Below are 72,089 nucleotides of genomic sequence, written 5' to 3'. Positions count from 1 at the left end.
AAGCATACAACAACATCCAAGCATTATCCCACTAGGTGGGTCCGCTATATGAATGCTTTTACACCATGGGGATCTATCTCCTACTATATTATCGTGTATATTTAAATAAATTTTATCTTATTTTATCGTAGCTAATGAAGTCTTCTTTGGTCTATCTCTTTCATGTTTGATTTGCATATGAAGCATAGGAATGAAAAATTGCAATGTATATGTTAGAGAGATCGATTCTAGTAAAATTGTCTGGGATCAATGTCACCAAAGCCCAGAAGCATTAATATTCCTCCTGCATAATGAACAGAAGCTAGTGTAACTAGAAGAGCTTTCTTGATGGAAGTAGTCTTAGTTACATCTTCAAAGAATAAAGGAGACATGTCTTGGTAACTTATACTGAGGAATTAATTAAAACATATTTATATTAATATTTGATTATTATAGAAACTTACTATTAGATTATATTTGAGATGTTGAATGTTAAATTTAAATTTAGATAATCAGTAAGCATCATACATACAATGTAAAATACCGAAAATAGGCGAATATTAATAAGGAAATTTTCTGAAATTTTTTAGAAATTTTTCGGGAATTTTTCAGAGCTCGTACGGACAAGTTAACGAGGATAAAATGGGGCCCGGAAAGTCTGTTTAGGTTACCCCATTTAAGCGAGGAAATATTATTTGCTTAAATTCCGTTTTCTATTTTTCTTTTGCTATTTCTTTTGTTTTTATTCCTCGCCGAAACCACCCTCCCCGCGCGCCCTCTTCTCTTGCGCCCGACGGCTTGCCCTAACCGCCCTCTTCTCCTCCGCCCGAAACCAGGCCGCCGGCGACGAGAGCCTCCCTTCCGTCTCTTCTCCTCTGCGCGCCGGCACCAACTTCTTTTTCCCTGTGCCCGAGCCGCCAGCCACTGAGACCCCCTTCTTTTCTTCCTCGCCGAGCGACGGCGATTTCTTCCTCTCTGCCGAGGTTGTGTCGCTGCCGTCCACTGCGGAATCATACCCGATGGTGCCGACACCCCCAGGTGCTCTGTCCTAGCGCCGGCAGACGACCTTCCCTCCTCTGCCCGAGCCGATCCTCTTTCCTTGCCCCGTGCCCTAGCCGGATCTTGGAGGTAAGCAGCGTACCGTGAGGATTGTTGAGGTAAACTGGTGGTGGAGTCTTCTTCCGGCAGCAACCAACCATGGTTGAGGGTCATCGGGAAGTGGACTTTGGTGTTCCTCTAGACCATACGGGAGGAAGACTCCAGCAGGGAAGATTGGTTCCGGTGGTGTTTCTTGCCGGCAGCACTTAAACCAGCATCATCAGTGGTTTGGTTGGGAAGGGACTGCTGATACAAAGGTGGGATAAGCTTCTCCGGATCTTGGCAGTAAGTTCTACAGGATTTGAGCAGTGTTGAGGCATCGGAAAATTTGGGTAAGGATTTTTGTTAATGTCAACAGTGATATGGATTGAGGTATACTACTATAAGATTTTCTATTTAGTTGGATTTGGAATTTGTTTTCCAATTGGCAGTGAACGGTCTGAAGTTGCTGGATTCCGGTCTTTCCGTTGTGAATCGGGTCCGTTGCCATCACAGACGACTGAAGGAGAGTTAGAGGTAAGGTTTATGGTTTTGATCTTTGTGGTAGATTATTGCTAGTTGTGTTAGCAATAATTATTGATTTAGGTTTTAGTTTGATTGATGAGGTTAGGTTGATTATGATTTAGGGTTTTGCCCTAAATAGTTTCAAGGGTTTTATTTAGCAATTCAATTGAATTTTAGCTAAATAAAAATATACCTATTGGAATTTATTTAATGGTATGATTAGGGTTTATCCTAATCTAGAGTTAGAGGTTTTATTTAGCTATTTATGTGAATTTTAGCTAAATAAAATATATTTATGTTGGTGATACAGGACTTTGACGCGAGACGAGTATCTCGACGTTGTATTTGGATCAGATTGGACCTTTTCGATTAGAGGCGGGTACTTTTGACTTATGTCATTTGATATACATAGTAGTGAATTTAACAAGTTGCATTAATTATGTCCTTTATTTGTTTCGGTTAGTCACTACCCATTATTTGATACATGATTGATTGATTGCTTGATTTGCATCCCATGTATACTTTATTGGTTTATACATGCTTATAGGGGGTAGTGATATACCATGCTTCACCATGTTCAGGACCTAGGTTTTTATACCTTCTGAGTACCTTTGATTCGATATGATTCGTTGACCTAGGGTGCACTTTTCTATATATATGGATTAGGTCAGGATGTTTTTATGGTTATTGCCATGCACCATTTGCATGATTGCATGCTGTGCGATAGTCCGCTCCATTATTGTTGAGCACATCGCCAGTTACATGGATCTGCACACACCACCACTCATGGGTTAGTGGTCGATTCAGACAGAGTGTGTTGCAGCAGGGACTCTGTTAGGCACCGTTAGTCCGCTCATGGGTAGTGAGACACAACGTGTTATCCGTGATTCCTCCCGTCCATCGTGTCCGGAGTTGAGAGCATTCGCTCCCCATTTATGATTTGGGGTAGGAGGATAGGTGTACTCGACAACATCCCTCGGTCACTCATCAGGAGTAGTGACGACAGAGTGCACGGTTGTCACACCCTACCCTCGGCCTCACTATTCGTGAAATGATCGACCGCGTCGGGGTGACCAGGGGCGCATCATTGGCATCATATGCATGATGCATTTATTGCTTGTTTGTGTTTCTGCATTTATATGCTGCATATTTTTGGATACCTATGTTTGACATGCATCCAGGTTTCTATCCCTTTCGGACTATTTGTCCTTATACATTCTCCTGTTTACTTCAGATGCATTTTTATCTTTCTTATCAGGAGACTGTACGCATGATTAGTGCTAGGTGTTGTTTCCCTACTTTGTATATCAATTGTACCTGCTGAGTGTTGGACTCACCCCGCCTCCATTGTTGATATTTTCAGGTTGATGCTGTCAGGAGAGAGTTCTAGTTGCTAGTCCCTGCAGACCTCGAGGATATGATTGGTTTTCTTTTGGTTTCTTTTCTGTTCTAGACTATTTTGAACTTGTTATGTTTTGAATTATTCTACTTATGGACATTGTATGGATTTTATTATGTCGATGGATTTAGATTTTGATTTATTCTACTACATGCCTGCCTGGACGGCAGAAGAGGTGAGTTCATCGGATTTGAGCTTTACGAGTGTAGTGGAGTAGGGTTGATTCCGAGTCAGGGTATTATCTTTCTGTTTACTTATATAAACTGCGTGTTGATGGTTTATTTTGTTGTTATTATTCCAGCCGCATGTGGCTGAGGTATTTAGTGCTTGTAGAAAAGTTTCAGATTGTCCATCGTACAGGGGAGATGCTGCCGAAATTTTCTCGGACAGGGACTCCTCTGGGGCGTGATAATTTAGTGGTATCAGAGCAGGTATACGATACTTGCTATGTGTTTTAGATTTTCGAGATTTATTCTGATACCAATTTATGTGGTATCAGAGGGCAGTTTTACGATTGTTGTCTTTGTATTTTGGATAGTTGGTATAACCTGATACCAATTGATATGGTATCAGAGCGCCAAAGTTTGACGATATTTGTTTGATTTTCGTGTTACGGATTTTCGAGATTTGGCTGATACCAATTTATTGGTATCAGAGTGGGTTATGATACCTGCTTTTAGTATTCTGGATTTTTTTTGGATTAGCCCAAGTTTGTGAGGTAAACTGGGTAGTTATTTGGATTGCACGGATTTTCCATTATGTATATATTTTGGACTTCCATTTCGGATTTATTTGAATTTCCGGTGATTTTTATGATCGGAAATTTTGAGGTCAAGTTAGGGACTGGACAGTGACGGAACATCTCTGGACGGCATATAGGTATGATGTTTAATTTTATAGTTTATGACAAGTATTAGCATTCTTTATTTAGTACCTGTCTAGTTGCTGTAGCACATATTACTTGTGATGGGTTAGCCATTGAGGATGGTTGACCTTAATAGAGATAAAGGATTATAATCTCTGGTGATTTTTCTTATCATACCATCAGTAGTGTTAGCTTCTGTTACTACTCGTAGGAGATGGAGGCACATACTAGCCTATGCTATTGTTAGCTGGGTAGTGGATGATACCTACATATTCCTGTTGACTTAGTCAGGAAAGTTTTATACTCATATCTTTTGGATATTAGGGTACCAGGTACGATGGAAATTGATCATTGGGGGTTACCATGTTTGATCATTGTTGAGAATGGTTTGAGGTTGAGGGATATTGTGAGATCAGATGTTATGATATGTTGATTTCTAATGATTTATGAGAGTAAATGTTATGTGGTTGTTTGATGATCAATTACTAGATATTTGTTTTGATGATCTATTAGTGGATAACTATTTTGATGATTTATATTTGGGTTGTCATTGATGGTGACATAGTGAGTGTCATTTATGATATTCACAGGTTTGATGATTATGGTTGGTGATCAGATTATAAATTGGGTGCTGGAGAGTTTACGGTTGAATGTGCCTATGAGATTTTAATAAATCTGGTTGGTTATGGATAGTTAACAGGATGAAAAAAAATTGATATATGTTTCCTCTGATATGGGACTATGTGGATAAATAATGATTGATGTTTTGAATGCTAACTTGCCCTCATGGGGAGTAGAGATTTATTCATCTGATATAGTGTGGGCTGATGTTTTTGAGGATGAAGATGAGAGTGTCTTGATGTTCCTAAATTCTGACTTTTTCTTTTGGGTCGTACACATTTATACATATGATATTATGTGGTTGGATATACTTTAGTTGCTTGTGGAGGATTAAGGTATTCTTGATTAGTTAGTAGATGAATGATTTAGTTTTGTTGGTTGATCAGTAAAGGATTGCCATGATCTATTTTTAGAGGTTCGAACTTTTAGCTTATTTGTGCTTAGTTATGTATCTAGAGCACCTTTGAGTACATGTTTTGTACTGACGTGGGAAGGACTGATTTAGTCAGAAATCATTTTTTTTCAGCTTGGATAGTTTATAAAGGATCGATGTATCCTATTCCATGAAGACTTCGACCGTGGGCTGTATATATCTGGTGGGATAACTTAGAGGGTGCGTTGGGATATGTGACCCCGCTGGTGTAAGGAAGTGTAGAGCTAATTGCTTAACACTTATGGGATACAATCGTTACTAGTGTAAACTGGGAGAGTACATTTGGATTTATGATGATAAAATTTTTCCCATTGGATATAGTCTTGGTAGTGTATGACATTGACTGGCAATGTTATACCACGGTGTGTATATTTTTCTTGTCTGATACCAGTTCCTTTGAACCTAGAGCAGGGTTGTTACTGGATGATTAGGCTGCTTTATTTTGGGTTGCCTTTGATTGATGTATTCATGCTTGATACATATGCATGAATTTTGTTTAGATATACCGGTAACCCATGAGTGTTGGTAGCATAAGGTTGGTCTCTTTGATTGAATTGGTATGTTGATTTTGCATGTATATGATTGTTTTGGGTTGTAGGAGTCCTGTGGTAGACTGTCCATTTGCAAGTAGTATATGTATCCATGTTCTGATATGGTTTGAAGGTTCCTTGTGGATCATAGATATGTAGTTGGGTGTATGTATCTGAAGGTATTATTAAAGATATCTTGTTGATTAAATCCGAGATGTAGTATAAGTACATCGGTGGTGTTTTGATGGAGACATTTTGTCGATTTAATCTGAGTTGTGATATGTACATATGTGTTTGGTGTGGTATCTGAGGTATCTTTTTGATTATGTTTGATATGTGAGTGCACCTGGGTTTAGTATGCTTTATTGGAAGTATATGTTGGTTATACTCTTGGCATAGGTGTATATATGCCATGTGAGGTTGTTTGAGGTGTATTGTCGATTATACCTATGTTGATATATGCACACGGGTTCGGTAGATATTGTTGGAGGTAGCACGATGATTTATGCCTATGTTGTGAGTATGTTTGGTGTGTACTAATTAGAGAATTATGTCGATCATACATATGTTGTGTGTGCATGTATGCCAGGTGTATGGTGGGTAGCATCATGATGATTCTACCTATGTTGAATGTAGAATGCTGAGTGTCTACATTATGTTATTGGTTGTATAACCCTGTCAACTAATTCTCCTATTAGTGGGTGACCAACCCACTAGGATGATGATAGAGTTGACTATGGATTTGATTTGTTTACTAGGTTGTTTATACCTTTGGCTGCCCACAGTGATATGTGGTCGAGTGATCTCGTGCAGCCTTTAGTTGGATAGTTAGGTGCCTTGGACACTTATGGATCGTTTGTGGTGGAGCGGAGCTCCCACATATACATATTTCGGATTGCTTGTAGCGGAGCATTGCTCCCATATCTATTGCAGATACATGTTATGGATTATTTGTAGTGGAGTGTTACTCCTACATATTGAGGATTTCTTGTGGTAGAGCGTTGCTCCCCCATATGTGGTATTTTCTGTGATGGAGCGTTGCTCTCACACTGGAGGATCTATGCTTAGGTGATTTTTATCGATGGTGATCATATTTCAGACTTATTGTCAGAGATCTTATGGTTAGAAATGTCTGTGATATGAACATTATGTGTCATGATTTTACCATTTGGGTTTAGGAAGCCTTAGATGTTTTCAGAGACTGGATGATTTTGGTATTCCCAGGATGTTTGGATCGGTTTCCATTGTCTTTGTTGACGATGTTGTGATTTATTTTGGATCCACGGTGAATCACGCACATCATCTTTGCATAGTTCTAGAGATGTTTTCGATGGAAACGTCTAGATGTGAAGATCAGTAGTGCGTATTTTGATTGTCTTCTGTGAGATGTTTGAGACACACGGTCACCAGTAGGAGTATACCGTGGTTCCACAGGAGATCGAGGTTGTTACCGTTGGAAGTAGATGGAGTCTATAGAAGAGGCTCATAACTTTCTTTGTTTGGCTCGATATTTCCGGAGATACGTTGAGGGTTTCTCACGGATTGCTATGCCACTTACACGCCTGACCATGAAAGGCGTGAAGTTTATTTAGACTGAGGATTTCAAGACCAGCTTCTAGGAGCTGAAGCGGAGATTAGTGTCGGCTCCAGTTTTGATTTTTACCTTCTGGAGAGGACGAATTTGTCCTCTACATCGACGCGTCTCTACAGGGTATGAGTGTTGTTCTGATGCAGCACGGTAGAGTATTCTTATATGCTTCTCGATAGTTGAGGGAGCCTGAGAAGAAAATACTCAGTTCATGATCTGGAGTTGGCCGCTATTATTTTTGCCCTGAAGATTTGGCGGCAGTACCTGTATGGTATTACATTGAGATTCTCACTGACCATCGGAGTCTCAAATATCTGTTCACTCAGAAGGAACTTAATCTTCAACCGAGGAGATAGATGGAGTTCCTGAAGGATTATGATTGTACCATTAGCTATCACCTGGGAAAAGCTAATGTGGTTGCCGATGCACTTAGCTAGAGGTCCAGAGGGACTTTAGCTTGTCACCGAGTTGTGGTCACAGATTTGATTCAGGATTTTTCTGAGTTAGACATTGAGGAGCAGGGACAGACAGAGCAGGGTATTCTTGTTACGATGGTTGCTCAGTCGTCGATCAAGAAGAGAATCCGAGAGACCCAGTTGTTGAGACCTCATGGAGCTCAACGTGAGGCAAAGTGGTCCATATTATCAGCAGAGGATGTCAGAGGCATAAGACTGCCAGAAGTGTTATGCTGACCGGAGTCGGAGACCCTTAGAGTTCTCCATTTGCGACCAGGTATTTCTGCGAGTCTCACCCACGAAAGGGATGAAGAGATTGGCTTCAGAGGTAAGCTAGCTCCGCGATACATTGGACCTTTTCAGATTTCAGAAAGGATTGGAGCAGTAGCTTATCGGTTGGCACCATTGCCGTCCTTGGCAGGCGTTCACGCCGTATTCCACGTATCTACGCTGAGGAGATACGTACCCGATCTGATACATGTGTTGATAGATAATCTCAGTTCTCCTTTCAGCCTGACGTCACCTATGAGGAGGTTCCGGTATGGATTCTAGACCGGAAAGAGCGTCAGTTGCGGAACAAGACTATTCGGCTGGTTAAAGTCGGATGACAGCATCATTCGGACGAGGAGGCTACTTGGGAGCTCGAGGATATGATCCGAGCTCGATATCCCCATTTTTTTTTTCATGAGGTATGTGATTTAATTCACCGTTCAGCATTTATACTCGTTACCGGTTATTAGTACTTGCTGATGGTAGATACTGAAATTTGGGGACTAAATTTTTATTAGTAGGGGAGAATGTAAAATACCGAAAATAGGCGAATATTAATAAGGAAATTTTCTGAAATTTTTGAAAATTTTTCGGGAATTTTTCAGAGCTCGTACGTACAAGTTAACGGGGATAAAATGGGGCCCGGAAAAGTCTGTTTAGGTTACCCCATTTAAGCGAGGAAATATTATTTGCTTAAATTCCGTTTTCTATTTTTCTTTTGCTATTTCTTTTGTTTTTATTCCTCGCCGAAACCACCCTCCCCGCGCGCCCTCTTCTCTTGCGCCCGACGGCTTGCCCTAACCGCCCTCTTCTCCTCCGCCCGAAACCAGGCCGCCGGCGACGAGAGCCTCCCTTCCGTCTCTTCTCCTCTGCGCGCCGGCACCGACTTCTTTTTCCCTGTGCCCGAGCCGCCGGCCACCGAGACCCCCTTCTTTTCTTCCTCGCCGAGCGACGGCGATTTCTTCCTCTCTGCCGAGGCTGTGTCGTTGCCGTCCACTGCGGAATCATACCCGATGGTGCCGACACCCCCAGGTGCTCTGCCCTAGCGCCGGCAGACGACCTTCCCTCCTCTGCCCGAGCCGATCCTCTTTCCTTGCCCCGTGCCCTAGCCGGATCTTGGAGGTAAGCAGCGTACCGTGAGGATTGTTGAGGTAAACTGGTGGTGGAGTCTTCTTCCGGCAGCAACCAACCATGGTTGAGGGTCATCGGGAAGTGGACTTTGGTGTTCCTCTAGACCATACGGGAGGAAGACTCCAGCAGGGAAGATTGGTTCCGGTGGTGTTTCTTGCCGGCAGCACTTAAACCAGCATCATCAGTGGTTTGGTTGGGAAGGGACTGCTGATACAAAGGTGGGATAAGCTTCTCCGGATCTTGGCAGTAAGTTCTACAGGATTTGAGCAGTGTTGAGGCATCGGAAAATTTGGGTAAGGATTTTTGTTAATGTCAACAGTGATATGGATTGAGGTATACTACTATAAGGTTTTCTATTTAGTTGGATTTGGAATTTGTTTTCGAATTGGCAGTGAACGGTCTGAAGTTGCTGGATTCCGGTCTTTCCGTTGTGAATCGGGTCCGTTGCCATCACATACGACTGAAGGAGAGTTAGAGGTAAGGTTTATGGTTTTGATCTTTGTGGTAGATTATTGCTAGTTGTGTTAGCAATAATTATTGATTTAGGTTTTAGTTTGATTGATGAGGTTAGGTTGATTATGATTTAGGGTTTTGCCCTAAATAGTTTCAAGGGTTTTATTTAGCAATTCAATTGAATTTTAGCTAAATAAAAATATACCTATTGGAATTTATTTAATGGTATGATTAGGGTTTATCCTAATCTAGAGTTAGAGGTTTTATTTAGCTATTTATGTGAATTTTAGCTAAATAAAATATATTTATGTTGGTGATACAGGACTTTGACGCGAGACGAGTATCACGACGTTATATTTGGATCAGATTGGACCTTTTCGATTGGAGGCGGGTACTTTTGACTTATATCATTTGATATACATAGTAGTGAATTTAACAAGTTGCATTAATTATGTCCTTTATTTGTTTCGGTTAGTCACTACCCATTATTTGATACATGATTGATTGATTGCTTGATTTGCATCCCATGTATACTTTATTGGTTTATACATGCTTATAGGGGGTAGTGATATACCATGCTTCACCATGTTCAGGACCTAGGTTTTTATACCTTCTGAGTACCTTTGATTCGATATGATTCGTTGACCTAGGGTGTACTTTTCTATATATATGGATTAGGTCAGGATGTTTTTATGGTTATTGTCATGCACCATTTGCATGATTGCATGTTGTGCGATAGTCCGCTCGATTATTGTTGAGCACATCGCCAGTTACATGGATCTGCACACACCACCACTCATGGGTTAGTGGTCGATTCAGGCAGAGTGTGTTACAGCAGGGACTCTGTTAGGCACCGTTGGTCCGCTCATGGGTAGTGAGACACAACGTGTTATCCGGCAGGGATTCCTCCCCGTCATCGTGTACCGGGAGTTGAGAGCATTGCGCTCCCCCATTTATGATTTGGGGTAGGAGGATAGGTGTACTCCGACAGCATCCCGTCCACTCGGTCACTTATCAGGAGTAGTGACGACAGAGTGCACGGTTGTCATAGCCCTACCCACTCGGCCTCACTATTCTGTGAGATGATCGACTGGCGTCAGGGGTGACCAGGACGCATCATTGGCATCATATGCATGATGCATTTATTGCTTGTGTTTGTGTTTGCTGCATTTATATGCTGCATATTGTTTGGATACCTATGTTTGACATGCATACAGGATTTCCTTATCCCTCGGACTGTTTGACCTTATACTCAGGACCTGGTTAGTACAGTATTTTCCTGTTTACTTCAGATGCATTTTTATCTTTCTTATCAGGAGACTGTACGCATGATTAGTGCTAGGTGTTGTTTCCCTACTTTGTATATCAATTGTACCTGCTGAGTGTTGGACTCACCCCGCCTCCATTGTTGATATTTTCAGGTTGATGCTGTCAGGAGAGAGTTCCAGTTGCTAGTCCCTGCAGACCTCGAGGATATGATTGGTTTTCTTTTGGTTTCTTTTCTGTTCTAGACTGTTTTGAACTTGTTATGTTTTGAATTATTCTACTTATGGACATTGTATGGATTTTATTATGTCGATGGATTTAGATTTGGATTTATTCTACTACATGCCTGCCTGGACGGCAGAAGAGGTGAGTTCATCGGATTTGAGCTTTACGAGTGTAGTGGAGTAGGGTTGATTCCGAGTCAGGGTATTATCTTTCTGTTTACTTATATAAACTGCGTGGTGATGGTTTATTTTGTTGTTATTATTCCAGCCGCATGTGGCTGAGGTATTTAGTGCTTGTAGAAAATTTCAGATTGTCCACCGTACAGGGGAGATACTGCCGAAATTTTCTCGGACAGGGACTCCTCTGGGGCGTGACATACAAAACTTTGAAGGATTTAGTATAGAATGAAGAAAAACAATTCCATCCCCATTAGATCATAAGCAAAGAAGAGCATTATTACAGAAGAAATAAATAAAAAATTAATAGACTCGCGTATGTTAGAGTAAGAATATCTAGAAAATTTTAATGACTAAATAAAGTCTTCATTAGAAGACAACCATAGTTATCCACAAAAAGTCTAACATAATTTCATACATGACTTTTTCCAAAAATTCATGTAAGTGCTAAAGAATACTTGTCCATACAGCTTGAGTATTAGATCTAGAAGTTTTAGAAGCATGATTATGCTCATGATAGCATCCTAAAGTGAACTTGCTTTTCTTCATATGGGTTTTCAGAATAACATTAAGAGCAATTTGGAAACTACAATATAAATGAAAATTAGAAATACAATTCTCAGCTGTTATTCTTGTTGTTCATATGAAGATCCTAAAATAATTCTGTAACATTTCCTAAGAACCAATACACTGCATTTGGTTAGAAATAAATCTTTCTCATGTTCATGTGGAGAAGGAAATTGACTATTTGGGTGCATGATAAAAAAAATTCAATTGATTATGGCATCAGGGGACCATGTTGTCAGCTAACCATATGGGCACAAGTACCAAACCATTTTGAGCAAAGAATGAAATGGATCTCAGCACCAGAACTTTAAACCTAGAGCAAATCTACTGTATCAGCTGCTGTATTACTATGGTATTTTCAGTGATCAACCATAATCCAGACTATTATAATACATATAACATATAAATAAAAAGGAGGCATGGGACGGTTGCCGCCGCCTTCCCTTCCGTGAGCCACAATGTGGGCGCTGCCCACAATGGCTACTACTGCCCTTCCTCACCAAATTGAAGCCGCCACTATCACCAAGTTGCCACCCACCACCACCCAACACTGCCCCTTATCTAATCACAACAGCCCCTCCCGACCCTTCTCTATGAAAGGCGCATCCCTGCCCTTTACCACCATCTTCCAACAATCATCTCCCTCCCCTCTCAAAGTATCATTCGATCAACACTTCCTTCTCACAAAAATAGTTTTTCTTTCCCCTTCCTGAAGAACCCGAGTAGTTTCTACCTTAGACCATGATGAATCCATTATCCTCAAGCATCAGAAAACTACAATATTTAAGTGGTATTAGATGCAAACTGGAGTGTTGCAATAAAGGTTGGTGGGCATTTAGTCAAAATTTTGTGGCAATCTTCACTTGGGGCAGAAAAACATTATTGAAACTATTTTCACATTACAAGATTCTTTGCAGATGGATAGTACATATATGATCAATGTGAGACCAGAAATATCAGGAAAGAAAATGTTATAAACGTAATATGTGGAACCATGTATAGGAGACCATGGTACATTGTATAGAACCATGTATCCTTTTGTATCAACCATATAATGAGATGATATTAGTTCATGCGAAATGTACATGTTGTCATTGTAAATCTGGAGCACTGTTGCACCAAAGAAGGCAGTTTAAATTTTCAAGATCAAAGCATATGTTCAAAGTATCATTTCATGCTAGATAAAGGTTGGTGTTAGGTTGATACAGTATGTACTGACACTAAATTGGTAGTTATGCCAATTCAACACCAAAGGAATAAAAGATGGAAGAGGAGGGAGATACACAAAAATTAGAGAGAGTAAGACACAAGACAAAAAGAAGAAAGCATGTCCTAAGAAAACAATACAACATAAAAGACAAAAATAAAAATAAAACCCCAAACAACATTTAATTAATTGCTTCAATTGGAATACTCTAGTCATGTACCGAATCAATCAAACTTGGACATAAGACATAATGCTCAGCAAGTGCATTATACTTACAGCCATACTACTCTGTACAAACATTGATACTGGCCATGCTTAAAACTATGCTTGAAACTGATAACATTTATAAAAAAACTATTTAATCAGGAATTTTGCACATTATAGAACATAAAGTTAACATATCATGTTACTATACTTAGTGCAAGGACATAGAGAGCTATGTTGTTCCATCTTGACATGTTAGGACAAAGCCCTTTAGGATAGCAGCTAATCCAACCTTCAAAAATAAAGCAACATCATTAGTTGGATCAAATACTCACAAAAATATAAAAATAACTTAGTAATTACAAGTCATGAGTATTATAAACATAATAGTCAGAGCAAAAGTTAATTTCATCAAATTATTTATAGAGCCTTAGATTTATCTTGAAATCTGAGACTTGTTTTCTATCCTTAGCATTTAAAGTTAAGGTAAACCTCCTTGCAATATTATTTTCAGTAGTTACTTGGTAAAACAAAGTCCTGCACTAGGCTACTTCAAAAATCTAGTAGTTTTTTTTTAGAATTACTTACAACCTAATTGAGAAAAGGTTGTTGCTATAGTATAAGTTACAGGTGTAACGACCCGCCTTCTACTGACTAAGCTGTAAGGCCGGGGGTTACATTATGCTAACTATTCTTGTGTGGAAAAAAACTGAACTAATTTAAAACTCTATGCCATGTGCCATAAAATCTGAATCTTATATTCGGGATTCATTTATGAAATTATACATATGCTAAAGAAGGACGCTTAACTTTCTATTTGGTCAAAAACTGAAGTTCGGCACTTCTGGCTGAAGTCAGACATTCCAATCGATCGGCTGATCGATTGGAGTTGTCTGATCGATCCACTGATCGACTCAACTCGCTACTGTGCACGGGAACAAGTCTGGATCGATTGGCTGATCGATCCAGCCTGGCCAATCGATCTGATGATCGATTCAGAGGCTCTCTGTTCGCAGAAATTAAATTTCCGATCGATCGGCTGATCGATCCATGGCCGATCGATCGGTTGATCGATCCATGGCCGATCGATCGGCTGATCGATCCATGGCCGATCGATCAGCTGATCGACTCATCATCTCTCAGTACGCGACAGATCGCGTTTCAATCGATCGGCTAATTGATCGGCTGATCGATTGAGGATTCCTCAATCGATCAGCTGATCGATTCAATAGCATTCTGTGCACGGGGAGTTTCTCCCAATCGACCGGTTGATCGATTGAGGATTCCTCAATCGATCGGCTGATCGATTGGGGTTCTGATTTCAGCAGAAACCCACCCGAACTCATTCAGAACCTTCAGAAATCACTAAACTATGAAACAATACTACTAGACATGACTTTATACGTATTTTACTATCTATTAGCAAGACAACTAACAGTCTACGCATAACATAATTCATAGAATCACAATTCGTGATACTTAACATTCTAAGAGTGAAGAAAGTATCTAAAAACAGAAATACAAAGTCTTTAAATGGGCTACTCCCCAAGTGTCTTTATTCCAAGTTCCTTCACACACACATCACATCGCATTGTCCTCCAGCCTCCGCTAATCCATCTTTCCTTTACCTTTATCTGCAGTATAAGGAAAATGCAACTATAAGTTTGAGAGCTTAGTAAGAAACCATCTACCTCACAAAACATGCATTTGCAGAAATCATACTTTTTAAAATATGCTATGCTAATATGCAAGCTGATAATTATACTAGAAATGCTAAAACATGGTACATGAGCATGTAAATCATGGCAATCAAGAACTAAACATAAAGCTATCTGCTATGTAAATAGAAAACTGAACTGAAGCTAAGCTGAATCCACTTATCTGTTTTGTGAAGTTTGAAAACTATTTTCGTAAATACATAAAAATACTAAACATACTGCTGATGGGCCCGGCAACTGTACTTGCTGTGCGCGCATCCCTAACTAGACGCGAGGTAGCAAGTCCTGAATCTAGTAGGGTTATTAGGTTATCTAAACCTAGGGACGACTATGAGAGTCCAACCCAAGGACAACTGAGGTCCAGTACAGTGCCACTGATAAAGTAAAATACTGTTTATAACTGATTTATCCTATCTTGCTTTTTATTAGGTTATCTGAACCTAGAGCTAGGTTATCTGAACCTAGAGGCGACTGTGGGAGCCCACCCATTGGACCGGAGTCCCATATCACTGAAACAAGGCTATATTTGCTAATTAAAATGCATCTAGGGCATTTAACTGAGCTATTAAAATGCCTATTGTAACATTTAACTATACTAGGCATTTTATCGAGCACTTGGTGTGCTCTAATTTTGCATATAGCTAAACTGACGACATAAATGCGAACTAAGGGCATAAAAAAAACATACGATTTGCTACTTATACTACAAGTGAGGGGTTACTTACTTCCTGCGCTAGTTTTCTTACGAATCTGATCGCTAGTTTTCCGGAGAAGAAGACCTTCTCGACGATCTTCTTACGTCTATACTTTCTTCTCGCGAAGGGGAGCGTCCTCGTGCCGGAATTGTCGTCGGGAGGTGCTCCTACGCTCCTAGGGATGAAACCCTAGGTCTCCTTGGCCTCGAGCGCCGAGAGGTGAGGGAGAGGGGGGTTCGGCGGTGAGGGTTTGAGGGAGAAGAGAATTGCCAATCAAAAAAAATAACAACTCTCCCCTTAATTTCCCTATTTATATTAAGTGCTTAATACACCCCAACTAAACTTTAAGTATAATTGTTTCCCTTTTCTTTCAGCACACCCTTGCTGGGGCCTCTTGGTTACTAGAGTCATCTATAAGTCGTAGAGTTCGCTAGGTCTCGAGTTCAATTCCCGCTTAGGCTATTTTACGTCCTTATTTATTTTTGCTACTTCCGCTACTTCAAAATTTCCATAAAAATATTCTAAAATTCCAGAAAAATCATAGAATATTTCTAAAATAACTTTTAGAATTTTCAGGCGTTACAACAGGATCTATGAGGTTAATTGTTATATAAATAATAGTTTGTTGTTATAGGCCATGGTGGGTCTACTGTGTACCTTGATAAACCTTTGTCATTTCTTAAGAAATAGGATATCAGAACCAGTGACAACTCTTTAAAGGATGCAACCTTGGAACAAAACATGAACCATAAAAAAACCTTAGAAGAAAACAAGGAGTCCCTTCACATAGAAATACAAGGATGTCAGCATCTAGGCTACCCTTCAAGTTTGGCATTATCCTTCTCATCCTATTATTTATTGCATTGCATAGTTCCCAAGTTAGTCCTACCCAAATATCAACCTCAAGCAATGAAAGGTTGGAAGGAACAAGGAAGCCTACTAAAAGTGAGATTTCAAACACATACGATATCAATAAATAAAGAAGGAAACTATGTGATCTGTAGAAGATGACAGCATATCATCCGAGATAGATTTGTCACCATGGTCACATCCATTAGGCTTAAAAGGAAAAACAATAATATCATATTTGTACAACATGTATATGCTTAAGGCAAAAAATAAATGGAGGTTTCAAGATAGAAACTATCCATATAGTTTATAATTAACATTTTTTCATGGATTAACCTTGTGATATTACTCTTCAATTGAACTTCTCAAACAACACCTACTGATACATTCGTTACTTTGTACCAAAGTTCAAAGGTACAAAACAATAGTAGTATTTAGTATTTACTAATTAAGGTAAAGTGAAAACTCAAAAATATATTGTTTCTCCAACTAACATATCTTTGATATCTAGCTAAGAATAGGTAATAAGTCCAAATGGGTTCTTCAAGTTGATTAAAGTCAATACTGTCATGGTAGTCAATGCTAATTGGGTTTTTGAGGTTCCAATTCATTGAAATAGTATTTTTCTCAATAAATTCAAACAAACTATTGCAGATTTAGGGATTATACTATGCAAGGAGAATAGGTGATTAAAATGTTATTTTACTGAACTATTTCCTAATGAATTTATTGCAATATGACCAAGAGGTCATGGGTTCGAGTCGCTAAAACAGCCTCTAGCAACGCAAGATAAGACTACGTACAATACATCCTTCCCTGAGACCGCCAATACCTCACATTGGCGGGAGCTTCGTGCATTAGGCTGCCCTTTTTCTTTCCTAATGAAGTGAAATTTCAATTAGTTAGTTCATGCTAACTAAGACAAATGAGGGGATTAACCCATTTCATGTTGACTAGAAGAAAATTCAAGAGCCTCACTAGGTGGCTACTTTGTTAAACTTCCTTTGTTAACGATACCAAAGTTAGCAAGTTTGTGAGCTTGATGTCCAATGGACTAGTATTTCAAATTGAGGACAATCCTACTAAGGAATGTTCATGTATCAAAATCAGTTTTGAAGCACCTAGCATCAGTTGTAGCGTAAGTTAACCAATTTGAATGGACTAACTTGGCTAGCATGACCACCAACACTAGCACTAGAACTGGCATAGTTATAGTTATAGCTATAAAACAACAATGTAAAAATAATAAATTGAGAAGGAAATGCAAAGTTAAGCAAGAGTTACTTCCAATGATAAACCAATAACAAACCCTTGCTGAAGTGGATGATCAAATGGTGATCCACGTAAAACTGCATCACTTATTTTATCATTGAAACTAATGATTTAGAAAAAAAAAGAATCTGATAAAATGTGAGTAAATAAAATTAAAAAAAAAATATTAGAATAGGCAACAAAACTGGGTAGGAATAATGATGCAAATGCATATAAGAAGAAAAGGTACAGTTTCATTCAAATCAAGAATTCAATTTTGACTTATTAAAATAAACTTTTGTCAGTTTTAATGAATCTAAAAACTTCAAGCAAAGCTAAACAGATGAAGTAAATAGAAGTATTCATTTACCTCATATTACTATGCAATTGCAATTTAAGAGAGAGTACAATTATGTAAATGAAGATCTAGACAATATTTGGCAACCAAAACACAAATTTTTTAATCGTATATATCCTCCATCTTGGCTATACTATATGATGCCCAAGGACTACTTCAAGTCAATCTAATCAATAGTTGTGTCGAGAGTTTCAGACTTTCGCTAGAACCATAATATTTCAGTATTGTGTTGATGTTTCAACCTACAACACTAATGGAGAATTGGAGGGGTGCGATGAAGGAGATAAAAAAAATAAGGAAGAAGAATAGAACACAACTATATGCCAAATTTCGGATTTTATGTTCTACCTGCAACAGTACAATGTTGATGTTAAAAGCTACAAAAAAAAAAAAAATATTATTTCAATTTATCTTAATAAGTTTTGTGGCATGTCAAGGGGTCTATAATGTACACACTCATTGACATTATTAATACAATTACATAGAATAGATTACCTATATTAAGTTTCAATAATTTGTCCAAACGACATGTTGAACGGTTTAGACTATTTGACTTTATTGAGCAAAACTAGGCAAATAAGATTGGCATTGATACCAAATTGATGCAATCACACTATGTTACTTAAAATTAAATTAAATTGATAAATTTAAATGCAACATCAAAATTTTGCCACGTAACCCAAATTTTGCCATGGCAGCCCACCGGCATCCTTGATGCTACGATAATCTTGTGTAACCCAAATGTTGCCTGTGGATGCTCTAAGTCTTTAGGCATGTCTTCAAAGGAGGTCGTTTCTTGACTAAAGCCAGACACCTTGTGATGTCGGCTTTGATACACTTTGCATGGAGATTTAGGAACAATTGCATCTTTGATGAGGGATAGTCAAAGAGTGAGAAATTTTTTAAAAATGCACAAATTCATGATTGTTGGAGTTTGGGAGTATTTTTTATCTAACATTATGTCAAAGATGAACCGCTACTAGTTTTTGGGTATTGTACCTTGGTCTTGCTTTGATATATATTTTTTTACTTATAAAAAAAGGCTTGGAACTTAAAAGTAACTTAACCAAAAGCACATTTGCGCCATGTATCAAATATATCTGTTGGAAGAGGAAACTGTGTGTAACCTGGGCAACAAAATATTACAAGAAAAATCATCAGAGATTTGGATACAATAATCATATCAGAAGAAGTAGTAATGTTAATTGTCAGAAACACCCTTCTATAGATGTATCTGGGCATGAATGCACCTAAACAATATGTTTACTGTTACAAATATTATAAAAGTCTATGTATAGAGTCATAATCTTATCTAGTGAGGGGATGACCTATACTGTATCTACTTATGGCGACATAAGGATTATGCAACAAAGCTTGTCAAAGTCCAAATGATTGATTATTATCAAGTTATGTTAGACCCAACCATTATGGTTTAGCTACAACGCTGACTTATTTAGGATGTCATATTTGAGCATATTAATATTATCTCAATAATTTTTCTCCCATTTCAACATATCCAAATTACTGCAGATTGATTCAATAAAATTGCAAAATAAAATCTAATGGTATGTGTATTTTTAGGAATTCATCTACATATCTTTTATGGATTTGCCAATTGATTAGCATTAATTGTTATGTATTATGTATCTAGTGTTATATATATTATTTATGCCCACATTGGTTAGGATAATTAATTTAATTGTTAAGTGATTAGACATTATATTTGTTTGCATATATGGATTTGATTTACTTATTTTATATACTATATAGTAATTAAAAAAACTCATATAGTCGTACTTTTTGACATGCTATTTGGCATTATTATCTATACAATGGTGTTAAGGTATGGGCAGTAAATGAAGGCGCTATAACCATACTGGATATGCTTTATGTGGTGGCTCTACCACATATTGTGTATATGATTTCGAAACCTCCACTATTAATCTTTCTCAATAATTATTTATGTTGTTTTATATTGCCTAATTTATACTCAACTGGTGAAGAAGATCGTGTGTGTTTTTTCCATCTATTAGAAATAAAAAAAGAATAGAATGGACAAAAATATCTCAGTAATCAGCTTTCCTTGCAAAATTAAGGCCCCAAGGTTGTGTCTCTCATGAGTGTAGGAAACACAAAGAAAAATAAGTAATTATCCGTCAGTCCTTTGCCAATGTTTTCTTTGGCAGAAATAGAAGACAGGAAGTAAGGAATATGAAATTCTTTATCCAGTTCAACCCAAATTTTCTTCCAGTTAATTTGGATAAACATGAACTATTCACATGCAATGGACACAATCCAACCAAAAAAGAATCAGGATTGTTTCTCTCCCAATTCTATATTTGATTTATATTTTTTAACAAATAAATTTTGAAACTTTGGTTGCTGTCCCTCATTGATTCCCTTCATGAAATGGAACAAAAGGGCACTCTATTTGTTATATTGGTAGTAATATCTGTAATATAACTTAACAGATATGAGGAGATCTACGCATATTGCGGCGAGACGTGGTGCTGGACGACCACGTACGAGGACCACGGGATCTCTGGATATGCCAGAGATGCCTACTGTTGATGAGTCTGTCAGTCAGGGACAGACTCAGCATATTGCGGGCGCGTTGGGCTCTCAGACCCCGATGGCTCCTATAGAGGTTTCTACCTCGACTGTGCTGAGCATACCTACCCCTACCGTATTTATGGTACCACCAGGGGTACCATTGGTGTACCCGACATCTGCTCCAGAGCAGCCTACGACGTATTCAGTACCACCGCCACCTGGACCTACAGTGTACCCGACACCAGTGGCACCTGTGCCCCCAGTGCCTACAGTAGCAGCAGCTGCTCCACCTCCAGTACCATTACCTACCGTACCTCCAGCTGCGGCCACCTATGTTCACCCTACAGTACCACTGACGGCTTATGCTCCAGTTTATTCAGCAGCACCGGGAGTACCTCCTCCAGTTTATTTCGTGGTACCACTTGTAGCACCAGTTCCAGTGGTTCCGCCAGTTCCTGCAGCCGTCCCGACACAGCTCACTGATTTTGTCTCAGCACGAGCTAGGATTCTAGTATTAGCAGAGTCGATGAAGACTCGATTCACACTCTTCCAAGGAGACCTTGATCCGAGTATGGCCCTGTCATGGATAGAGACTATGGAGAAGACCTTCTTCTATATGGCTTGCTCCGAGTGGGAGAAAGCAGAGCTGGCTGCTTTTCATTTATGGGATGAGGCTAACGCCTGGTGGATTACTCAACGTTCCATCATCGGCGAGCGGAACGTTACTTGGGCCAAGTTCAGAGAGGCTTTTGAAAGCCGTTTTTTCCCACTATCATATCAGATGGCTCGCCGGCAGGATTTCATGAGTCTGCGTCAGAATAATCGCACAGTGACAGAGTATAATACTGAATTCAACTGGTTGGCTAAGTTTTGTCCAGAGTTAGTGGCGGAGGACAGATCTCGCATGATGCAGTTTATACAGGGACTAGATGGTTATCTGCAAGTAAGGCTTGTCGGTTTAGGGATCGTATCTTACTCATATGCACTGGATCGAACTTTGATGATAGAGTTAGCTCAGCAGAGAGCATTTCCGGACAGGAAGAGGAAGCATACGGGTCAGGCATCCGGACAGATCCAGCAGACACCGGCGACAGGACAGCAGCAGAGTAGTCGCAGTCGGTCAAGTCAGAGTACTTCTGGGGTATCTCGTAGGCCTCAGAAGTCAGGGCGGTCTTCTTCAGGACGTTCCTGATTTTCTCAGCAGAACCGGCAACCACCTTCCAACGATACTCAATGTTTCCGATGTGGGTCCAGAGATCACCTTACCCCAGCTTGCTCTCTGGGACAACCAGTTTGCTTTTATTGCAAATTGCCTGGGCACCAGAGCCGAGATTGTCAGCTGAAGGCTCAGCACACGGCTTCCGGAGGGTCAGGTCAGAGGGGACAGTCTAGTCAGTCAGGGGCATATCGAGGAGGGCAGAAAGCCCAATCTTTACATCGTCAGCAGGGGATAGCTTCACCTACAACAGCAGCATTTGGCATGCTTGGACAGGAGTACTCCAGTGCTTCCATAGCACCCCAGAGTTCTGTTCCAGGACCTTATTATCCGACGTAGGGGCAGTATCAGATGCAGCCTCAGCCTTTAGGCCAGTACCAGACTCAGTCCCAGCCATCTACACAGTATCAGTCACCGTCCTCTCAGTCTTCTCTGGCACATTATCCAGCACCGCCTCAGTGGCAGGCTTCCGCTGGCAGCGTTACCACCTCCTCCTCCGCCAGAGACTGGACGTGTTCATGCGATTACCAGAGAGGATGCGCAGCGAGCCGACGGATCCGTTTTCCGCAGTACGATTTCCATTTATGCATTTTCCGCTGATATATTGATTGATACTGGTAGCTCGCACTCTTTTAAATCCCGTACCTTTATGCGGGAGATTGGTAGATTACCTACTTTTAGATTGCAGCGATTGACTGTCTCCCTACCATCCGGTGATACTTTAGACGTCACCCAGGAGATCAGAGGTTGCCCGTTAGACTTTGGCAACATGATACTTACGGTAGATCTTCTAGTATTGGAGATGGTCGAGTTTGATATCATACTTGGCATGGATTGACAGTCAGTATATCATGCTACTGTTGATTGCCAGACGAGGGTGGTCACTTTCCAGCCTCCGAACCAACCCTCGAGGAGTTTCACTGCATCAGAGACGACGACATCTCGATTATTTCGGCGATTCAGGCGCAGAAGCTGCTGTCTCACGGCTGTCACGGTTTCTTATTATCTCTGATTAATACTGAAGACAGCAGTAGTTCACAGCTCTCCGATGTTCCTGTGGTCCGTGAGTACCCGGATGTGTTTCCAGAGGAGCTACCTGGTTTGTCTCCCAGAAGACCAGTGGAGTTCGCTATTGAGCTGATTCCGGGAACCGCGCCGACATCGAAAGCTCCGTATCATATGGCACCAAAAGAGTTGAACGAGCTGAAGGTTCAACTCCAGGAGCTTTTAGACAGGGGATTCATTCGCCCTAGTGTTTCCCCATGGGGTTCTCCTGTATTATTTGTCAAGAAAAAGGACGACACTATGAGGTTATGTATTGACTACAGACAGCTGAATGCAGTGACCGTCAGAAATAAATATCCTTTACCACGGATCGAGGATTTGTTTGATCAGCTCAGAGGTACATCAGTGTATTCTAAGATTGATTTGCGATCCGGATATCATCAGTTGAGGGTCAGAGACTCAGATATCCAGAAGACAACTTTCCGTACGAGATACGGTCATTATGAATTTTTTGGTAATGCCATTTGAGCTTACCAATGCTCCAGCGGTGTTTATGGACTTGATGAACTGCATTTTTCTGGAGTATCTGGATCAGTTTGTTATCATTTTCATTGATGACATATTGATCTACTCGTATTCCGAGGAGGAGCATGCACAACATCTTCGTATAGTCTTGGAGACTCTTAGACGACATCAACTGTACGTGAAGTTCAGCAAGTGTGCATTCTGGTTATCCTCAGTCGGTTTTCTGGGACACGTGGTTTCTAGTAGAGGTATTTCAGTTGATTCTCAGAAGATCGAGGCTGTCACCGGTTGGGAGCAGTCCGCAGTTTTCTGGGATTGGCCGGATATTACCGACGTTTTATCGAGGGTTTCTCGCGTATTGCTATGCCGCTGACATGCCTTACCAGGAAAGGCGTGAAGTTCATGTGGTCCGAGGATTGTGAGACCAGCTTTCAGGAGCTGAAGCGGAGATTAGTGTCGGCTCCAGTTTTGGTTTTACCTTCTAGAGAGGACGGATTTGTACTCTACACCGACGCGTCTCTTCAGGGTTTGGGCACTGTTCTGATGCAGCACGGCAGAGTAGTCTCTTATGCTTCTCGTCAGCTGAAGGAGCATGAGAAGAACTACCCAGTTCATGATCTGGAGTTAGCTGCCATCATCTTTGCTCTGAAGCTTTGGTGGCATCATTTATACGGTATTACATTTGAGATTCTCACTGATCATAAGAGTCTCAAATATATTTTCACTCAGAAGGAGCTTAATCTCCGACAGAGGAGATGGATTGAGTTCCTGAAGGACTACGATTGTACCATTAGCTACCACCCGGGGAAAGCTAATGTGGTTGCAGATGCACTCAGCAGGAAGTCCAGAGGGACTTTGGCTTGCCACCGAGTTTCAGTTACAGACTTGGTTCAGGGTTTCTCCGAGTTAGACCTTGAGGAGCAGGGACCTACAGAGCAGGGTATTCTGGTTACCATGGTTGCTCAGTCGTCGATCAGGACGAGGATCCGAGAGGCCCAAGCTAGTGATCAGCATTTGCAGTTCATTAGCAGTCAGATAGCTTCCGGGCAGCAGACCGAGTTTACACGCGACGAGGAGGGTATTATATACATCCGAGGCAGGTTATGCGTACCTCAGTCTCATCCGGTGTTACAGGAGCAACTTCAAGAGGCTCATCATTCTCGATTTACGATCCATCCAGGCGGGACCCGTATGTATCGAGACTTGAGGCGTTCCTACTGGTGGAATGGCATGAAGAAAGACATCGCAGATTTCATAGCTAGATGTCTTGTTTGTCAACAGGTGAAGGCTGAGCACCAGAGACCTGCAGGATTACTTCAGCGGATTCCTATTCCTGAGAGGAAGTGGGATCACATTACCATGGACTTTGTGGTAGGGTTGTCGAGGACACGACGAGGTCATGACGCGATTTGGGTAATCGTTGATCGATTAACCAAATCCGCGCATTTCTTAGCGATTCGAAGTACTGATTCCCTGGATCGATTGTCAGATCTGTATTGCCGAGAGATCATCAGACTACATGGTGTTTCGTTGAGTATCATTTCGGATAGAGATCCACGGTTCACGTCTCGTTTCTGGAAGAGTTTGCAGTAGGCCTTGGGCACACAGCTCCGTTTTAGTACAGCTTTCCATCCACAGACAGATGGACAGTCAGAGCGGACCATTCAGACTTTAGAGGGCCTACTGAGGTCATGTGTTATGGATTTCGGAGGCAGTTGGGAGGACCATCTGCCGTTGGTAGAGTTTGCCTACAACAATAGCTTTCATTCGGCTATCCAGATTGCACCGTTTGAGGCGTTGTATGGTAGACCTTGTCGGACACCCGTCCTCTGGGATGAGGTTGGAGAGGCCCAGTTGTTGGGACCTCATAGAGTTCAGCAGGATGCAGAGTTGGTCCGTACTATCAGACGGAGGATGTCAGAGGCGCAGGACCGCCAGAAGAGTTACGCTGATCGGAGACGCAGACCACTAGAGTTCTCTGTTGACGACCATGTATTTCTGCGAGTTTCACCCACGAAAGGGGTGAAGAGATTTGGCCTCAGAGGTAAGCTAGCTCCGCTGTACATTGGCCCTTTCGAGATCTTGGAGAGGATCGGAGCGGTAGCTTACCGGTTAGCACTACCACCGTCCCTGGCAGGCGTTCACGATGTATTCCACGTATCGATGCTGAGGAGATACGTACATGACCCGACACATGTGTTGGCAGATATCCCAGTTCCAGTTCAGCCTGACATTACATATGAGGAGGTTCCGGTACGGATTCTCGACCGGAAAGAGCGTCAGTTGCGGAACAAGACTATCCGGCTGGTTAAAGTCAGATGGCAGTATCATTCGGACGAGGAGGCTACATGGGAGCTCGAGGATACTATCCGAGCTCGATATCCCCATCTTTTTACGTGAGGTATGTGATTCAGTTTGCCGTTCAGCATTTATACTTTCTGTCTGTTATTAGTACTTGCTGATGGTAGATAACGAAATTTGGGGACCAAATTTTAATTAGTGGGGGAGAATGTAAAATACCAAAAATAGGCGAATAATAATAAGGGAATTTTTCCGAAATTTTTGGAAATTTTTCGAGAATTTTTCGGAGCTCGTACGGACGAGTTAACGGGGATAAAAATGGGGCCCGGAAAAGCCTGTTTAGGCTATCCCATTTTAATGAAGAAAAGTTTTATTTCCTTTTCCTTTTTCTTTTCTTTTCTTTTTCTTTTTCTCTTATTATTCCCTCGCGTGCCTGACTCCTCCCCCCCCCCGCACGCCAACGCCTTCTCCTCCGAGCCCTAATCGCCGAAGCCTCTCGTGCCCTAACCGCACGAGCGGTTCCCTCCTCTCCCGAGCCTTTTCCCTCTCCCTCTCACGGCGTGGAGCGCCTCTCTTCTTCTCCTCTGCCGATCGTCGCTGTGCCCTAGCCGACTTCACTCTCCGCTGCGCCGATCTCCCATCGCCCTCCATATCTTCTTCTCTTCTTATCTTCTCCCAAGCGCCGGCGACGCTTGCGCCAGCTGTGCCCTAGATCTTTACCATCGGCTGTCTTCTCTGTGCTTGTGCCCTAGCCATCTTCTCGGCAGAGCCTTCTCCACCCCGACGGTGCCACACCCGCAGTACATCGCCGCGGCTTCTTCTGCCCTAGCCGACCGACCCGTGACACCCTCACCCTTACGAGGCATCGTCGTTCCTCCTCAGCACTGGCGCCGACCCTTCTTCTCCTTTCCCGAGTGGAGGTTGCCTCCACATTGTGCTGTTCAGTGGGTTTCGGAATTAGGGTTTGCTGTGGGTTGTTCTTGGGTCCGACAGCCACCTTCCAGCGGCTGCCTTTCTCCGGCAGCAACATCCCTGTTGCGAATTGAGGTAAGATGAGTAAATTATTTTCTTGAATTTAGGTTGTTGTTGGAATAATATGGTTGAATCCCAAATCTGATCCGGGGTCTCCACTCTTGCCATTACCTTTGATCAGAACAGTATACTGGAATCCTGAAGAGAAGTGGTTGATGTGGGTTGTTTCTTGGTCCAGCAGTCGCATTCTAGACTGTGTATCAGTTGAGGAGGGTGAGAAGTGAGATCTTGATCTCTGAGTTGCGGTTGTGAGTTGCAGATTGACTGCTATACTTTAAGGTGAGCATCTGTGCAGTGATAAATTTTAAGTTAGTTAAGTGTGGATTATTGATGTAGGGTATTTGATTTAGAGGGAAACACCATTTACCTCGCTTCGGTCAGGTTTACTGGCAGCAAGAACGGCTGAGAAGTAAGGTAAGGTGTAGAGCATTTGATACATGCTATAGATCATTGTTTTGATTCGAATATTTTTAGATGGATGATCATGTGTAGATTAATTCTTGTGTATAGGATGATGGTCATGTGATTAGGAGTTTACCCAAACTTAGGGTTAGAGATTTTATTTAGCTATTTACAAGAATGGTAGTTAAATAAAAAAATATGTATATGGGTGACACAGGATCTTGACGCGAGACAAGTATCTCTACGTCGTATTTGGACAGATTGGACTTTTCTTATCGGAGGTGGGTACTTTTGACTTTATATCGTTTGATATACATAGTAGTGAATTTAACAAATTGCATTAATTATGTTCCTCATTCTGTTTCAGTTAATCACTACCCAAAACTTATTACATGCTTGATTGATTGCTTGGAAGTCCTAGTTGCGACTAGGCAAGGAAGTCCTAGTAGGTCGGGTGGACCGAGGGGCAGGAAGACCTGGTGGGTCGAGGATCGGATGTGGGAAGCCTATGGTCCTTTGTTTGAGGGGGGGATTGTTGGGGTTGCAAGGTTGCAAACATAGTCCCATATTGGAAACACATGGGAAAGATCATGGGTTTATAAGAGAAAAAATATCTCCATTGGAATGAGGCCTTTTGGGGAGATCCCAAGAGCAAAACCATGAGGGCTTAGGCCTAAAGTGGATAATATCATGCTATTGTGGAGATATCTAAATTCTTTTGGATCCTACATACTTTACCTGTTTATACATGCTTGTAGGGGTAGTGATATACCATGCTTCACCATGTTCAGGACCTAGATTGTATACCTTATCTGATCTGTGTACCGTTGTTTTGATTCATTGACTTATGGTGCACTTTCTATATATATACATGGTTTAGCTCAGGATATTTTGTGGTTAGTGCCATGCACCATTTGCATGATTGCATGCTGTGCGATAGTCCGCTCCATTATTGTTGAGCACATCGCCAGTTACATTGATCTGCACACACCGCCACTCATGGGTTAGTTGTCGATTCGGCAGTGTGTGTTGCAGCAGGGACTTTGTTTGGCTCCGTTGGTCCGCTCATGGGTAGCGTGATGCAACGTGTTAGCCGGCAGGGATTCCTCCCCGTCATCGTGTACCGGGAGTTGAGAGCATTGTGCTCCCCCATTTATGATTTGGGGTAGGAGGATAGGTGTACTCTGACAGCATCCCGTCCACTCGGTCACTCATCAGGAGCAGTGCACGGTTGTCACAGCCCTACCCACTCGGCCTCACTATTGTGTGTGAGATGATCGACTGGCGTCAGGGGTGACCAGGATGCATCATTGGCATCATATGCATGATGCATTTATTGCTTGTGTTTGTGTTTGCTGCATTTATATGCTGCATATTGTTTGGATACCTATGTTTGACATGCATACCGGATTTCCATATCACTCGGACTGTTTGTCCTTATACCCAGGTCCTGGTTAGTACAGTTTCTCTCCTGTTTACTTCAGATGCATTTTTTTTTATCTTTCTTACATCAGGAGACTGTACGCATGATTAGTGCTAGGTGTTATTTCCCTACTTTGTATATCAGTTGTACCTGCTGAGTGTTGGACTCATCCCGCCTCCATTGTTGTTATTTTTCAGGTTGATGCTGTCAGGAGAGAGTTCCAGTTGCTAGTCCTTGCAGACCTCGAGGATATTATTGGTCTTTTGGTTTTCTTACATAGACTATGCTAAATTTGTTTTGTTTGATACTTGGATAATGTATGGATTGTGTTTGTCGATGGATTTATATTCGATATGTTTTACTACATGCCTGCCTAGACGACAGAAGAGGTAAATTGATCTTATCGTCGGATTTGTTTTTATGAGTGTAGTTGAGTAGGGTGGATTTTGAGTCTTCTTATTATTGCTTATTAAATTGCGTGGAATGTCTGTATGTTGTATTTTATTTCTGTTATTATTACAGCCACATGTGGCTGAGGTATATGGAGATGTAGAAAGTTTCAGATTTGTCCGCCGTATAGGGGAAATGTTGCCGAAATTTCTTTGAACAGGGACTCCTCTGGGGCGTGACACTATTTCTTTCCTTCACAAGAAGGGAACAAAAGCTAGAAAAAAAAATTTACTAATGTGTTCCTAGATTTTATTTTTCTTTCCTTAGTTGTTTCCTTCCCTCGTAGAAAAGTGAGCTAAAGATTGAGCATACTACTGAAATTGCATTCTCAATTATACAAACAACCTCACAGATTTACATCAGGAACGTGACACCAAAAGCTCCATCTCGATCAATGTTAACTTAAATGCAAAGGTTGACCTCGAATTGGAAAACAATAAAATAGTAGGGGAATAATGTTGGGAATCATAAGCATATGCATCCATCACACAAGATGTCCAAACTTTATAACCTATACAACCAACAAAAAACTGAACTCCCTAATCAAACCCATTGCCAATATCCTCCTTCAAGAAGTACTTGTTGGTGCGGTTAGCACTGATGGTCTAACTCAGGTTTTGATAAATGACAAAGTATGTTAAGTTAGTTTCGTTGTGATCTAACACCTTGACGAAGTGTGTAGGAGAAGCCCAGCTAGGTCGACGGGCCGACCGGATAGTTGGCACGAAGTCCAAACAAGTCGACGGGCCGACCGGATAGCTAGCACGAAGTCCAGACAGGTTGACGGGCTGACCGGATGTCTGACATGAAGTCTAGCTAGGTCGACGGACTGACTTGATAGCTGATACGACGTCCAGAGAGGTCGACGGGCTGAGCTGATGTCTGGCAGGTAAGTTAAGGTAAGTCACTGGAGGGGAGTGACTTAGTGAGGACGCATTCCCAGTTAGGGAACTTAGGCGTCGATCCAAGTTAGAACCATTTCGGGAATCTAAGTTAAGATTGTGACTAGATTCCGGTCTCGGTGAGATAAAATCTAATTATTACTCTATTTTACTATATTTGTGCTAACTTTTGTTTTGCAGGGTAGTTTAATCTTTTATTTTGCCTCGGACTAACATTTTCTTTCAGGAAAAGGAATTTCTGGAAAATGGTGGTCCGGACGCCCGGAGTTGGTCCGAGCGCTCGGAACTGGTCCGGATGCCTGGAAGGCAAAACTTATATCGTTGCAGATATGGAGCGCGTTGATTGGCCGGGCCTACATCACGGTCTGAGTGCTTGGAAGGGATCCGGGCGCTCGGAGCACCTCTATAAAAGAAGGCCTCCACCAGAGTTGAGAATAACAACTTCTTCCTACGACTGCTCCATTGCGCACTGCTCCTGCGACGCTGCGAGACTGCTCCGACAACCTACGATTCGAGCTTATTGTTTTTCTGTTGTCGATATTTCATCTTTATTCTTGTACTTAACTTTGTAATCAATTTTCGAACTGCCAGTGAATTGCCCAACGAAAGCACTCGACGAATGTAGGCCTTGCAGTAGGAGTCGACGAAGGCTCCAAACCAAGTAAAACTGGTTCGTATTAGCATTGTGATTTTTATTTTTCCGCTCCATGCTCGCTTCGAATTTTCGATCGCTATCCCCCCTCTAGCGACTTCTACGATCCAACGGTACTTAGATCCACTAAATTCCATACAGAGCAATCAAACTACATAAACAAACATATCATCATAATGAGAATAATAAATGCTACTCAAAGCATACTTCACAAAAAGGAGCACTGATCTACTGGATATCATATTTCATAAAAAATAAGAAAGTTAATGCATTCTCATATATAAATGGAGTCTCATTTAAGGTCCAACTCAAAAAACCAATGGATCTAATATTATATTTAATCTAATCAGTTAAAAATCAAATAACAACTTTATAAAAGGAAAATCATCCATGTGTGTAAATTTTATTTAGCTAGATCAGCTATGTGCATACATAAGCAAAAATAAAACTGGAATATTAACACTTGTAAAAAATGGGTCTTGGACTTGAACTAAAAAAATTTAAATAACTTTCGAAAATGAATCAACTTCCATTGAAATTAATTACTTGTAGATTTAGATTTATCAATTACTTGAAGCCGAGTTTTCATGTTAAATTCACACCATCACAAATACTATCAAAATAAATTTGAATGTCATACTTATTTAATTTTTAAATTGATGTATTACAATATTTAGCATGTTTATTATGATACTTATCCAACTCTCTCAACCATCTATTTTTGTAATTATCCCGTCATTCAAACTATTTTTTTATTAAAGATTATATGTATCTATAAATCGTATAAGAGACAAAAGACAAAAAAAAAACTGATAATTCATAAAAAGCATCTAAAACCAAATGGCCATCTTGCCTTCAACACCCACAGACATCCATTTCTTGGCGAAAAATATAACTACTTTGTACAATGAATATAAGCTAATGGTTTACCTAAATAGTATCTTACATAATAAAAATAAAGTAATAAGGCGGCTTGATCTCCCATTTTTAATTTATTGCCGTGAGAATTCTAGATGGGCAATCAACTCAACTATTGACGTCTTAAGTTTTAACCATAACAATAAACAAATACATATGTACAAGAATGCGTGCTCAAAAATATAGATTGCGTAAGAGGAAATGATGAACCAGATAGCTTACTTCTCAAGCAAGGAAAGGGAGCCACAATTGTACAATAATCACATTCCTGTACATTAGGAAAACAACTTCATTAATATACATGTTAATGTAATATAATTATACCCTTCATAATTGTAGTACAAGCAATGCTAGAAAAGCTTTACCTTTAAAGATGCAATAAAATAAAGGTCTAATTCTAGATTTCACATATTCAATATAAACTTGCACTGAAAAGAAAAAACCCACTCAAATTGGCAAGACTTGACAATCAATAATACTTAACAACCAAAGATGATCCCTATAGTGAAGAATTTGAAACTTGCAACAAAAGAAAAGAAATAAAATATGCTAGGACATGAATATCTGATCTAAAGACACCATTTTCAAGGCATTTGACCACCAATATATAGAAGACGATTCTTATAGAATTTCTCAAAATCTGACCGGTATTTGTTAGGACAAATAACATTTTCCTTGTGAGCCTGCATATGGGGAAAGAATTATAATGTCAGATTAGCAACAAGAAAAGGCAACAAAAGCATAATGATACTGAAACAAAATATTCATTGTTAACCTAAACCAAGATCATGAACACAGTTTCCAGAAACTCTAATGTAAGTACTTCAATTAAAAAACATTACAAATCTAATAGGGCATATGTTCTTTGCATAAGAAAAAGTTGCATTTAAAGATTGGCCAAAGATAACAAAATAACTTACAGAAGACACATATTCATTATAAAAAAAACACTTTGCTAGAAAAGGCCACACTTCCACCTTAACAACATAAGAAATACTCTCTCAAAAAAGAACACAAGCACAACATGATGGTTACACTAATCGGAGTATATCATGATATTATGAATGATTATTGTTTTGTGAGTCAGCTATGAAATTACTAGTGCAACACCCGTCATGCATAAGTAGCCTTAATGAATGGGGGCATATCCAATTTGACAAAGATATGTGAACAAGATGAGAAGTGTCAATTAATTTGAATAAGTAATCATTCACTTATTTTAGTCTAGAATAAATAAAGAGACAACTTTCACAAAAGGAATATAGGACCCTTAGTTTGCTTAATAGTGAAAAGATCCATGCAATCAACACAATGAATATGAAAACCTAATGCATCCAACATGAACATAGAAGAATTATAGACATACTTAAAACTAAGTTGGTAGAGACCAGTTGAGCATGACAACACAATGATTTTGTTTCTAGTGAAGTTGTATTTCTTACAAGAATAACTTGTAATTGATTGAATCAACCTACACAATGAAATATGTAACACACTCTAGAAGGAACCTAATGTTGGCAGCTTTTCCCCATATAAAGAAATAAACTAACGTACAACTTCTTTTCCTTGCTAAGGTTATCCATGCCATAGAAAATTCAACAAAAAATTAGTAAAAAAAACTTAATAAAGGAAAATATATAACATAATAGCAAGAAGATAGTCACACAAAAAAGTGCATACTCCTTCCATACTGGTTGAAGGGCAAATACTTGTACCACTTGGTATAAGTTCTAAAGAGACTTCTCCAAGACATTGTTTACAGTAGTTTCATCTATTTTCTGCTCAACAAATTTTCCATCTTATGAACAATGAAGTATTGAATTAAATGACGAATCAATTGATAGATAAACGTTGTAAGAACAATATCAAACAATAAAAAATGAAAATGAAAATAAGTAAATTATAGATGGATGAGAAGAAAAATAGGACATTGTACTTGTAGTGAGATATACTTATCCAGAATAATGGCACATGCAAAGTTAGATAGGTGAAATTTTGTGGTTATAACTAGGGCTGCAAACGAATCAAGCCGGCTCACGAGCTTTTCGAACCGGCTCGAAAAATATTCGATTCATATTCGAATTTATTGAATTCGAGCCGAACTTGAACATGTTTGAACTTTTTTTCGAACCGAACACAAGCCCAAATTATATTGTTCGAGCCGCTCGCAAGTCTTAATATTTATTAATATAAGTTGAATATATATTAAATAAATAAATTTTAAGTCTTTCGAACCTATTTTTGAGCAATTATTCGAATAGTTCGCAAACATGTTCGAATATTTTGAGCTGAACTCGAACCCAAGCCCTAATTCGAACCGAACTCGAACCAAACATTTTGAATTTTTCGAGCTTCGAATCGAGCTTGATACCTATTTCGAGCTGAATTCGAGCCTTAAATTTTTCTGCATATTCAGCTCGATTCGATTCGTTTACACCCCTATTTATAACAGTACTATGACCCAATAGCTAGACACCACTGGGTACTGGCTACTAGTCATTTTTGCCATTTTCTCTACGCAAACATTTATAAAACCCACAAATCATTCCTTTCCTCTTCTTCGCTAAGAACATATCTACTTGTGGTGAGGAAGGAAATAAGGAAAGGAAGAGTATTGCAAAGATAGTAAGGGCAACCTAGTGCACAAAGCTCCTCCAAATAAGGGGTCCCGAGGAAGTGCCTATTGTATGCAGTCTTACCTTGCTTTGCAAGAGGCTATTTACGAGACTCAAACCCATGACCTCTAGGTCACACGATAGCAACTTCACCATTGCGCCAAGACTCCCCTTCAAGAGTGCTACAAAGATATGGATGAATTTACTCTTGTTTAAGAGGTCAAAGAACTAAAGTAGATCATAATGTCATATTACAATTTTAATTACTTCTTCAAGTTTTTTAGCTTATAATATATAAATATATCCAATGTCAATAGGAATTTCTTATCAAACATTTTCTTCCATCACTAGGGTGGTCTTATGCAAGCTCCAATGTCAAAAGAATAAATAAAAATAACTTCAGATCTTTTGAGAAACAAACCTCCAGCTCCTACCTCCTCAAATTTAAATCTTCGAGGAATAAGTTTCTCCCTATCTTCCTGCAAAGTATTTAGAAAGAAAATTTTAAGCAATGAATACATGTTAGAATTATTAGCACAAATATAAATAATTTTCCCTTATTAAACTTTATTGGAGTCTCTAATGTTAAATAAAGGTTGTGACCGGACAACATCTTGTATAGAACAAAAGGGGTCAAGTTTGAAAGTCCTTGTCGGAACATTTCCTTAGCAAAACAATAATATCAAAAGTAAGCATTGTCTACTTTAAAGTTATCTTACAACTAGGGAGAAAATCACACCATTGATGTCATCTTACTACCAGGTCTACACTCATTGCCAACATTTGATACTAGCTTTCCACTCTTCATGGTAGACTTGGAAGTCAGACCACTAGAGCAATCACTCCTGTAGAATTTGAAAATTCTTAAAGGCAACAAAGTAGGATAGATTTCAAATAATATCAAAAGTAAGCATAGTCTGCTTTAAAGTTATCTTACAACTAGAGAGAAGAGCACACCATTGAAGTCATCTTATAGCTAGGTCTACACTCATTGCCAACATTTGATACTAGCTTTCCATTCTTCTAGTAGACTTAGAAGTAGAATCACCAACACAATCACTCTTGTAGAATCTGAAAATTCTGAAGGCAACAAAGTAGGATAGAAATCAAATAGAGTTGAGGTTGGGTTTTTAAGAGATATGAAGTCTGGAAAAATACCTTCAATCACTCTAGATGCCTTACACTCAAGTACAATTGTCAAAGTAGGTCCCTTCACATCCTTCATACATTTGGTAGTATGCAAAATTAGAAGGAAAAATGTGGTGATATTCCATGTCATCATTGTCATCAAGAAAATTAGAACAAATGTTTTTAAAAAGGTTCACATAATGCCTTGTGTCCATAGACTCTAAGAACTTCAACAATACATGACTCCACACCCTAGCGAACATCAACTGACTTATCCTAAACAAATAAATGTATTTGATAAGTATTTCTATCCAAAGAAAATGCACCTTACTCAGACTTACACACATGGCAATAGCATTTTAGCATATTACCCTGACAGTATACTCAAAAGTATCGGGTCTGATAGTAGTGGTCCACAATAAAACATTCTTGATCACTGGGGCCCGTTGTCAAATTACACTTGATCAGTTAGAATACTAAGTTGTCCTCCTTTTAGCATGCCACTGGGCAAAGTATCCCATGGGAAAAGTTAGTTCATTACATTAGATTGATGCAAGAGAAGTTCTCAATAATTTAAAATGCACATTCAATCACAAGAAACTTGTGTCAAGTGAAAGATCACTTAAATTTAAAAGAATTTGTGAACGAGTCGTGACAATCCATTTGTCTAGTGGCAGCATTTCATACCTAGAAATGGGAAAAGATTGTACAACATTTAGAATGGCAAGTAAGAATCACACCAAACCAAATCTATGGCTAATTTGCAGCTCCAAATCAACAATTTTATCCACTCATTTCTATAAGGAACAGTTTGCTGCCTATAGAACATGGCATGTAACTCGGGCACTCAACACTACCCAATCAGAAACAACACAAACTCCTTCCTAATCCTATTTCCCAATCTCCAAGCTGTGTTGCTAAATAAGGCTCATCAAAATGTTATTTCCTTGTATATATTATACACTGCAATTGCTTTCTCATGGGTAATAAATAGCATTTACTCTTAAAACTTAATTTGATAAGAATAATTGGGTAACAAAATTGCTTTCCTACATGTTTCAAGAGATTTTTGTCAACCCTAATCATGTACGTTACTTGAATAGAAATCTGATCTGAAAGAAAATATTATCTATACATCAATCAAATAAATCTATACCTGAAAAATTATAGATTAACAAGCCATCATCAAAACACAGGAAAAAGGAACTTTGAGCAGCACTAATTTTGATATAAAAAGTAGCCATAGTTACCTAACATCTTTGAAACTAATTTACCAGTTATTCTCATCATAAGCATGAAGAAAAGAATCCTTACTAGGAAAGAAGCTCACAATCAACCATATTATCTGGATAGGACGATGTGCCTTTCCATTTGAATGGAACTACTGAAATGATTTTGGATTCAGGCCACATGTATGGGGAACATCTACTAGTTTTTTTTTTGCAGGGTTTGAAGTCTGCAGAATGGTTCATCCAATGGTGCAATACAACCAATGCTCACATCTAGTGTACTGAATAGAAGGGTGAACCAGTTGGTCTTGTCATAACCAGGAGTTATATTGGTTTGATCAGAAGAGATGGAGAGCATCTACAGCTTCAAGAATTTTGTCACATGGGCCCCAGCATGAAATTCAACTCTAGACAAAAGCTTCTGCCCTTTCCAACCCTAATGTTATTGGAGCATTATAGAATATCTGCAACAGAATATTAAAGCATTGAACAAGCTCAGGTGCTTGACTACAAGTTCTGTGAAAAATATACAACAAACACATGCATCATAGATGTCTTTGATAGGAGTCATATACCAGTGAACACGCTCGTAAGTATGTCTGACTAGCAGAATAGTAAAAAATTTAATTAGGAAATTATCATATACATGTTCAAATTGCACTTATGTTGCATTACAAACAAAAAAGCTATGGAAAAAGGGAAGTACCTAGTTAGTTAACAATGTTAATCAAATATCCAACATACTACTAGCACTAGTTGAGCGAGCACCTTACCTGAATATTTTTTTTATCATCTGAAACTACAAGGCTCAATGTACTTCCATCTATCATAAACTTAGTTGCATAACAATCAAGAGAAGCAAATCCTTGGCTAATAAGCTCAACTGAGCACCCTGCTCTTTCCAATTTAAAAATAGATGCTTTTTGTGAATATCTCCCACTAGATAAAATTTTTGACCTGCAAAATTCATATTTTTCATGAATCACAATGATCACATTTCTATAGCCCATGCAATAAAAATTAAAAGGGAGATGAATCCTGCGAGTTTTAATCAGTTCTTCAAAAATGGGTCATAATTCGAGGAATAATGATAGCAGATAGACATTGTAATAATCAGAAATAACAATAACCCAACTTAAATGAAGACAGAATACTAAATATCAAGTTTATATGACTCAAGCAATTTTGTACCAAAATTTTGGAACAGAAACAAATGCCTACGAGCTTTCTGATATAGTTAGGTTCAAGTCTTAAAAGAAAGCATACTTACAATGTTTTCTATTCCATTACATAAAGAGGAGCATCATAGGAATCGATAACATTCAACTCAGTACCAGTCCATTTGTGCATGGAGATCTTAGGGCTAGATGAAACCAACAAATGACCTTGGAGAGAAGCTATGGCAGACACAACACCCTTTAACTCTTTCAAGTAAACCTCGAAAATCTGTCAGACAAAAAAATAGTAAAACTAAAAAAAAATTACACCAAGTTCAGAAAGTAAAGTTTTATTTTGTTAATGAAAATTGACTTTCTATTTTACTTAATAATTCCACATTCTGAAAACTGTCAACATTGTTAACAAAAGTGTATAGTAACATTCTTCCTCTAGTGGCTGCATCCTCGCCCTGTACATAAGCTGTTAATGGCTAAAAGGGTTTCATTTTCCTTTGTCGTTGTGTTCTGCAGAGATAATACCAAAATTGTTAACAAGAAATTTACTTTAATAAAAAGAAACCAGACTAAAAATCTTAGGATGAATGATGTTAGGACAAAACTTATTCTAGAACATGTCTAGTTAAATAAACTGCCAAAAATTCTCTGATTTCTTATTCAACTTGCAAATAATGTGACCACTCTAACAGTAAGAGCATTTTTAGAGGTTTGCATCAGAATTGTAGCCCTAGTTTCCCATTGTCCTCTAGATTTCCTAGGTTCTAAAACTCAAACTCATCAATAGTATAGTGTTTTTAAAATCGTCGGAGTTAACATTATCATTGTCATTCATGTGAACAATATCTTGACCAGCAATAGAACAAAGGACTTGATTAAGAGGTCAAACAACCTGCATAACAAGAGTTGATGCTAAAACCATCAAAGCTAATTATGTGAACCAAAATAAATGCTTGCCAAAGAGTACCAAAATTATATGAGAATTGCAAGATGATATAAACAACATAATGGTGTCAAAGCACAAAACTAGTGAACAAAGAATAGAAATATTCAAACTATTGTAAACTTTCCCGATTAGCATCTTTTGTTATCTAAATCTAACATAGTATTTAAAGCAATGAGCATACAAGCTTTCATGAAAATGACGGGGTTTTTTCACTATAAATTTCATGACACATTTCTTCCAAATTCCAAAGTCTGAACCATTAAACTAACTGTCTGATTATACTTGGAAGAGAAGGCATTTGACAAGTAGGTTGTGAAATACTTCGCATAGTTGCATCAATAAGGAAATTGAAATAAAAAGAAATGTAGTAACTAAACACTAGAATATTGCTATACGAGGAACTATGATATACTTTAACGAAAATTAAAAAAATTTAAATCCAATACAAAGGATAGCTTACTTGGAAAGATAATATCAGTGGATATAGGTTTCTCTCAGCTTAATAGGTGACTTGATGAGGGGTACCCCTCAAAGGAATCTGATAAAATAGCTTACAGATATGGTCAATTCTTTGAATGAAACACTTATCAAATCAATGTTGACTTAAAATGATCATATGGGCTAAACTAGGCAACTACAATCAGATGGAGATTTGATAAGTGCACTTGGGAAGTTGGTGAAAATGCTTCATATCTTCATTGTATAGCTCATAGTAATAATATTAAACCCTCTATTACCTAATTACAAATTGAAGATCTAATGGAAACTGATCAAAGGTATATACTTGATGGTTCTACAAATCATTTTAAAAGAATTATATAAAGACAATTTAATCCCTTAGTTGTTTTACATACAGGAGATTGAAATATCATAAACATGTTTCTTTTTTTTCATTGGTTGAGTCGTTCACTCATGCTGAGACTAAAGCTACTATTCATGGACTTACTAAACTTACAGAAAATGTGGAGTGAAATCATATCCAATTGTAGTAGAAAATGTATTATTAAAGTCATCTCTAAAGTGTTGGCACTTAGACTTCAACAATTAATTAGTGATATAGTGCCTCCTAATTCCTAATTGCTTTGCTTTCCTTAAGGTGCAAAAGCATAGCTTTATGACTATAATTGAAATAATAAATTAGTGTCAAAAGAATAATAAAGAAGTTGTATTGAAGATAGATTTTTTTTAAAAAAAAACCTTTATAATTGTTTTTTGGCACATTATGCACACAAACTCTTTCCTCTTCATTTATTCACATTGCCCACAATGAGTTTACAAAGATCCTTAAACATGGTAAACATAAGGAGCATCATTTAATTTTTATTTTATTTTATTTTATTTTATTTTTTGCTAGTTAGTAGCAACCTCCTTTGGTAATTCAACTGGTTGACGATACATTGTTTCTTGTCAAGGATAATACAACAACAACAATCAACTGTTATCCCACTAAGTGAGGTTGGTTATATGGATCCTTCTATGTCATTGGACTCTATCCGCTCCTACTATATCATCATCTATATTTAAATAAATTTTATCTTATTTTATTATTGTTAACAAAGTTTTTTTTTTTATCTTCCTCGTTTGTCAAGGCTGATCCAAAAGAAATATTGTCCTAGTTGCATTCTCTTGTTTTAGTGGGCTAATGGATAAACTATGGAAAACCCACACTTGCCTACTTGGATAAAGGGACAAGTCATTAAGCACTTGTTTTAGATGTGTATACAACTCGAGTTCAAGAATTTCCTATAAAATATTTGTGCTTTTAGTAGAGAATACAAGCAATCACGTATTTAAAGACTAGCAACAACATTACATCACTATCAAGGGAAGCAACTATCAACAAGAAATAGAAGTATATTAACAATTATTAAAAGTGTCTTCAGCAGTTTAATTTTACATCAATCTAGCATATATTTTTTACCTACTTAGGTGATGCATAAAGTTGATAGATGAGAAAAAGATTCTTATGGACACACAAACTCATGTTCATATTTCCAGAATTGGTTGTCTTAAGATGGAACTTGGTGACTCAACTAAAAATCTTGGAAGTTTAAGAGTTCTTTATATTGAGTTACACATGTAACCAATCTTAGTCACTGGCGGTGAAGATTGGTTGATCCAAACGATTTAAAGAGTTTGATATTTAGAACTTAATTCCAATTAAGGTTCAAAATCTTGAGTCGTGTTGAAGTTTTGATTTTTCACTAAAATAATATTGTTTTAGTATTGTGTCGATATTTTGATGCATTATGACGATAATGGATTAGAATTGAAGAAGGAAGAAGATGAAGCATAGGAAGGAGACATTATCTATGCAGAGCATGATTTAAAAAATTATATCATGTTGGGTGAAATTCTCAAATCATATCATTCTATTAAATCATTGAAACTCAATATTGGAGCATTAGAGTATCGACTTGAGATTTTAAACCATGATGCTAAGTTGTATCGAGTTTCGGCGATTTTATCGGAATCATACATTTCAATCATTCACCCCAACATGGTATAAAATTTCAAACCATGTTTAGTCTTGCAAAACATATTAGAATGATTCTTGCCCAAACTAAAAAAGGTGCTATATCTAGAAGAGTTTACACAAAGTGAAATAATAGTTTTATTTCTTTCAGCAAAATATAAGTCAATAATCTGACAAATATCAGGCTTAGGAGGATACATGACATAAGAATCTACTACTAAAGTGTAAATCAAATACTTCTATTACAAATGCAATACTAAGAATAAAATTATAAAAAATTAAAATATGGAGGTTGAGCTACATGGACAATTCTCTAGAAAAGAACTTGATTTTTTTGTTGATCTAGAAATAGTTCAATCCAAATGATTCTTAACAAGGAAGATTCTATTACTTGGTGTTGGTCTTTAATGGGAACATTTATAATTCAATTATTATATAATTTTAACAAGCAGTGGAACTACTCAAGCCCTTCACTCTTTTTTGATATTCATTTTGTGAAAACATGTAAGGTCTCACGAGTCAGATGGAAATAAAATAATGGATGTTAATTAAAAGAAAATAACTTATAAAATTTTTTAGGAATTTATAGAATATTTTTTGGATTTTAAAAGAACTCGTATGACATGTTTTAGGGGGACATATCTAGTTTGAACACCCAATCAAGTTGGGAGTTGATTGAGTATATAATTCTAAGGATTATATTAAACCCTAGGTCTTATTCGTCTAACCCTTCCGCCGCTCACCTTCTACCAATTCCCCGTTACCACTCTCCATTGACGTGGCGCCACCCATCGCCATCGATCCGATGCCGCCACTTTGTCGGAGTAGTTCGGAGCCAGCGACGAACTTTAGCACTGCCAGTTGGTCAACGACACCAAAAAGGGAAGGCAAGTAGCTTTCCCCTTTGTAGGTATGGGATAGGGTTTTCTTTAGGTAGGCAAGAATAAGGGTTTGGATGTTCTCCTATTCCGCGCTAGGGATTTTTGCTCGATTTTCTGTGTTTTGCTCCAGATTCCTTTTGCTTCAATATATGCGATTGAAATGAGAATTTGTTTTTCTTGTCTTGATGAGTTTTAGTAAGGGGTGTAGAAGGTGATTTGCGATTTGTTGTGTTCTTGTTTTTTGTTATAACTCTGGATTTCCTCGGGATAGATTAAGTAGGTTGCGAACCATCTTGTATCTATCTTGTTTCTTCAAGACAGGTCAGTTTTGTGTTCTTGGGTAGATCTAAAAGTGGGGGTTTGATTTGGGAGATTGTGATTCGAATCGGAGATCTTGTTCGTTACTTCATGATAGATGAAAATGTGGAACAAAGAGGGTGGGATTGCAATTCAATTTTAGTTAACTTTCATAACAGAAAACTTACTATACCTCTATTCAGATTTCATTAGTGGTAGTTTCTCCTTGCTATCTCGAAATGCCGAAGCTGTTCATGAAATGTTTGGTGTTTTAAATAGCTCTTCTTATGAAAATAGGCTTAATTACTATGCATGTAAATTGTGGGATTTGCAATTCGGTTTTAGTTTTCTTTCCTATCAGAATTCTTGCTATACCACTGCTCATATTTCATTAGTGGTTGTTTCTCCTTGCTACCTCAAAATGCCGAAGCTTTTCATGAGGTGTTTGGAGTTTAAGTAGCTCTTCTTATGAAAATAGGCTTAATTACTATGCATGTAACTTGTGAAACCTGGTATGATAGAACTATGACCACATGTAGAGATATCATGTTTATGCCATAAGGTTCGACTAAGTAATATGCATATATGCTTGCATGGTGTGAAAGAAGTACGTTATGTCCAATGTACTAGGGTTTAGGTGCATGTATGGTGATAGTACGAGATAGGTCCCCTCGGATGAGCTCCGGGGAGGGCCTTCCAAATAAAAAAAAAGAAAAAGAAATTGATTCAAGGGATATTGGCTTTAGGTATGCGAATATATAATATCCTAGACTGTTCCTTTAAAAGTTCATGATCATGGACCGAATGAATGTGCTCTAATAAGGGTTGCCACAAATGCACCATGTATACTCTTAGTTGGTTATGTTGGAGTTTCCTTACCGTGTATGCTATACCATGTTTGATATTTTCCTTTGAATTTAAATCTTAGTAAGAAATGCTTGAGTTGGTTTTATAGCTGAAGCAAGTTGAAGTCCTATATTTTCTAGTTTTAAAATTCTTGCTTTTTATGCCTATCACATACCTACTTGTGGAAGATATACTTGCGGGGTCTGTGGACTCACATTGTAAATGATGCAGGTGGAGAAAATGGCACCATAGATGTGATAGGGGATGTGGAGGTGGAGTAGCCAAGAAGATGAGATGGAATACAAAGCACACTATCCGAGGGTCCCTAGGAGCATGTTAATAAATTTTGTTTCCTGATTTGTTATGTTGATATGAGTTGGAGACTTTGTGCATGTTGTTAGAGTCTTATGAATTTCCATTTGAAAAGTATATGTTAAATTGTATGGTTCATATGTGATGCATGTTGACAATAATGAATGAGGTATTTTAGTTTTGGAGGTCTTGAGTAAGGAGTAAGGGTTGTTTCAAAACAAGGTCAAATGTTCTTGTCTAATTATGCTTGATATGGTGAACAACTACATCTTCAAGCCATCTTCTTAAGCTTAGCCATAAGGTCCAAAATGATTGGAGGCGGAGAAATTTAATAAGAAGGAAATTTAATATTAAACGCGGTTAGTCAAAATTGACTATGGTTGGCTCATAAAGGAACATATTCAAAAACAAAGATAGTAGGATCAAGATGCTCAAGAGATGAAGGAATTTTTTTCATGGGATAGATTGGCCAAGCTAAAAAAACATTCACATGCATATTTGAGAAATGCTAATGAGTCACATTTTGGGTTAGTGATGACCGTTATGTAGGAAGTTATGACACTAGTTGATGATGATGATGTGAACTTCGGTTTATCATTCTTCAATCATAAACACACTTTGTTGTAAAGTATTACATTCTTCTATATGCAACCCTTATCATTACTAGACATATAGTCTAGCTTTTGTACATCTCCATCACTATTACAAAAAGGTATGGTTTTTAATCTATGATGGGTAAACATTCTTTAAATTCGCCGAACTACTTTCTTCGCAAAGAAAAAAAATATTAGAATTAGGTATAAATGGATAAGCTCTAAAACATTCAAAAGATGTTATCTTGTTATTAACTAGAAAATTTTAGCGAAACAACCAAAAATAAGCAGAACTACATAAATGGTAGTAAGAGTTTTGATTCACTTAGAGGACCCTAACATTTTGGGCAATTTCTTGATTCGTTCTAGAAATAAAATCTACCTCTTGCTATTGTAAATAAATAGGCATGCCAAGTTCTTTACCTAATTTTTTGCATAACTTGGTCGGATGAGATTTCAAGAAATATATACAAGACTAAATGATAAGACACAAAACCAACACCTCCTACGACAACCTAATTGGGGAAATAGCATCACAATGGAAGGGAAAATAATTTCAATCCCTTCGATGAATAGCAATGGATCCAAAAAAAAAAAAAAAAATCAAATTCATGGCAGATTTATAAGGGGGATTACATTACCTATATTATGTCTCCGACGAAAGATCACATCCCCAAAAAAATCTAGGACCCCTGATCAAGAAGAAATAAGCTACATATCAACTGTCCAATTCCCCAATCAAATGAAAATATAAAAACTTACATTCAAATCTCAAAGGAAAATAAATAGCCAATGCCAAAACAAACCTAGAATAACTCTAATCGGATATAGAAAAAACTACCAAGATTAAGACAACAAAAAGTATAACTAGAATCACAATAAAAAAAATGCAATGGAAGATTTACCTCAAATAAATAAAGGTACCAATCTCTCAATAGGGCTGAAGAATGAGTCACTCGAGACTGAGGATGAAGAACTTGAGAAGATGACCCTTGGTGGGGAATCACAAGATTGTCTTGAATCTTGAGAATGGTCATTCGATTTTGTTGAAGAACATAGGGCAGAAGAAGATTGACATCTTGGTTAAGAAAGAGAATAAGGATATTTGTCCTGCATTACCAAATATAACAGAGTTAGCAATAACATACACTAGTAAAATATAGTAACCATGATAGAGATTACAGTATGCCTCCCTAATTAACTAACAAAAGAAAAAAAGTTCAAGGATACTATGGTCTTGTTGGAAAAACATGATATGGATGTCATGCCCCGGGGGAGTCCCTACCAGAGGAAATTTCGATAGCATCTCCCCTGTACGGGTGACAATCTGGAACTGGCTACAAAGCCCTCAGGGCTCATAAACCTCGGCCAACACGGCCGGAACATATATAATGAAATAAGATAAGCATTCCACGTAGTTTATATAATTCAGCCTCCGGCTGACACAACCACGCAGTTATAATGGTAAAAACCTACTCTACAACGAGGAAAACACAACACAACGGAAAACCTTCACAACGGAAGCATGGGCATCATACCCGAGCACGATATAAAATCCAAAGTGCAAAACACATACATCACAAGTATGTAGTTCACTAACAAGGAAACACAAGTCCGATAATATAAAACCACCTCGACACCTAGTGGGAACTAGCGACTGGAACCTCATCACAGCTGCAACCTGAAATAGAAAATATATCAACGAGGTGAGTCCAATACTCAGCAGATACCAAGCTGACATGCATAGTTGGAAATAACTAATAGTAACAATTATGCCTACAGTTTCCTGGAATAATAATGAAAAATGCAAAACGGAAGGAAATGGGAGAAGCTGTACTCACCAGGACCTCCTATTAGAATAATAAGGTCGTCAGACCGAAAATGTCATATCTCCTGTATGCATGTCAATCATATGCATCCACCAAATATGCAGCAAACAAAGTGCAGCAGACACAAGCAATAAATGCAATCATGCATATGATGCAAATGACATGTCATGGTCACCCCTGACGCTAGTCAGCCATCTCACACACGATGGTGAGACCGAGTGGGTAGGGCGACAACTGTGCACTCTACCATCACTGATCCTCTGTGACCGAATGGCTAGGATGCTGTCGGAGTACACCTATCCTTCTACTCCAAATCATAAGTGGAGGAGCTCAATGCTCTCATCTCCCTGAGACAGTCCAGAGGAGGGATCCTTGTTCTGCTACCACGCTGCGTTACGCTACCCATGAGTGAATCAGCGGAGCACTGACAAAGCAACCTGCTGCAACCCACCCTGCCAGAATAAAAACCACTAACCAATGAGTGGTTGTGTGTGCAGATCCATGTAACTGGCGATGTGCTCAACAATAATGGAGTTGACAGTCGCTCAGCATGCAATCATGCGAGATGGTGCGTGACACTAAGCATGAAAATCCTAACCATATCTACCTCCATAAAACATGTACCCAAAAAAAATGGCTCAAACAAGAAGATCTAGGTACACGTATCAAATATGGTAAATGTCTAGTCCGGTATATCATAAGGCATGGTATGCCACTACCTCTATGAGCATAAATAATCAAGAGGGTAATGGATGCAAAACAGATAATAAATAAGCATGCTGAAGGAATCAAGCAATGACATACCGATGCAGATATAACATAATTATTACTACTCATTAAAATCCACTATGCATATCAAATGACAATATCTAAAAGATAAGTCAAGGTACCCGCCTAAAAAATGGAGATCGTATCCGAAAGATCCCACGTCGAGACACTGGTCTCGAATCAAAGTCCTATAATACATGATATACAGATTTAGCTAATTACTTATAAATTAATTAATTAGACCAAATCTCCAACTAAATCTAATCCATCAATCAACTAGGGTTATCTCCATTAACTCTAGTCGTGCCATCATTCGGACTAAACCCAATCCTTTAATAAATTTGTATCGTTAAGACAAAATAAGGGATTTACCTCCAACAATTCATATCAAGCTAAATTTAAATCAATTCTAGTAACTCATTCAAATCTAGAAATACCTCTGTTGACTCTCGATTAGAGAAGTCAGAAGTTACAGTAAGAATTAGGCAAAACTACTGCCCACTGTCAAGTACTCCAACTCAGCACTTGCCAGCCTAAATTCAGCAGAGTAGTAAAGCTAAACCTGCAACCCTCCCTGCCTCCTTCTCCTTCTCCAATGGCTATTCGCTACTCCAACAGCGACTCTCACTCAACAGGTGGCTGCAACATCACCAACTCGACCTCGCGTAAAGGAAAGGCAGTAATGAACCAAGGTGATCAGGAGGTGACTCTCCGAGGACTCCTGATCGGAGTAGCACAAGAAGGGGCCGGCTGGGAACAACTCCCTGCTCGTGGACAAAGATCAAATTTAGGGCTCGGGGTAGCAACAAAGATGTGACCATAGTGAGGGAGACGGGAGAAGAAAAAGATGGGACCTCGACGTCGGCTGCTCGGGTGGATGAACGGCGACGCCGGCTGTCAGCACACAGTGGCGACGACGCGAGTCGGACAGATCTAGGGCTCGGCTGGTGACGACGCGGGACGAACGGATCTAGGGCTCGGCTGGCGAAGGATTGCACAACGTCGGTGCAATTTGGCAGTTCGCGGTGAAGACGCTTAGGGCAGAGGTAGTGCGTTGGGAAGGAGAGGAGAGGAGAAGAGAAGGAAATCGAGAAGGAGATGTGCCCGGTTTCCCTTTGGCCAATGCTTTAATCACGAGAAAGAAGAGGAAGCGACGTGATGCGGCGCCATCGGTTTGGGGGAGATGAGGAGGCTCGGGAAGAAGAAACCGTGGAGGAGGAGGAAAAAAGGGGTTGGCGTCGGGGTTAGGGCACGGTAAGAAACAAAGGAAAAGAGAGAAAAAGAAAAGAAAAAGAAAAGAAATTAAAAAAAAATCAAACATTTCCTCGTTCAAATAGGATAGCTTAAAAAAGCTTTCCCTTAGCCTAATAATTTATCCCCTTAACATATGTCATACAAGCTCCGATTAAATCTCAGAAAAATTTCTAAAAATTTCGTTAAGATTATTCCTCAAATAATCTTATTATTTTATTATTATTTGGATGCCGTATTTTACAATGGATCACTAAAAATAAGGAATAAAAGTCATAATCCTTCAAAATTAGTTATAAAAAAGTCAAAATCCCATGAAACATCAAAAGCTCGAATCAAAAATAATATCTACGTGTACGCAAGATAGCAAAAGTATCTAGATAACTTTGCATTACCAAGTTCCTTTTCGATTCAATGGATGTCGACATAGACTTCATCCTTGCAAATAGTGATATTGTTGCACAAAATTTTCTATGGGAATGCAGGATGTTGATACAGATATTAGTGATTTGTTGCCTTACTTGAGAAAGAGGGCTCACAGGGATGCTGCATGCAGCTGCAAGCATAGTAGACTTGCACTTTCAGTATATATATTTACAAATGCAAAATATTTAGCAAAATCTGAATTAAATATTATATATTTTATACAGTAGACTTGCAGTTTCAAAACTAAACAAGCAAAAACATACACTTATAAACTTCAGAATTAACAAAATTATAGCATGTTTTATTGCATAATTCCAGTAAGCAAGAGGCACTAGTGAAGATTATTGATAGTAGAACTTTACCTTGCTTGAGCAAACAAGTAAACTGAGCATCCAAATTAGTGGATTGGCACAAACTGCTGCAAACTGCTGATATTATCAGTGCAAGTAAGGGAGAGATTAATAACGCAAATCCTTCGTTGCCCATACACAGTGGTATAAAGAAGTGCACACTGCAGAAATAACATGACCGAGTGATACTATAAGTATTAGAAGTTATCATGTCTTTAGTAGCAAGACAACATTAACAAAAGTAGGTCAGGACTTGGGAGATACACCAATTAATCCTAGTATTCATGTAGGTTCTACCACAAACCTGAAATGTACATTCTGAATTCACCTAGAGCTTGCCCTCATGTTTAAATGTGACCGTTATGGTTTTGTTCGGATAAGAAAGGCTTGAATAGAGCAATGATAAATAACACAGAAATAAAATAATCAATGCCTTGAAGATAGTCAGTATAAGATACTCCAATTCTAGATACAATGATCCACACACCTATTTGACACTTGTACCCAAATTTGGCTATCAAACATATAGCTTCTCAATTCTTGGATTGCAATGTGACACAAATATGGAAGGATTCCTCACTATCAATTTGGCATAGGTCTATTATAACTTAATGCTTTAAAAATGCATGCTTAACATGCACGAATTGTGGTGGTAACTTAGTTGGGCACACATCTGATGCAGTTAGTTGATATGGGCTTAAAAAATTTATAACATTATAGTTTTTTTCAATGTTTTGGGAAATCTGGTTTAACTATTATAGATATAGCTTCTTCTGTTTTGTTAATACCGATGAAAAACAAGAACAGAACAGACAAATGTCCAACAGACTATTGCAATATGGTTCAGAGCTTTATACATGTATGCTTCATCAGAAATAGTAGTTATTATTCCATGTGCCATATTGTTTCTAGAAACAAATCTAGTACTTTTATCATCATGCTCAAAAGCAGAATTTAGCTTGATGTTGTTGTAGCTTTAGGAGAATCATTAACGTAATAAAAAATAGAAATTAGCTAACATAAGTTAGAAAGATAATATTCACCAGGAAGATCAATATCACTAGGAACACTTTTGCAAAATTTTCCAGAGTATTCTTGAACTTCAAGACCCTATTAAAATAAAACATTTAGGCAATAGTTGTAGTTATGGAAAATTTCTAGCAAACATGGTAGAGGTTGTAAGGAAATTTTAAATGCAGAATCAAGTTTACCCAGCTACATCTAACACGCATCACTGCTTCAAAACCTTGGGGTCTACTAATGTTCCATCTAAGATCATTGTAGAGTTTAACCGGATCAGAAAGAGCAGAAAATGGATAATAATAATAGACCTGCAATGATGCAAGTGAAAATTGAGATCCAAGATCCAACATCAAGGAAATAGGATTCTCTAGGTAAATAGTTTATTCTTTTTGTAAAAAGAAAGTACTCATCGCCATTGAACATTGTGATGTGCCGATACCTAATAACAAATGAATAACAACATATGTAAATCTATAACTCTATTGTCTGAAAATTATGACTTGGGTGACAGATTCACATCACATCAGATGTTCATGCAATATGCACAAATTGTAACAGTAAAATTAATGAAAGAAGGTATTTGATGCAAAAGATTCTTTCTGAAAGCAATGCCAGTGAAGGTTGAAGCATTTTATATAAGACCATTTTCTGAAAAATAGAAGATACTTTCTCTGCCTTGGTAGAGTTCTTATTAGTTGTCTTTAAAATGTAGATTTTATGATTTGTATTTAAAGGAGACTACTACCACTGAGTTGAAAACACTATAAATCAATAAATCACAGCAAACTCAAAATAATCAAAAATCAAAACAATAATGTAGTGTGATAGTTGGTTACACAATCACCACACTAATTACAGTAGGGAGACCAAAGAAATCATTATCATTAAATAATGTTATGGGGCTAGTTATATGGACTTCATCCTTCTATTGAACTCTATGTGAAGGTATGTTACTAGTTATATCTGTATATGGCTTCCTATCCCTTACACCTTCGAGTTCCAATGCCTTCATCTTGTATGACTATATACTGATCATCTTTGACCTTTGTTCATTCTATCTTAACCTTTGTTGCCCCTCATTTTAGACTAAATCTAACTTCTCTAAGATAGTAAATTTATGATAGCATTTAATTTTTTTAAATATAAACCATCAATTCATCCTGCATCTGAGCAATGATAAAAAAAATATCTATTATATGAGAGATTCTAATAAGAAATTTAGGTTAATTAATATTAACTGGAGTTGTATTTGAGAACTTCTAATGTAAAGCAATTTGCAGTAGTATAATTTGTGAGCCAGTTCCTATTATAGCATTAGGGTATAAGAAATAACTGCCCTTATCAACCTTACTTTTGAGAAGATACACATAATAATATTTTGTGTTATCATCTATAAAAGTGATGAAGTATTTATTTCCACCACGTGTTGGTATACATTTGAGATCGCATACGTCGGTGTGAATTAGCCCGAGTGGTTCGTTGTTTCCCTCAACATGTTGAAAGGATGATCTAGTCATTTTCGCTTTAACACAAGTTTCACACTTGTGGTTTGGGTCAAGGTGGAATGTAGATATGCTTTGCATGTTTATTAATCTACACAACATATCGTAGTTAACATGTCTTGCCACAAATATGAAGACTCGAGCATATAAGTGGAAGAACTTTCATCTTTATTTATCTTAGGCCTAATGACCATTACATTGAGCTTGAATAGCCCATCAGATACATAGCCCCTTCCTACAAACATTTCATTCTTGGATAGTACAACTCTGTCTGACTCAAAAATAATGCGAAAGTCATGTTTGCTTAACAGTGATCTGGACACTAGATTCTTCTGAATCTCCGGAATATACAACACATTATTCAGAGTAAGGTCCTTACCTGAGGTCATCTTCAGCACCACTTTTCCTTGGCCTATGATGTCCAAGGTTGCTGAGTTCCCCATGAACAACTTGTCCCCACCTTTGACTTCTTTAAAGTTGTGGAGCAACTCATTATTGCAGTAGACATGTCTGGTAGCTCCAGTAACAATCCACCATTGCCGTGGGTTCGATCCAACTAGGTTCAGTTCGGAGACAACAACGCAAAGGTCATCCATTTCTGGTCCCTCGTTCAGGTTTGCCTCCTGCTTCTTCAGCTTTCTACATTCCAAAGATTTGTGACCGACTTGACCACAATTGAAGCACTTCCTAGAGAATTTCTTGCTTATGCCTCCTCTGGGTCCCATCTTAGAAGTCTTGGAGTTCTTTCGTTTTAAGTTTTAACTGTGCTTGACCATATTGGCTTTCACAGTAGCCTGAGAGAACAACTTTATCTATGAACTCTTGCTGGCTTCTTCGATGCGAAGTTTAACAATGAGTTCCTCCACATTCATCTCCTTCCGCTTGTGCTTCAGGTAGTTCTTGAAGTCCTTCCAGCCTGGAGGCAACTTCTCAATGATAGTAGCCACCTGGAAGTTTCACTCAAAATCATTCCTTCTGAGTGAATCTCATGCAAGATCACCTGAAGCTTCTAGACTTGGCTGATCACCATCTTAGAGTCAAACCATGTTGTAGTCCAAGAATTAACCCATAATAAATTTCTTGGCCCCTGCATCCTCCGTCTTGTACTTCTTTTCGAGGGACTCTTACAGCTCCTTAGCCATTCTTTTTATGCTATACACAGTGTACAATGAGTCGGTAAGATAGTTGAGGATATAATTTCAGCAAAGGAACTCAGAATGAGTCCATGCCTCCACTGTACTGATGGTGTGAACATCAACATCCTCAACAAACTTATGAGGGTCCTCGGTCAAGAGCCGAGCCAGATTACTTAAATCCGGCTTTTTACCTATTCAATGTTCATGTGGGGTAGATGGAACTGACTTTGAAGGCACTTTGTTAAGTATATAGGCCGCAACTAATAATGCATCTCTCCAATAGGAGATTGGAAAATTAGCCTGCACCATCATAGACCAAACCATTTCAAGAAGAGTCCTATTTCTTCTTTTAGCAACCTCATTTTGCTGTGAAGTTCTAGGGATAGTTAGCTATCTAATAATCCCTTTCTCATTACACATTGTCTTGAACTGATCAGACAAATATTCACCTCCACGGTCAGTGCGCAAGGTTTTAACCTTACGTTCCAATTGATTCTCAACTTCGTTCAAGTAACAAATAAAGCAATCCAATGCTTCAGATTTGTGAGAAATCAAATACACATGACCAAAACGCGTGAAGTCATCAATAAATATAATGAAATAAGAACTTCCATTTCTAGCCTTCATATTCATCGGACCACAAATATCCGAATGAATTAATTGCAATGGTGATTCAGCCCTAATAGTTTTACCAAATGGTTTCCTTGTCGTCTTTCCAGCAAGACAATGCTCACATATAGACAAGTTAATCTTAGCATGAGTGCCTAAAAGGCCCTCCTTAGCTAATCTATTCATTCGTTCTTGTCCTATATGCCCCAATCTAGCATGCCAAATTTCATCATTAACATCAGCATTACTAGTAAGAACAATGTTTGAAAAACAACCATCATTATTATTTGGTTCTACATCAAGAACCATAAAACCATTTGTTACATAACTATATCCAATTAACACAGAGTTAATTTGAAGTTCCGCATGATGGCTATAAAAATTTACATTGTAACCTAAATCAAGAAGACAAATGATGAAAATTAGATTCCGTCGAATCTCAGGGGAGCATACAGGACATCATGTAGAAACAAGGTGCCTCCACCACGTAGGTTGAGCTTGCAAGTGTCAATTCCTTTGACATCAATTCTTGCATTGTTTCCTACATATATCGATTTGTTATCAGCTGGTACCCGACGGTACTCCACATATGTAGCTCGATCGTGCTTCGTTGCTCCTGAATCTACAATCCACAAAGGATACGAATCAGCTAACAATATTGTACTTGCAACATATCACTCGTGGAAAGAAGACAAAGTTGGATCTACCTTTTTAGGCTCAACACACTCTCGAGCAAAATGTCCCTTCTTGCCACAATTGAAGCAAGTCAACTTACTCATAGGTCTTTGTCCATATCTCTTTCCTTTCTTCTTGATTTGGTTTTTAACAGCAACAACACTAGCCTCCTTTCCTTTTCCCTTTCCTTTCTTCAATCATCTTTTCTTATTCTTGGAACCAGAACCTTCAGCTACAAAAGCTTGACCAGAAATCCTTGCGGATTCAATCCTCTCCGCCTCAAGTTCAACATGGCGTGAGACATCGGTGAAAGTCTTGATACTCTCATTGTGGGTCAGATTCTATTTCATTATTTCCCAAGAATCAGGAAGGGAACGGATAACTACTTGAACCTGTTGTTCATCGATCAACGCATAACCAGCAGTCTTAAGCTCTCAAATCATGTTACCCATCTCCCTGAGATGTTGGTCCATGGTAACATTCGAGCGCTTTTTACATCTATCAAACTTGATAGTTAGCTGACGGAGCTTACTCAGACTGACTCCACTATACTTCTCTCTAAGGCTACCCAGACAGCATGAGCAAATGGTAATGGCTCATACTCAAATACCAGGTCATCCACCATTGAACTAATCAATATACCCTTAGCAATGGAGTCCTTCCTTTTCCATGCCTTATAGGCATCAAGGTCACGTCTGTGCTATGCTGTAAAACCATCAATCGATTCCTCCATGATTTGATTTACAACCTCTAGAACTTCTTGTTCCTTAAGAACGTATTATATCTTGAGTTATCCCCATATAATTTCTCACCCTTATTGAGTTCAGCTATGATGTTCTTAGTTGCCACGATCTACATAAATAAACACATTATTCATTATTTCAGTGTAATTCATATATATGCAATTATTTTTTGACTCAGTGTAAATTAGAATTAGTTTACAAAATCAAGTGATAACATTGTTTCCACTCATCATTTGTATGTTCTAATCTAATCAACATTGATCAATCATATTACACATATCCCATCTAATGAACGAATCATTATTAAAATGAACTAATCATTTTTTATATGAACTAATCATATGGATATATGAATGAATCATATTCACATGAACTAATCATGTCATGAAATGAACTAATCATTTCCAAGTTTGTTAACATATAACATAACTTTTCATTATATAATTCTGTTCGTACATAACGACAAAAATTATTACATGACTCAAAACTAAATGAGTTAATACTGTTCGTACATAACGATAGTAAACAGAACACTAAAAAACTAGATAGGCCAACACTACTCCCACTAGGACAAACACTAGTGTAACAGCCAACATTATCCCTATTAACCTGGACTCATTTGGGATAATCTCAGATGGGGCAGCTTCAGGATTCTCCATCAGATCCATTTCTGGATCTTCCTCGAGCATTTCCTGGTCCTCTTTAGACTCTTCAAGCTCTTCTTCACCCATATAATGAAGTAGTTCCTTACACAGTACTGAATATGTGACGCGTCCTTCATAACGCCCCCATACATAGTCTGCTATTACCCTAGAATACTCTAGCAATGAATGCATCAATGCCTAGATCCTATAACTGTCCAGGACTGGAAACTCTTCTTGCTCAAGTTTCCAAAATAGTCTATCAAGTCGTCTAACATGTCCGTCGATTCCATAAGCAGACTTATACTCTATCTCCTAAATCTCCTCTCGGAGCTGGTTTCACCGCACTTCGCGACAAGTCAATATGGTAATCGTCCGTGCCATCTGAAAAATTGAATTTAAATAAGTTAGTACAAAATCGACTAACCAGTACAAAACTAGTTTAATTCAATTTATACAGACATACCATCATTATAAATCAAGAAAAACAAATCTTCTCGATTTTTAGGAGTTTAAGTCGACTGACCCATTAGACCAGTCAATCAAAAGTCCAGATGTTAAACTTATTCTATTATCCTCATTAGAACTAATCTAATTGGACAAGGATTTTTAACGTATGTTCTGTTATTGTTTAAGCTCATTTGAGTCAATTTCAGACTTATTGATCAAACTTAGGTTCGTTTGATTCATCCAAGTCTGACCCATTAGAACAAATCTAATTTTTTTTATGATCAAATCTGACACAACAGAACTAATCCGGTCATATTTGATCAACCCAACTTCTATAATCAAGATCACCCTAATTAATTCAATAATAAACCGAGCTAGTTAAACCAACAAATAATTTGAACCAGCTTTAGGTATCATTGAATCAAACTGGTCTGCTTAAATCAACTAATAATTTAAACCAGACCTGGGTTTGATCGGACAAGTTGGTCTGGTTCTAATTTCAGTAAATTGAACCATAAATTAATTAAATATTTATTTATTAATTAATAAAAACATTTCCTTATGTATTTAACTAATTAATAAATATATTTAATTAAAATTTAAACATCCACGGTTTATATATGTGAAGGAAAACAAAAACTTACATGCACATGCAGCACTATGCTTCGAAAACACTACTTTTCATGCCTTTTTCCTTCTATCTTTAATCGATTCAAACTTGGAATTGAATTGATTCAACTATTAAAGATATAAATTGTGCACTTCAATCGATTCAACTACGCTGTTCGCGTTTTTTATTTCTCTTCAATCGATCCATGAATCGATCGAAGAATTCTGTGCGATTTTGAATCGATTGAATAATCGATTCAATTGATGAACAATATTCACTGTTCATCTTCTTCTTCACGACAGAAGAAGAAAAAATACGAGCTTTTCCGCGTCGAATTTCATGCTTTCAAATATATGTTGTGATACCATTGTTGTATCTTTTTGAGAGCATGAAACAAAAACGAAACGAAAGCGGTAACCACTCACAGTGATCTCCCGAAGAAATCACAATTGAAGACGCCGATTGACGAAGAGGTTGCCGCTGTCGGAAGCACGATCACGGGGCAACCGGAAAGCACTTCAAAGTTCACAAGCCAAATCCCAGCCTCTGGACGTTCTCCTTTGCTCGCTGATCACCTCACACTTCGCTGCGCTCCTCTTTGATCACCTTTCAAAACCTCTGCACCCTCGTCCTCTTCTCAAAGGCTTGGACGCACCTTTATAAGAAGACTAAGGAAGACGAAGGGGAAAGGACGCCCCTTCGTCTCCTTGGCGTTTGCAGCAGTTTGCAGCAACGAGAGAGACGAAAGGACTCCGTTTCCCTTCGTCTCCTGTAACGCCCAACAGGCATAGCAGCAGATAAATTTGATCAGGCCGAGTAGCCGACCAGGTCGAGAAGCCGATAGAGTAGTACAGTTATCAGCAAATTAGGTTGATCAAACTGAGTGACCGATTAGGCAGAGAAGCAAACCGAGTAGTGCGATCGAGCAGTAGATCAGGCCTAGTGGTCGGTCGGGCAGAGTAGCCCACCGGGTATAGCAGCCGAGTGGGGAAACACAGAATAGCATGAGCGACAGAGCGTCCCGAGCGGGCAAAGCGGTCGAGCATACGTGTGGTCGAGGCATGCGACGAACGCAGTTTCATTGAAATAGATTCGCCCCACCTCTGGTTGTGTTTCGAGGTTTTCTCGGTTCCCAGTTTACAACAGTTAATCGTGATACACACCAAGCACTGGTGGTCATAACGAACTAAGAGGTACCCAACTGCTATCAAGGGTACTTTGCCGAGCAAGAGATGTACGACAGAGGAGGGGGAACGTAGTTGGAGAGCTTCAACTTTTTTTTATGTCTTTTGCCTATGATTGTAGCCACCTTATATAGGATCTCAGACCAATAAGCAACCTTTAATGATCGATTAATGATCATTACTAGCCGAGTTGTGAAATGCCAACATTTCACTCGGTAATTTAAATTCAGCATTAATTTTTAATTTAATACATCCGTTACACACTTAAATAAGCAGCAAAAAGACTTATGGTTAAAAATGTTGGTTGTTCTACTTGGGCAAATTTTACCTCGACTGGTCTGGCATTCGACGCGCGCAGGTCGTGCTCGCACACGAGTCAACTTGATTAAGTGCAATCTGGGCCCTCGATTTGCACCCCTGCGCACCCATGCGTAAGAAAGAGCCTCTCTCATGCATTTGTTCACATCATCAATACATGTGAATCAATATAAACCAACCAATATACTTTGAAATTCCCAATGTGAGACTAAAGTCCTATTCACAATGGAGCTTCTATTCTCTTCTATCTCTTTATTCCATTCACATTTCCAACAATTACTTGTGTGGTAGTGAAGAGATTATCGTGTTTTTAGCTTTGTAGGAAGTCCATGTTGGAGTATAGAAAGTATCAATTTATATAGTTGCAGCTTTGTAAACAATTATATACATGATAACAGATGAATAAAACATACAAACAATTGCACAAATAGGAACAAATGAACACAAATAGGATACAACTCCCTCTAATGACTAATCAACTTTGCATATCCTCTCCATCTATGGAAGATTGGCTTCACTTATCTCAATAGATCCAAGGATATTTGAAATCCTCACATTAGTAAACTCCATCCCATTCAACTCCTGTGGAGAATAATACTGTGCCACACTCACATTTTAAGAAGATTGATAGATGAAAATTGGAAGTTCGTGTCATGAAACAAAATGAAGATTATGTGAAACAAACTTAAGTTAAGACTAATTCAAATATTAACCCTAGTCTATAAGTAGTACAGGCATTGAAATAAAGGTACACATTATGACCCCAGTTCCAATGTCGAGTGTTGCCTAATGCCTATAGTGTTAAACACCAGTATTGTCAAAATTTTACCAAATCAGCATCAAAGATGTCCAATAAAATGCATCTTTGACATACAAAAGAAAATACTAAAGAACATGTGCTTATACAACAACAACAATAGCAAAAAAAAAACCTTTGTCTCAATAAGTGGTATCGGAAAGAACATGTGCTTATATCCATATAAATATCAATTTAGGGAAAAAAATAAAATTATCAAGAAATTCATCATCTCTGCACAACATATTTACCAATCATCAACGGAAAGGAAGCCCATTAATATACCAAGTTTTTGGTTATTTCCAACGTTTAGCACCCATTCTTTGATTGCTTAACTCTCCGTATCCAAAGAAGCAAATAGATCAATAGCAACATCTTGCTTTTCATCATCCATTAGATCTTCACCAGTTGAAGCAAGATTAATTTTGCCAATCTTGTTAACCTGTATAAAACAATAATTTCACCTAAAATATTTTGCTAGCATCTAAATTTTCTATGTCAATTTGAATATCTTAAAGGAACAGCCAAAATATACCCAAAAAATCAGACAAAAAATAGTACGGAACAAAAAAGGAATGCTGCTTTTTCGATCAACAGATTAAGAAGTGAAAGACTAAAAATTTCATTGATTAACTAAATAAAAAGCAGGTAGTATATGTAGAAAATCTGTTAACATGTAAGAATATATGTTTTTGTACTTTGAAAGATTTTAATAGAGGATAATGGTTAAATGAATCTGTGAGAATGTTAATGATGAAAGAATCAAAAATACAACCTAGAATCGAAAGTGTAGCATCACCAGATTGGTAAAATGAAAGGACAATGATAAAGATGGACGTATTCAAAATGAACCAATACATACGATAGTTAGACAAGCAGAATTAGTTAGAGTTGAAGGTGAGAAGAAGAACAAAGAAGACTCTTTTCAATAAAAGTGATAAAAAAAAATTGTCGATATTAATAGTGGCATAGCCTTCAATACCAAACAAAATAGCATTTAGCTAACTCCAAGTGATTGGGAATAATTGATTATTGTTGTTTAATAGATTCACATGGTCATCACTCAACATCAGGTTTATAAAAAATATATATAATAATAAAATGTACCTCATCCAAATGTCTTGCTAGAAATCCATCATAGAGTGAATCATCATCCTTCGGAAACAAATGCGAGCATCTGAAAGAGAAATTAAAATGCCACTAGTGTTGAATTCAAGACAACATGCAGATGTAAACACGTAAAGAAAGCAATTGTGGACAACATTCCAATACATGTCCAACAAGACAAAAAAAAACCATTTGAGCATTTTAACATAGGAACATTAACCAACTAAAAGATTATAAATATCAATAGGTTGCATACTAAGTTGTGTCAATATCACCAAGACATTACTATCATCCCAATTCCATCCAACTTGAGCATAGAATAATGGCATCAAATTCTCTCATGGCCTAGCACTATCTGACAATTATTGTAACAAAATACCTAAAAAAGGTGCTCTACTAAACTGCATGTAAATTACAGTCACCAAGCACACAATTACAACTAATATGAACTTTCATTAAACATTAACCTAAAATGTGTAATAACCCAAGAAATTTATGAAAAAATATTGTTTTGAAATTTATAACACTGCACTGTTACATAATATAGTGTTATGTGAAAAAAAAATAATAATATGATTGTTAATAACTTGGATAAATTCACGAATGAGAAGGTATCAAAAAAAAAAACCCCCAAAGAACTTGCAGTAGAAAATAGCCATGCATAAACAAAAAAAGTAGCTAAAAAGTATCAAAATTCTCATAGAATTACACATGCACAATGCTCATAGGAGCAACCTTAAGTAATAATGCTAAAAGAAAGTAACAAACGGAAGAGTGTCAATTCCATTGCACATTTTATTTCCGGATATATAATAAATCATGAGTGATGCTAGGGTGTTAGACAAAGTACCAAAATAACATAAAATAAAAGAAATTCTCAAAAAGAAACAATGTGTCTGTTTCTTATTATGAAAAAATGAAAACCGATAGTTCACATAGTATCATGTTAGAGTCTTGCTCTAACACCAAGTTGAAAGAAGAGGAATGGCTAAACTTGTTGAATAGTCTCTTTGTATCTAGATGAGGCAACAAACAAAATACCACATAAACAACTTAAAATATGGGTTACTTGTCATTTGTGATCAAAATAAGTTGATCAAAAGAAGGCCAACAGAAGCGGAGACAAGGTAAAAACAATAGTTGTCAAGATAGAGTTCAAAGCATTCCAAAACCTTAGAAATAGTAGCACAAGAAAAACAAAATCATAAATTGTCTTTCATCATAAAATTACATTCAATTTTTGAACAGGGTAACAAAGCAGTTATTTCAATCATGAGCAAAAATATTAAAAAAAAATACTAATATGTGAAAATTGTGAGCATACGAAAAATGTGCATACACATTAATAGCCAACTCTGGCATACCGATCAACAATAATTGATAAGCAGTGCACTGATCAAACCATCAAGAACATGGGAAGCCAACAACGAAGTTTGTTCACCCACAAAACCCAAGCTAAAGAGTTGGCTAATGGTTGGAGGTAGGGGAAGCAAGCGTCAATGCCGGAGCCAGTAGATCCAATAGAGGGATATATGCATAGCCAAAGAGGAGGTCAAACTCGGACTTGTTCACCAACAACAATTTGTGTTCAACTGATACAACCTTCATCTGATGCAACCAGAAAGAGAGTGTGTCAAACTTACATTAGTAGATGTTGAGCCAATGGAGGAAATGTTGGGATTCCGCCTCATCGGACATTTCCTAGGTCGCTTTTTGGGATGGAAAGCCGTAAAAGAGATGGTCGACATATGGAGTGTGTGCCACACAAGATGTTAACACATCACACACTATGTTTGATCTTTAAATTTGAGACAAAAAAAGTAGGGTGACAAGGTCTTACAAGGTGATGGTCATGGTTGTCCCCTTTATTTGAAAAACATGCAGCAGTACTTTTTTACCTTTCAGCTGGAAGCCCAAAATCAAATACCATTATGGATGCAAATCTATGATTTGCCAATTGATTGTTAGTCAATTGACATCATAAATTGGAATCCTTCCATCGTTTCACCAAAATGAGGGAGAGTATCAGCTATGCAATGGTTCTAGTTGAAATAGATACTACGAAACCGCTGCCTGAGAGCAACCTTACTACCTTACCGGATGGCCGAGACATTAAATTGAAGCTGTGCTTTGAATCTATATTGAAGATATGCACCAAATGTCGCCAGCTTGGTCATCATGCTGAACAATGTAGCCTATAGGATTGGAGCTGGTAGTAGCAGAGGTGGCACAACAAACTCTAAAGGGAGACGGAGAGGTGAGGAATGCAAACACAACCTTGGCAAACAGCAGACACACTGACTCTGGAACCCAGCAGCAGCATCATTACAGCAAGCTGATTGCAACTGAAACTCAGAAGCAGCATGACAGCAATCAGACTGACTAAGTGATGATACAACAGTTTGGGGAGCACCTAAATGACGTGGTGGCTCCTGTTCAAACGCAAGGCATATGTAACGAATCAGAGGAAGAGCTAGAGGGTGATGCGGAGGTAGAAAAAACAAATATAGTTAGGACTGGCAAACCTGAAAAGAAATCCTTGAGAACAGGCAGAGGGCAAGGAAAATCTTTCATGAATGGGGTTAAGCAGCCAACCCCTGAGCAAAATGTGACGGCGCAGCATGGAGAACATATATTCTCAAGTGGTAATGTTGATGGAATTACAGAGAAGCTTGACATGGGCAGTAGCAGCCTTTCTGTAGAATAGAAGAAAAATAGATGTGTAGAAAAAAACAGCAAAGAAAAGCATGTCAATTCTCATGTTTATGGAGAGTGACACAACTATTGTCATTGTTTCAAAACAACCTCCCTCCTCAACATTTACCCAAAACCTAACTGCTAGTCAATTGTGGCATAGATGTCATCTTACAAAACAGAATAAACAAACAATCCAAAAAAAGACTTTGGCCTCATTGTCTTTGTAAACATATAGAACCAAAATGAGCTACAGAGCTACTCATTATCAACATAAACTTAATAAATGGAGACATGGTGCAAGGGGTTTTGACTGTTATGTAGCCCAGGGAGAATTAGATGTAGGAAACATCATCTAATTTGAACTCATACACCATATGTCAAGTTGCGAGTCCTCTCTACACAGTCATCCTGTTTGGTGGTGAGGCACCCAGAATCCAGTTGGGTTTGCAACCTCCATAGTTTACAAGTCTACCTGAAAATGTGAGTTGCAATGTGGAATGCTATATTAGAGGAATCTAGTACCCGACAAATGCTTAGATCATATGAAGCAATTGGAGCTTATGTGCATGACCTTCACATGAGCATGTTGAATATCAATGCCTCAAAACCTATTTTGATTACCTCCACAGGAATAATCTGCCCATTTGTCACTATGGGCCAAAACTAGATGGATCAAGGATGGTGATGTAAATACTCTTTATTTTCACAGGGTGGCTTCTCGGCATGAAAAAATGGTGAGAATTATTCACATTTCAAGAGGGCAAAATGTAGTTGTGGGGCAAACAAATACTCTTGTGATTTTCACTAAACATTTTGGTAAGGCTTTATTAATTATTATATTTGTCAAAATCATATGATTCACAATTCATATCATATATAGTGGAGACTATTTGGGATATGTAATTCTAACCAGAATTTCCATTACCTTTTCATGGATTAAAGTCTTCATGATATTTGTTTTTTCCCATGCCAGTGTTGATGTCAACCAATTCCAGTCAACTGAGGATCAGTTGGTTTCTTCTCCCCATTCTCCAAGTCCCTTCCACATGCACTGCATCTCCTAGTGACCTACCCATTATTTTTGCAAAGTCATATTTGCACATAAATTTTATATGAGAGGTCAGGTCAATACATGATAATATAACCGCCTAGACAACTCTTTATTAGAAAACAAAATCATTTAGCCAATTAATTAAAGGATCATGCAAGGAACATTTGAATCAAAGCCTCTAGGTGAGATGCCTATGTCAAAGTACTCAACCAAAAGAGAACTTGTCAACATAGAGATATATTGTGCATTGCGTAGCTGACTAGTAAAAAGCTAAACCAAAATAAAGTGTGTATTCGATATCATTACCCGTCACTGAAGTTGAGAAAATTGGAGAACTCATAGTAGACATTCCTGGTAGCAGTATATGCAACATCTTTTATAAGCATTGCATGAGAAATTACAGTTTCTAAAGGCAACGCGTTCAGAATGGAAACAACTACAAGAGACAAGACATGAGAATATAAAACAAATAATAACATGAATCATGGAAAAGATATAAATTATAAATTGAGAAAATTAAAGGAATAAGAATAGAATTACCATCTTTATAGTTCTCAAATAATATAATATACAACACTTCAGCACAAGGCCTAAGTCTTTTTGTTAATTGGACTAGGTCTTGATCATGGTGAAAATTTTCTAGATTTTGGGGCCATTCATCCATATCCTTCACTGAGAAAATGAAGTACCTAGTAAAAGAGCAAGTAAAAAATAGAAAGATGTACATTCAAAAATGTAGATCCGCTACATTAACAGGCTCCTAGTGTCGGCCCCACAGATATGGAGGGAGGTACATGCAGGTACATAGGCGTCAGGCGCATGGTGGGTTAAACTCCAGGTCGTCGGTTCCTGAGAATCGACCCCTGACCATTACGCTAAAGATGTCATGTGTCCACCATCAGTGCTACGCCCTAGGGGCGGAAAGAAGTACCTTCAAAGTAAGAATAAAAGTTGTCTTTCGATGTTTGACTAGCAAACGATGCTAGAAATATCAATTTTGATTAGACATCAGCAGATTTTGAATTTAAGAAATGTAACAATTGATTAAATTGTAATATTGTGCTCAAGTTTTATTGTTCTTCACAAGATGAAGTTTCAAAATTCATGTTAGACATGTTATAGTGTGCTTTCTTTTTTTATTTACAAATAATCCTACAATTAATGGGTCCCAAATTTATCTATAATTTGGGAGCTTACATATGTTATATTTTCTAGTATAACCTACTAGAAAATTTACTTTTGAGTACCCCTTTAATCATTCAATTCCATCTCATAGGTCTTTGCTAACTTTGGTATCTAGCAAGTCTATAAAACAAGCATTAGTAGATTAAACAATGACTATCAACCGAGTCATTTTGCAAAATAGGAGGAAGAAGTTTATCTATAACATAGAAAACATGATTCAATTAAACTCGTTAAGTAATTTAACCGATTATAATTCAATTGGGGAAAGAAGCTCGATCTCACGATCAAGAATAAGAATGTCCGGAATACCTGAATACTGATTATAATCTGACTGAGGAGAGGAGCTCGATCTCATGGTCATGAAGATAATCCGATTAGGGAGAGAAACTCGATCTCACGACCATGAAGATAATAATAAGAAGATTGTTGGAATGCCTAAGTATAATCCTATCGGGGAGACAAGCTTACTCCCACAGTAAAGAATAAGAATGTCCAAAATACCTGGATATTGATTATAATCTGACCGACGAGAAAAACTAAATCCCCAAGGCCATGAAGATAATAAATATAAGAATGTCAAGAATCCTTAAATACCGATTATAATCTGTCCGAGGAGAATAGTTCAATCCCACCGCCATAAAGCATAAGAATGACCAAAATAGCTTAAAACTGATTATAATCCGACCGGAGAGAGGATCATGATCCCATGGTCAATAAAAATGCCCGAGATACCTAAATAACGATTATTATAATCTATCCAGAAAGGGAAGCTCGATCCCTCGGTCGAGAGGATAATTATAAGAATACCAAGAATCCAAAGAAGACCAGGAATATTCAGATGTCTCTTTCATACCAAGAGGGAGAAGGGCTCGATCCCTCAGTTGAGAGGATAACAATAGGAAGATTGAAGAAGCCACCAGAATGCCACAAACAATAGAAATTCCATCCTTTCCCGATTGGGAAGAGGAGAGGAACTTGATCACTCGATCAGAAGAATAATAAGAAGAAAACCAAGAATACCCTCAGAAGGCCATGAATACTAAAAGTCGTATATCCTTCGGACGAGAGGATAATAAGGAAAAGACCGAGAATACCCCGAGAATATCATGAATAAAGAAGTGCCAAAAGTCCCATCCCATCGCGATCGAGGAGAGGAGCTCGATCCTTCGATCGGAAATATAATAATAATAACAAGATCCATGATACCACAACAATGAGTATGGAAGATCAAATAGAAAAATGTTTGTTCAGTATTCCATTGCAAAAAGTAAATTCCTGGGAATACTCCGTACTATTACATGTCAATGAATCATTTGCATTTCTTAAATAGTACACTAAAAACTTAAAACCCAGACAACAACTTTATAGCATATGGGATATATCCACTTAACAAGTGACTTTAAGATGTGATAGTATGAAAAGTATTAAGACTATTAACACAACCCACAAATGTTTGTAAATTACCAAGATATTGCCTTTATAGAAACATATAGCACATTCACTTGCCTCCTAACTACAGGGGTCCAACTTACAATTACAAAATCGTATTCACGAAAATAATAACTAATTCTAGAAAGCAATAAAAATTTGCAATGCTAGAATTATACCTTTAAATCCCATTACTTCAACTTAAACATAATACAACACGCGTAACAAAAAATTTAGACAGACATACTAGTTAGGAGTGTTGTTATGCAAAGATTTTTTTTCAAAGATCCAATTCTATGATAATGAAACACAGTAGCAGCAACAACAACCAGTCTTTTAAATAGATTTAAAATAAGCAATATGAACCTATCCTAGCATTCAATTCAATAGTAAGGGTGATTTTTCACTATTAAATTTTAATAGCATTACATATAATTTTTGTTGGTCTTCAATTTAACCATCATACCTTAACTCTAATTGATTTAGACACAATATCCAGATTTTTAACTCACTTTTAGATTTTAATAACATTAAATATAATTTCCTTTGCTCTTCATTTTAACCATGATACCTTAACTTTAATTGATTTAACTTGTCTAATTATATAATGCATTGGTTTCTTATAACATATACCAACTTAATTTATTTTTTCTTGTTTTATCATATTGTTAAGCTACAACCAATTGCTACTAGATAATCAATGAGAATGAGACAAAATCTCTAAATTATTTGTTAAAAGATTAATTTAATACTTGAAATACATAGTTACAAGTGAGAGATATACCTTAACATGGGTGCAAACACTTACACCAACCATTGAATAAAGGTTGATTTATCCTATTTTAGGGCATATTTTACAGTGGTCCTGTAAAATTAATTCCAAATATAAAGAGAACTTTTGTTTATGGACTGAGAAATTAAGTCACATAACCATACCATCTAGGATTTGAAAAGGTCACGAGTTCAAATCCTAGAAACAACATTTTGCAAAAAAGCAGGATAAGGCTGCGTACAATGGATCCTCCCCGAGACCCCGTATGGCGGGAGCTTCGTGCACCGGGCTGCCGTAACCATACCATTCAAAGAAGCAATATGGTTAGAGATCCATGTCCTAGACCCAATAAGCAAAGCAGCTACTAATAACCTCGTACCCTGTAGGGATGGCAATTTTTCCTGCGGGTTTAGGGCCCCGCGGGGAAAACCCGAAATGGGGATGGGGATCCTCGATTTTTCGGGGATGGGGTGGGTTCGGGGCGGGTATGGGAATACTATCCCTATCCCCGAACCCGCCCCGAATATTATTATTATTAATATTAATAAATAATAATATGATTTTTTTTAAAAAAAATTAATAATAGTGTTAATATTAATATTAAATTTTTTGAAAATATTATTAATAATAATATTATTAATATTGATATTAATATTAATATTAATATTATCATTAATAATAATTATTAAATAATAATAATAATATAAATTAAATTTAGGAATGAGGCGGGTATGGGGGTGGGGATGGGGATTTGATCCCCGTGGGTTCGGGTTCGGGGAATCTCCGAACCCGAAAAAATGAGAACGGGGCAGGGATGGGAATGGCAAATCCGCCCCCACCCCGCCCATTGCCATCCCTAGTACCCTGTTTATCAAAAGGGGAGGGGACCTGTAGAAGAATCCAACAAATAGAATAACTCAAATTGGGCTCACTTCAGGTTTTTAACCAAGCACGAGTCATAAATCATGAATCATGTTAAACTTAATTGGACAACCACTTATCTCAAAATTTCAAGCTACGAAGAGAATGACTAATTATACATCTATATGTTTAAACACTCAACACAAATGAGTATACTTCACTGATTGGCTAAAACACATCATGATAAGATTTTTTTGTGGACACAGAATTTGAACACTAATAATACCACATTAAAATTAATTGGGTAATCACTTATTCCAAAAGCTCAAGCCAAACAAAAAATCAGAAATCTATAACCTGAGCACTTCTCTATGTTTTTAGTATTAAAGAATACTAAATTAAATATTTAACATGGACCATAAGTCATGAAACCAAATCACAGCTATTGTTCAATTAAGTACCATTGTTTAATCAATCATCATGGACATATCCCTACAAAATAATTTGGCTTGCAACCTCATCAAGTTAAGTTCATCTTCGAGGAAATATTTATTTATTTTTAAACATTTCTCCTTTGCTCCATTCGAGGAAATGTTTTAAAAAATAAATATTTCCTCTAAGATGAACTTAACTGGATTTTTAAACATTTCTCCTTTGCTCCATTCGAGGAAATGTTTTAAAAAATAAATATTTCCTCTAAGATGAACTTAACTGGATAAGGTTGCAAGGCAAATTATTAAATTGAGCCCTTCAATGATGATATTTGAGGTAATGGCCATTCAATCAAATCTATAAGATGGTTGATGATTTCTAATTTTTAAGAGTAAATCTTTCCCAAATAAATTGTCAGATAGGTATGGAAAAAGCATTTTAATTAATGAGAACAACAAATAATTTGTGCAAGGTGAAGAGTGTCAAAGCAGTAACTGTGACAAAAAAAAGCGCACCAACACTTTAACATTAAAGAAACTCTATGTGGTAGAACCTTCAGTGGTTTCTCCAGTTATGGACACAAGGAAGGGGATCCACCTTGTCAGTGAAAATGCAATAACTTTACTTGAATATGAATGCCCATAAGTCAATAACATAATTTTTTTTGTTCTTGATTGAGGAATTTAACTTTAGGTTTAATTATCTTTCTATTTCTTTTCTTTTTCTTCTCTCCCGTGCCCTCATCTCTCGACGCCGAACCCTCTTCTCCCTTCTCCTCTTCTCCCTTCTCCTCGTCGCCGACGCGGATCCAGCCACTAGCCCTCTCCCTTGCATCGTCTCCTTCCTCTTCTCCTCAGCCGATGACGCCCTTGAAACCTTGAAGTCGCAGCACCGCCTCCTCTTCTCATCGCGGACGCCAACACTCGTCGGAAGCCAAAGCCACCACCGCCTCCCTCTTCCGTGCCCTAGCGTTGTCTACTTTGCCCTAGTTTGGTCTTCACCGCCGACCTACCTTTCCTCCAGTGGATCGCCACCGAGCAGTGGAGATTCGGCTTTGGCTCGAGTTCACCTACGGAATTCCCTTTCCCGCTCGATCCAAGTTGCGTGAACCCTCCTTTCCATCGCTGGTTTAGGGTTTCCATCGACCAGATTTAAGGTATGCACTAAACCTAAATCTACCATTGTCGTTTCTCTGCTCCAGCCACCACAGTAGCTCGCGGCCATTACTATCGTTTGCTTCTATCGGTAGCTCAACTCACCAGTTGCCACCATCCTCATCAGCTGTGCCCAGCCAAGCCAATCATGGTCGCCTCATCAGTGCCGTGAGCCGTATTAGCTGTAGGAAGAGAAGCCGAAGGTAATTAATACTTTAACCTAAGCTTTTTTGTCCTGTGTTAACATTGATTAGGAGTTAGAATACGGTTGTGATATATTGATTGGGTTGGCTATTATTAGGATGTCAAGAGGATAATTTTCTTGCAAAGGGATTTCCAAAAGTTAACTTGAACCCATTCAATTACTACTTTGGGGGAAAGTTCATGATTGGCAACCTTAATCTAGAAAGTTTATGGTATGACTATGGTTAATTGAGGATTTAATTTAATCTAACCACTTTGATGGATTAATCCATAATCATGTTCGACGAGAGTTGCTCTAATTAGGTGGAGAGTTTATTTAGCTATTTACTTCGTATGTAATTAGCTAAATACATTATGTGATTTGCAGGACTTTGATTCGAGGCGAGCGCCTCAACGTGGAATTTGTTCCAATACGATCTTCGTTTTAAGGTGGGTTGTCACGCCGCGGGGGAGTCCCTGCCAGAGGAAATTTCGAGAACATCTCCCCTGTACGGGTGACAATCTGAGATTTTCTACAACATAACCATACACGGCCAACACGGCCGGAAACATATAATAAAATAAAAGTGACAACCACGCAGTATAATAGTAAACCCTAATCTAAGCAACGATAAACAAATCATCTCAAATATCTTACTTAACTACACCTATAAAACTCAAATCTTATATCCTACTCAACTACACCCATAAAACTCAAATCATCAGCATACATCCAAATGAAAACCCATCGATAATAAAGGACCATACAAGATCCAAAGTGCCATAAAGATACAAGTCTAGAAACATAGATGATAACATAATAAGAAAACCACAGAAAAGATCCAAAACCGAAATCCTCGCAATCTGGAGGGGGAACTAGCGACTGGAAATACTCCGGACAGTCTCAACCTAAAATAGTAATATCAACGGGGTGAGTCAACTCCTCAGCGGGTAACTACTGACATGCATAGTAAGAAATAACAACTAATAATAAATATACGTACAGTCTCCTAAATATATATCATATGAAAAATGCAAAACTATAAGGAGCAGGAGTATCTATACTAACCAGGACCTGGGTATAGGGATAACAAGGTCGTCAAACCGAGAATACCATAAATCCTGTATGCATGTCAAACATATGAATCCACCAAATATGCAGCATATAAAGTACAGCAAACACAAGCAATAAATGTAGTCAGTGCATATGATGCAACATGTCCTGGTCACCCCTGACGCCAGTCAACCGTCTCACACAAAATGGCGAGATCGAGTGGGTAGGACTGTGACAACCGTGCACTCTGGCATCACTGCTCTTGAGTGACCGAGTGCTGTCGGAGTACACCTATCCTCCTTACCCCAAATCATAAGTGAGGAAGCTCAATGCTCTTACAGAGCAACGTCACACTCCCTGAGCCAGTCCAGGAGGGATCCCTGTCCTGATACCACGCTGCGTCACAGTACCCATGAGTAGACTAGCGGAGCTGTTGACAGAGCAACTTGCTGCAACACACCTTGCCTGATAAAAATCACTAACCCATGAGTAGTTGTGTGTGCAGATCCATGTAACTGGCGATGTGCTCAACAATAATGGAGCCAACAATCGCACAGCATGCAATCATGCAAGATGATGTATAACACTAAGCATAAAAATATCCTGATCCTATCCATCTCTACCAAAATGTGTACCAAAAGATATATGGACCAAATAATATGATCTAGGTACATAAGTTAGTTATGGTAAAATAAATCAATGTCCTAAACATAATAAGGCATGGTATGTCATTACCTTAAGGTCATATATAATAATCAATGGAACATGAATGCAACAGCAGGAAATAAATACAGCATGCTCAGGTAATAGATAATGACATACCGATGCAAAAATAAACATAAATATTACAACTTGTTAAATATTACTAAGCATATCAACATGACATATCAAAATAGATAAGTCAAGGTACCCGCCTCCAATAGAAAGGTCCAATCTGGTCCAAATCCGACGTCGAGATGCTCGTCTCGCGTCAAAGTCCTGTATCACCAATATATATACATTTTTATTTAGCTACAACTCAAATGAATAGCTAAACCCTAAACCTCAACCTACCTAATCCAACGGTTAATTAGGGTTAGTTACCTAATCCCCAATCAACCCATTAGATTAATAATCCAAACCTAAATGAATTATACTAATCATGAAGTCTACCTCATACCTAATTCAAACACATAAACAATATTCATTTCATTACCCTATTCCTTACCTCAATTCACAGCCGTATTCACAGCCGTTGATTGCTGCTGGTGAAGGGTTGTTTGCTGCTGGAATTCAAGGTAAGTAGCTGTTGGAACAAGAATAAGTAACTTCACAGCCGTGCTTATTGATCGAGAGCATTCAGCCCCTGCTGGTACAAAGTGAGCCGATCTGCTGTGATTTCGGATCAAGGTGAGATCAAGCAATCAACACCCAAACAGAGAATCAAGCCCAAATCCATAACTAGGTATGGCACTTACGTCCAACCAGTAGCCCTAAATTTCCTCCGCAAGGAAGGAGTCCAAGCTCTGATTAGGGGAAAACAGGAAGAACCGATCCAAGATCTTCCTCCTAGTGTAGAACAGGAAGAAGGTCATAAGCCGAAAAACCAAATCAAACAAGATCCTCGAATCCATAAACTTCTCGTCACTACCTTACCTTTATTAGCCGCCTCCAGAGATTGTCGCCAGATCCGGATCCTCACCTATGTGCTCTAAGCCCCAATCGACGTCGGCGATCTAGGGCACGCTGAGGAGCTTGAGGTCATGAGGGCACCCCGGCTGAATGGAAGGGATCGGCTGAGGGAAGAGTCGTCGATCGCCCAGGGAAGAAGACGCGAAGAAAACTAGGGCATGGTGAGACCCGCCGGTGGCGCAGCAGCAACTCACGAAGAGAGAGAGGCTAAGTTTCAGGCGATCTCCTGGTGTCCGGGAGGAGAGGAGATGCTCAGCGAGACGGAAGAAAGGGGGCTGCTGGAAAACAAATCACGCGGCATCGGCACACAAGGGCGAGCGGCGCGTCCTGATCTCAACAGCGGAGGGAGGGAAGAAGGGAAAGAAGCAGAAGAAGATGCAAAAATCCTCGGCCATGGAATCGCGAGGAAGTAGAAACCGTCGCGTGCGGCGCCGGTTGGGAAAGGAATGGTTAGGGCACGACGTGTG

At 38.2% G+C, this 72,089-nt stretch overlaps 3 long non-coding RNA genes across 8 annotated transcripts; all 3 read right to left on the bottom strand.

The window, feature by feature from the left end:
- Positions 1 to 33,457: 33,457 nt before the first annotated feature.
- LOC122052116 lies at positions 33,458 to 63,317 on the bottom strand. 6 transcript variants are annotated; one of them, XR_006131879.1, is made up of 20 exons: positions 62,757 to 63,243; positions 61,660 to 61,830; positions 61,412 to 61,566; positions 61,227 to 61,329; positions 59,135 to 59,204; positions 58,279 to 58,469; positions 49,552 to 49,671; positions 49,384 to 49,450; positions 48,353 to 48,501; positions 47,960 to 48,120; positions 45,349 to 45,397; positions 44,622 to 44,826; positions 44,358 to 44,408; positions 37,736 to 37,875; positions 37,464 to 37,639; positions 36,967 to 37,150; positions 34,995 to 36,657; positions 34,774 to 34,916; positions 34,576 to 34,681; positions 33,460 to 34,315 (listed from the first exon to the last, which is right to left on the bottom strand). It is a non-coding gene; the product is annotated as an uncharacterized LOC122052116 (long non-coding RNA). The 6 variants fall into 6 exon arrangements; XR_006131880.1 differs by having other exon boundaries at positions 61,232 to 61,329; XR_006131877.1 differs by having other exon boundaries at positions 33,458 to 34,315; positions 61,227 to 61,566.
- Positions 63,318 to 69,547: 6,230 nt separating this feature from the next.
- Positions 69,548 to 70,021, bottom strand: LOC122052144. Its single transcript, XR_006131924.1, has 2 exons — positions 69,967 to 70,021; positions 69,548 to 69,806 (listed from the first exon to the last, which is right to left on the bottom strand). It is a non-coding gene; the product is annotated as an uncharacterized LOC122052144 (long non-coding RNA).
- An 873-nt stretch (positions 70,022 to 70,894) lies between these two features.
- LOC122052123 lies at positions 70,895 to 71,855 on the bottom strand. Its single transcript, XR_006131897.1, has 4 exons — positions 71,587 to 71,855; positions 71,409 to 71,499; positions 71,159 to 71,322; positions 70,895 to 70,929 (listed from the first exon to the last, which is right to left on the bottom strand). It is a non-coding gene; the product is annotated as an uncharacterized LOC122052123 (long non-coding RNA).
- Positions 71,856 to 72,089: the final 234 nt, after the last annotated feature.

This window comes from Zingiber officinale, chromosome 3A (assembly GCF_018446385.1).
Source record: "Zingiber officinale cultivar Zhangliang chromosome 3A, Zo_v1.1, whole genome shotgun sequence".
NCBI lineage: Eukaryota > Viridiplantae > Streptophyta > Magnoliopsida > Zingiberales > Zingiberaceae > Zingiber > Zingiber officinale.
Note: the sequence above shows the minus strand (reverse complement) of the source record. Positions and strands in the feature narration are given on the sequence as shown.